Below are 64,065 nucleotides of genomic sequence, written 5' to 3' on the forward strand. Positions count from 1 at the left end.
GGGGCTCGAGAGGAGTTGGGAACAAACTCAGTACCTCCCGTGTCAGGCTGTACACCCATTTTCATCCGCCAGCCCATTTACAGCTGAGGAAACTGAGGCACAGACAGTTATTTGTCCCTCAGGCTGACTGCTGGGGAAGTCCAGTGGTTAGAACTTGTGCCCTGAGATCAGAGCTGCCACTTAGTAGGTGTGAGACTGGCAAGAAACTGCCTTCCTGGGCCTCAGTTTCCTCCCCAGGAATCTGGAGTAATAAAGGTGATAATAATTTTGATGGCAGCCAGGACAGGGAGAACCCAGGCCACCTACACCTTCCCCCATTCCCGGATGTCCACCTGCACATCTGGCTTTCTTCTGATGCTGACCACGTGGTGAAACAAACAAAACCCAACATGCCATAACAAACAAAAATTGCGACATTTAATTTTTTTTCCCCCAACCAAGACACTGACACTAGGCTGATTTCCCCTTACAATGTGATTTTCTACAACAGAAGCCGGGAGACAGAGATACAAACACAGCCTTCTGAATAAGGGGTGGTGGTGGCGGCAACATTCTGTTAGAAAGGAGGGGATTAAAAAAAAAAAAAAAAAAAAGACCAAAAGAAAAAAAAAGATACCCCCTCCCACCCCCCCCCCATTTCCCAGCTCAACCCTCTAAGAGAGAGGAGAACACAGAAGATCTCCATCCCAGCAGACCACACCATGTGGTCAGTTTGGGGTGACCACAAAAAAAGTAACCTAAAAATATTGTAGACTTTTATTTTCTTTAAATCTCCTAGTAAAAACGTTAAACTGTCTTTCAAGAAGATTCCAAACTGGCATTGCATAGACTGATTCCTTTCCAAAAATATCTTTAATATAGTCTTTCTCTATATATAGTATTTTACGTCCAGGAGCTGTGGGTGCCTGGCGGGAATTCACCGAGCTTGACAAGACCAGAGATTGAAGAAAGGGCTCCAGGCCTCTGGCTCCAGCTAGTGTTAATTTGGATGTGGCCGAATTCTCAGTCCAATTACCCTGGCCCAGAGACTGGCATGGAAGAATGTGGCAGGCTCTGTCTGCTTCTGGGGTGTCTGTCAAGCCCAGACCTCGACTTGGGTGGGGCTGGGGTTTGGGGGAGTCCCAACAGCACCAGAACTGGCTGTTTTATGCCTGAAGCCCGGAACTTTGAGCCAGACCCCAAATACACCCTGAATGCGCTTCCCCATTGGGCAGAGGTCACGCAGACACAGAAGGGAAGGAGAGGGCTCTCCCGTTTTCTGGGGGTCACTTCACCTGGAGACTGCACAGCCAGCTTCCTTGTAAAGCGCCAGGTGCCTGCGGGCGGGAAGGGACCCGCAGGGCTAACCAGAGCCCTCTCCAGCCACAGCAAGTACTCTGTCCTGTCTTAGCAAGAGCCTCCTCACATTCAGTTTCTAAGAGTTAGGGGATTAAAAACAATGACAACGAATCCTAGAAATGCTCTCCTCCCCAGGCCAGGAGGTTCCAAGACAAAGGCTCCAATTCTTGCCAGCTGGAGCATAAGGGCAAGGAGCCCTCCCAGCCTGGGGAGGACACCCCACCGGCACCTGCACCCCACCAGGGAGAGAACCAGTATCCTGCCCCCCCTCCCCCCATCTAGCTCCCTAGTCCTGCTGGGACCCAGCCAGCAGGTAGGGCAGAGAACAGAACCACCTCCCCTCACCGGGGGGAGGAGAAAATACCAAACTGTGAACTCAAAAAAAAAAAAAGGAAAGAGAAAGAAAGAAAAAGAAAGAAGAGAGGAAATGAAATGTTAAAAAGAAAAAAGGTATAGGAGTACGTAAACACCAGCCTGCTGGGTTCACACAAAATAAGTGAAATTTCAGGGTGGCAGGGAAGTCTGTCCAGGGACTGGCTGGCAGTCAGAACCCATCTTCAAGCAAGTAAGGAAGACGGGAGGGGTGGGGTGCAGACAGCAGAGGCTTTAGCGAGGGGTGGGGGCAGGGCCAGACTGCTCCCCACCTCGCCTTCGCCCAGAGAGGGGTGCTTCCAGAGGAGGGCTGAGGCTTTTCTGGCCAGGAAGCCAGCTCCGGGCCAGTCCGGTCACAGCCCACCTGCCTCTCAGCATCGGCCCCAGCCTGGGCTAGCTGACCCTGCGGGGAGGGAGAGGGGGCTTTGCTTGCCAAGCCCAGCCCAGCCAGACTCTCAACCTCTAAGGGTTTGGGAGGCACCTTCCCTGGCTTCCTACAGGAAACCAGCTGCTCAGGATCCAGCCCCGAGCAGAGGTGAGCCACCATCGATGCTCAGACCTTTCTCGACATGGGCTCAGGCCTGAGCTGGAGCTAAACAGGGGGAGAGGCGGTGCCACGTTCCAGCCGGACCGCTAGAGGCAGGCACTGGCTGCACAGCAGGCAGTGCCAGGGAATCCTTGCGAAGGGCTCAAGGGAAAGGCAGGCAAGGGCCAGGGGGGCTGTGCTGGAGACGAGCATGTGCAAAGTGCAGGCTGCCGGGGCAGCAGGAGAACATTCGTTGGGGGAGGGGGTTTCAATGTGGAGCGTGGGTGGTCTTGGTTCCCAGGAGAAGGCCGCCAGCGGGTCCCCCAGGACACAGGGAAGGGACAGCTGAAGCACTAAGCAGTCAGGGAGCCATGGTGGCGGGATTCTGGGGGTGGACCGGCCCTCCCAAGGGCAAGGGGGTGGTGGAGCAAGGCCCTGCCAGGGCACGGCTGAGCCAATGCTCCTGGGGTGAGCAGGGACAAGGGGCAAGAGGCCCTTCAGCCACAGGCATCCCCGCGCGGAGATGCCGCTGCATGTCCCCACTGAGGGGCCCAATTGGTCTCCAGCGGGGCAGTCCCGGCCATCTTGGTCTTGTCCACCTGCTTCGTGGGCCTGCATGGCCTGCCCCCCTAGTGGTTCAGAGGAGAATATTCACAGTGGTGCCCGGGGCCTGGCAGGCCAGGAGGGTCCCGGCATGGATGGGAGGACAGTGGAATGATGCTTTGGGGCAGGAGCGGGGCTGGAGTGCACGGAGGAGGCACAGATGAGATGTGGCGCGGAAGGCGATCCGAAGCGGAAGGTCCCTCGTGGAATGCTGTGGGCCTGGATGCCCGCGAAGGCAGGGCCCTTCCCCAGGCTGGACGCCCGCTCCTCAATGGCTTTCGATTACGACAGGCTCATAGACCCCAGAGGAGACCCTGCAGGGGAGGGGAGGGGAGGGGAGAAACAGGTCAGCTTATCCTCCTAGACGCTCTTCCGGGGCAGGCCCTTGTAAGCACCCCACGAGTTGGCACTGTAACTAACTGGCCCTGTTTCACAGAGGGGTAAACCGAAGCTCAGGGAAGTTGAGTCACCTGCCTAGGGCAACACAGATGGTAAGTATCGGAGTCTGTGGGATCTCAGAGCTGCTACGGGCCGCGCCTGAGCCCTTCCTGAGCACCAGTGGCTCAGGGGTGTGCTGCACCCATCCTCGTAGCAGCCCTGGCAGGGAAAGACTTCACTCCACCCCACTTGACAGATGAAGGCACTGAGGAGCAGAGGGATCATGAGGCTTACCAAGAAGACAGCAGAAGGTCAGGGAGCCTGGTTGGCTCTTTTTTTCCCCCACAGAAGCCAGGCCCACCCAGCCACAGGGTCGTGGACATTCAGGGCTTGGGGTGCAGCTCTGCTAAGACCTTGCTCCTGATTAAATTGGTTTCTCCCATCCCCCGTATCCTCACTGTCATAGGGGGTTAGGGGGTGGTGTTTACAAACCTCCAAGGAGGCATCCTGTTTTCCTCTCGCCCACCTTACCCGGGACAGCCCAGGAAGCCACCAGGAAAGGCAGCTGCAATTTCAAGCCTCAGCCAGCAGGTGTCAGCATAGCAGCACCAGAGGGAAGGTGCCGGGCGCCTGGGCAGCTCAGCCACGTCCCCCCACACCCCGGAACCTAGATGTTAGATGTGCACTTTCCCATCCGGCCCACAGGAACAGGGCGGAAAGGCCTCAGGACGACCCTGCACATGGGAAGCTCCTCTGCTCATTCATTCAGTGAGCCAGTAAACATGCTACAAATAAATAAATGATCACAAGAAGGCCCTCTATAAACTGCAGACCTGAAGCCCAAGTTTGGTCCTACCACCCCCTCATATGTAAACATTAGGCAGGCACAGGTCTGTGCTGCTCACTGTTGCATCCCCACGACCTAGCTCAGTGTTTGGTGCATAGCTGGTGCTCAATAAATATTTGTCCAATAAATAAAATGAGTCAGCAACATCATTTTTAGGGGTTCTCAGATCCAGAAGGAAGGGAAAAGCAGAGGGCAAAATAGAGACGGATAAAGCCCCTGCTGTGTGCCAAGCCCTGTGCTAGGCACTTTCCAAGGCTATCCTTGCAACCCTCAGTCAGAACCAACCCCTGCATGTCCCAGGTTTCTAGGTGGAGACGGTATGGTCCACACCATTTGACGGATAAGGAAACTGAGGTTCAGAGAAGTGACTGGTCCAAGGTCACAACGTGGTGATAAGAACTGGCATTCAAAGCCAGGTCAGTGTCTGCAGAGACCTTGCTCTCACCCCTGTTCCCCATGGCCACCCTAGTGACCCATCCCCAAACTGTCACCCTTACCTGTTGGCCAGCTGGATGCCACTCAGTGTGGTAGAGCCATCACGGCTCACAAACAGCCGGAGGTTGCTGTCTGTGGGGACACAGGGGAGGATGGAGGCTGAGTGGGGCAGGGGCAGCCAGGGGACCCCCGGAACAGCTGGCATCGTCCCCCGGTCCTCCCCGTGCGGGCAGCTCACCCTCAGTGTTGCTGCCGTCCGTAAAGTCTTGGCTTTGCATGATCTTCTCCACGATGTCATCTGCGTCGATCCGAGTGTCATCCACCCAGGTCGGGTGACTCTCCACGGAGTCCTTCTTCCGCCTGGGGTGGAGCAAAGCAGGGCAGAGTCACAGCAGTCCGGCCAGTGACAGGCACAAGGAGGACACCGGAGCACCTGCAGCACTGAGGCTGCTCTGAGTGCACGTGAGGATGTATTCCCAATTGTGTTCCTTCAGCCCTCACCTCGGCCCGCAGGGCAGGTGCCATGACCTGGTTTTATGGATGCCGACCCGGAGGCTCTGAGAGGTTACCTAACCTCGTAGCCTCCGAGAGGCTGCACGGCGTGTAGACCAGGGACCTAGGTACACCAAGGCACACACAACGGCACGTGCATGCCAGGCCCAGGCCATGCCTTGCATGTACGTCCACTGGCTGAATCATCACCATCCAACCCTCTGGGGTGGGGGACCCTGCTGTCCCCGTGTCACAGGCAAAGAAGCAGAGGTTCAGGGTGCCCCTGAGACGGGTCTGTTCTCCAGGAGCGCTGTGCTCACCGAAATGAACGGTCAGACAGATGCGGGGGCCGAGGCGGCCGCGGCGGCTTCTCGGGGGGCCGGTGCTCCCGCTCCCCGCCCTCGGGGCCCTCCACAGTCATGCTGAGGCCGCCCGAGGCGCTGCTGCTCGTCGACGTGTTGCGGCGGTGCGTCAAGTCCGAGAGGCTGGAGGAGCGCGAGTGTTCTGTGCTGTAGCCTGGTGGGCATTTGGGGAGGCTCGTTACAGGGGCCGGCCAGGGAGGTGGAGGGCCAGGGGCACGGAGCCAGGCGGGCACTCACCAGAGATCCTGGACTGCTGGCTGGCGTAGCTGGAGTTGCGGGAGTGACCGGAGTGGAACACCTCCTCGGGGCTGGACAGGTTCTGCTCGGCCTCCTCTGGCACCCCTGGAAGGCGGGGAGACAGGCTTACCAGCGGTGCCGGCCCCTGCCCTTCACACGCGTCCTCTCACTGGGTCAGGGTGGGGGGTGGGGGGCGCACTGAGTGTTTCCCATTTAACAGACTGAAAAGCTGAGTTCTACCGCCGCCACAGTTCACCGCTGGAGCCCAGGTCTGTCCATTCCACAAACATCCGTGGGGACCTCCTCTGCACAGGGTTCTCTACCGGGGGCCGTAGACGGGAGATGGTGTCACAAGGCCAGTGGGAAGAGAATGTTGAATAATGACCCACAATTAACCACAACTGAGGTGCTTGTTACAGAACAGGGAGCAGTGTGTATGGGGGTCTGACCCAGTCTGGGATCAGGCAAGGCTCCTCTGAGGAGAGGGCCTTAATGGGAGGCCTTCAGGAGGCATGGGAGGGAACGAGCCACATAAAGCATCGGGGAAAGAACCTTCCACACAGAGGAACAGCAGAAGCAAAGGCCCCGAGGCTTTAATGAGCCTAGGTCAGTAGAGCCAGAGTGGAAGGAATAAGGGGAATGGGGAGTGGCTGACAGTCCTGTCACAAGTCACCCATAAGCCCAACTTTGGAAACAAACTTGCCGGCACTCGCCAGCAGGAGGCACAAGGGGCCCAGGCGGGATCCACTCAGGGCTCCACGAGTGCCTGCCCACCAGTTCTGGTCACAGGAAGGAAGGACTCATCTCGTCCATCTCCTCCTCAGAGAACAGCACACCAGGCCACAGGCTGGACCCCAGTCCTGCCTGTGTCCCCACCCAAAGCCACGGGGCTTCTCAAAACAGGTGCTCTGCAGATGGGGTGGGGGTCGCAGGAGGAGATGGGTAGAAAACCAGTGAAGAGGCGCGTGGGGGCTCAAATCCCCGCCCTGCCTGGGAGAGGCACCTCTTCTACTTGGTACAACAGGCACCGTCTACACTGGGGTGGCCCGGTCCAGAAGCTGGAGAGAGCGATGGCGCAGGGAAGCCCTTAATCTTGTGAGCAGTTTCCAGCCCGAGGCGGGCTTTCAGTTCTAGGGCTTACCTGACTGAGTCTACAGGAAAAATGGGAGCGGAAGAAAGCTGGCCCTTGAGGTCAGGGCCCTCTCTGCTCCCAGCCGCCCTGGGGGTAGAATCACTCAGCAAACATCCGCTGAGCTGCTGGAGGCCCAGCACCCTCTCTCATAGCTCTCATGGTGCAAATGAGGGCGGCAGGTGCTGCCCTGCTCACTAATCGGCTTAGTCTGCCTCCCAGCTCCGGGCTCACCCCCAGGGACCGGGTCCTTGTACAAGGCTGGTACTCAGGGGCCCCGCTTCACCATGCACAGCACTAGACACGGGGTGGCAGGGGAGGCTGGAGCCTCCTCTCCCGTAGCCCTTCCTTATCCTAATGGCCAGGCTGTCTCCTCTGGGGATTCAGGCATCTGCACTTTTTATGACGTTAGTAATAATGGTAATTTAATAGAAAGCCAGTGCTGGGAAATATATAGAGTACCTACTGTGTGCCAGGCAAGGCTAATCTCCAAAGCAACCCAGGATGTAGTTACTATGGCTGATCCCATTAGTCAGGGGAGGATGCTGAGACTGGAGAGGCAAAATGGCCAGTCCTGGTCAGGCAGCAAGCGGGAGAGAAGCGCTCACGGCACATCCCTCTGCCAGGAACATTGCCCCGCACCCCACACCTCGGATTCGGCTCAAATGCCACCTCTTCGGGGAGGCTTCCATGATTGTTCCCAGGCAGATGCTTCCAGTGCCCGTCACAGCTCTTGTCACACCTGAAGGTGACATGGACTTATTTACCGCCGGACTGACTTCTGTCTCTCCTGAAAGACGGGGCCTCGAGGTCAGGACACTGCTGCGATCCTGAGGCCCAGCACAGCGCCCAGCATGCAGGAGGGGCTGAGACTTCGGCCCACTGGAAGCATGGACCGGTGTAAACGCCATCCCAACACCTCTGTCTTCTCAGCAAGCGTCCCCCTTGGGACCTGGGGAGACTGAGCTGAGCCTTGGGCCACAGGGAGGAGCAGGGCAGGTGGAGAGTGGCACCTGAGCTGAGGATGGTGGGCCTCGCCTTGGGGGGCCGGGATCCTGTCAGGGAGTTGGTGCCACTGCCGCCGCTGCCGGTCCCACCGCCCTTGCGCGTCAGCTGCAGGGAGGAGTCCTGGCCCGGGACGGAGATGGACTTGGCGGTGGACGGCGGCCTGGGGAGGAAAGATGGCTGTGACTGGGGTGCCCCATGTTCGGGGTCAGACAAAGACAGGGGAGCCCAAGAGCCCCGAGGTGGGAAGAGTCCCTGTGTGGCCCCCCACAGCCTGTGCCCACGCTCACGTCTTAAAGCAGGGGTCTCCGGAGAGCAGGAGCATTCCGATGGTGACCTGCACAGAGGGAGAGATCAGCCACACCACGGCCACCCCCCGGCCCAGGGCCTCCCTGCGGTCCACCTGCTCTGGCTTCAGATGGGCTGGCCTCTGATCCCGTCTCTGCCCCTCGCTGGCCCCGGCGAAGCCACCGAACCGCACCGAGCCCCCGTTTCCGTGGGTGGAGGACAGAAGCGCTCCTGACACCCGTCTCCTGAGACAGTGGAGAGGACTCGGGGAGATGAGGCTTGGCATGCTTTGGCGCCAGGCACACAGTGAGGGCAAGCAGAAAAAGTTAGCTACTGTGACCTTAACACTGTGACGAGGAGGGGGCTACAGTCCCTCTCCAGCCTCAGGGCCTGCTCATGGCCTCAGTGTGGGCAAGGGTATGCGAGCTCCACACGGCAGGCAGGCAGGCAGGCATGAGGGAGGCTCACGAAGCCCACCTGGTAGGGAGGGGGTTCACCAGGCACAACATGGTGGGTGGGAGTGGGAGATGGGGTGCCCACAGAGCCCAACACGGAGGGCGGGGGCCTGGTGAAGGCGTGTTGAGTAAAGGAAAGCAAGAAGCCATCAGAAGTTCGACATCGTGCACCTGGGCAGAGATCAATGGACCAAACAAGGCAAGGCTGGGTCCCCAAGTCTGGGCTGAGATAGAGCGACAGGAAGAGGGAGATGGGGTAAGAAATGGGTGCTCGTAAGCCAGTGCCAACACTGACAAAAATGGAAGTCGTTGGGCTGAGACTTTTTTGTTGTTTTAAGTAAGCTCTACACCCAATGTGGGGCTCGAATTCATGACCCAGAGATCAAGTGTCACATGCTCTAAGACTGAGCCAGACAGGCACCCCCTGAGACTGTTTTTCTTTTTTTTTTTTTTTTTAATGAATTATTTCATCTGGCTGTGATAGTGCCCACAAAGTAGGTGATGGCCCCAGGCTGTAGGAGAGGGAAGCAGGACCCAGACACAGACTCAAGGGAAGTAAGGGCCCAAAGCCCTGCAGACAGGATGTGAGGCAGCCGGCTTTGCAGCCACCTGCACCCCGCCCTTAGGCCCCCTGGTTTGCCTAAAGGTGCACAGGGCCAGTGGGGTGAGACTGAAAGGTCCCGGCTCCCATCACAACTAGCCTGGACCTTTTTGGGTACTTCTGGTTGTCTCTGCAAAGGGCCTAGGGGCTGCAGCACCCCAGGCCACCACCTCTGCCTGGCTCTGCTTTAAGCACAACACGTTCCCGCTGGGTCAGCTCGCAGAGGTGTGGTTAGGACAAGACTGTTTTCTCAATCGGGTGGAAGGGTGTGGGGACGAGGAAGAGAGGTGTGCTGGCCGTGGCAGATGCCCAGATAGCTCTGTCCTGAGAGGCCAGAGAGCCAGCTGCCTGGAGGGAGGGAGCTGCCCCGGCCGCCGGAAACCTGCCTGTGGCTGGGCTCTCGGAGGAAATCCCTCGGTCTGCCCGGCTCAAGGGATGGCAGGTTCTTCCACACTGACCCTCCACTGCGAGCTCAGGCAGTCTGGTGTCACATGGGGCAATGGTTGGGAGCTGGACCGTGGAGTCAAACAGCTGGGGGCCAAGCATCAGTTCTGCCTGTGACCCCAGGCAAATGATCTGACCTCTGTGCCCTGACCCCCTCCTACGCAAAACTGGGACCAAACCACACACCACACCCGATGGGGCTGTTGTCAGGTGTCATGAGATGCGAGGTGGCAAACACCTGGGGATGAGCATCTCACCAAAAGTGCTCATCAAACCCTTAACGAGACTGCTGGGGTCCCCCCCCACCGACCCCCCAATTAAAGATGGGGAAACTGAGTCCAGTGGCAGAGCCAGGCTTCTGAGGGTGGTTTCCTGACCCTGGGACCACATCTTCCTAGTGTCTAGGCTAGGAATCCGTATTTTTCACAACCCCTCAGAGGATGGGGGCAGGTCTGCCGGGCTCCTTTAGTAAAAGGGGCAGAAGAGGTGGTGGGGGACCCTGGTACCTTGAGGATGGAGTTGTCCTGACGGGTGTTCTTCGTGTCATATCCCTCCAGCAGGCAGCAGCGCACTGTGGAGCCTGAGCCTGCGAATTCGGCCAGGTTCAAGTCGGCGAAGCCCAGCTGGGAGGGACAGAGGAGAGTGTGGGAAGCTGCAGGGGGTGTGGGCGCACAGCGGGCAGCACAAGGGTTAACTTGTCAAGGTTGGGGGGGGGGGCAGGCAGATCCCCCGGGCCCGCCCCACAGCCCAGACTGAGTGTTGCATAATGGCACCCAAGGACAGAGGCTGGTCTGGGGCTCACATCCCTGAGCCGCACAAAGCGCCCTTTGTGCCACATCCCAGCGTGCACTAGGGCAGCGCCTGAGATGAAAGGACATTGTTGTCTGTGACACAGAGGCATTGTTCCCTGGGAAACAAGGCTGTGCTGTGGGAGCCGCCAGGCCAGCACGCAGGGGGGAGGAAAGGCCCGTGGGAACTTGGTATGGCGTGGGGGGGGGGGGGAGGTGGGAGGGCAGGAGTCCCTCATGGAGGTTGGAGTGGGGGGCTGGTGGGAACACCTGGCTGTTCTGGGACGCAGAGAGAGGCACCAGAGACACAGAGGGAGGTGGGAGAATGTTTGAGAACAAAGTGTAGGAGTTAAGAAAGCCTTCGATAGAAGCCAGGTCTCCAGACCTGTAGGCAGGAAACTGAGTTAAGGCAGGGGGTGCTGGGATGAGGGACTCGGGGGGCAACCAAAGCAACAAGTGGCATTTACTGACCACCTGCTGCATGCAAGTCTCCACGGCAGAGTTTAGGGGCACACATGCTAGAATTAGAGGTTTAGGGGGTTCACATCCTAGCCCTGCCATCAAGTCACAGGGACCCCCATTTGGCAGAGAAGGAAACTAAGGTTCTAGATAAGTGACTTCCCCAGGGCCCCACACCGCCTAACCCGCAGAGCCAGGCCCAAGACCAGGCCCTCCCAGCACCAAGTCCAGCTGCCCCTCTGGGCCCCGGCTTCCTTCCCTTGAGAACGGGAGCAGGGCCTGGCGAGGGCGTTTGACTACAGGACAGAGGGGAAGGGCCTGCAGGTCTGACACGCGCCAGGCACCTGCTAAGCGTCTGCCAGTAGTTCCTTCTGGGCAGCTGTCCCTGCCCATGTGAATTAGTGGCAGGAGAAATTTCCACTCTGGTGGCACCTTCCACAGCTCAGTTCTAGCCACCCTGCCCAGGGCAGAGTGCACAGCCCAGAATGCTGAGCTTCCTGAGCTCTGGTCAGTGGGAAGGGACACGCCTTCCACGCAGGGCGAGGTGAGGCAAAGGCATTTCCCCTCCGGACTGAGCCCATCCCCTGCTACCAGGCCGCCTCCCAGGGGCCACAGAGGGTGGGCTGTGAGTCCCCACCACGAAGGGGGTCGAGGGCAGAGCAGGCTTATTCAAAGCCAGAGGTGATCCTTCCAGAGCCACCTTTTCTCACTTTTCCCAGGGGGTGCCATGCAAATGGCAACGACACAGACGTGCGACAGGGGGGGCTGGCGGAGTACCCAGCACCCAGCCGTACAAGGGGATGCTGCCTCTGTTAGATGGCAAAAGGAATTTGTGAGGATGTGAAAACATGCCCACGGTGTACCAGCAAGCGGAAACCACGCTGTCGAATCTGTTTAGAACAAGTCCCTTTTGTGTATTTAAAGATCCCACTGTCTGCGTGCACATAGGTACACGTACGGGGAGCTCATTCTCTACTCCTCTGACCCACACGCGCATATGTTTTATTCGCTGCTCTGTGTATTTCCTAACGTCATTTTCCTTAAACGGTCTGGAGAGACCTTAACGAACCCAAGGATGGGATCTGGGGAGGAAGCCTACAGGGGAAAGGGGTGGAAACTTCCCTTTTCACTCCGAACTTCTGTGCCATTTGTGTTGTGACAAGCACATGGGACCTTTATATTAAGTGCAAAGACAATCTATAAAGACATTTCCAAAAAACAATACATCTCATGCAGAGCTGAGTGTCTCCTGTTTGGGGCAGAGAAGGGACTGGAAGTTCTTCTGGGAGCTTCTCTCATGCCTGTTCCACCCCACTATCCCTTCACAGCCCCACTCACCTTGGAATAAGCCTTCCCGCCTTTCAGCTCCTGCACAGAGAGACAGAGACACAAGCAGCAGTGTAACTGGGGAATCCAAGTGATCTCGGGCATCTCCCCAGGTGCCTCCCACCCCACACCAAATCTGACTGCTGGGGGGGAAGACAAGCCAAGGGACAGAGCGACTCATTCCATGCTCTCTCAAGGGGACAGGTCAGGGGATGGGCCTAAAGCCACTGGACCAGCGGCCTCACACCCGCCGCCTTGGCCTTGGGCCTGCAGCCCCCCGCCCCAGCCCGGAGCCCAGCCTCACCTTGCGCACCGACACACGGAAGATGCAGGGGTCCAGCAGGCCGGTGGCCGGGTTGGCGCTCATCTTACACACGAAGGTGAACCTCTTCCGCCACCGCACGCAGTTTTCCCGCACCTCCTCCCTGCAGGGCAGACAGACAGGTGAGCACAAGCAGGCAGGTCAGCACAGGTATCAGGGACAGGGCTGGCCTTTAGGGAGTAGAGGGAGGAGGGGAGCTCTGGCTTTTTACTTTGTATCAGAGAGTGACTGTGTTTTCCTAACAAGAACATGCTTGTGTAAGTGTTGCAAAAACAAAAATAGTAAGTGATAAAAAGTGAAAAAACACAAGGTAGGGGTGAGGTCAGGCTGGAGGCAGCTACTCCTTGTCCCTGCTCCCAGCACTGCCCCCTCCCCTTGTCCTGTGGCTCCTTCCTCTGCCATTACCTCCCACTGGCCCCTGACCATTCTGTTCGGCCGACCCTCACAACAGTCTTCCCCAGCAGACGAAAAGCGAGGTAAGCTGCCCAGTGTCGCCCAAACAGGAAACAGTTGGCCTTCGGAGACCATTTCTTTGCCACTAACAACAACGATAGTAATAATAGCCATGTCTAGCGCTCGGATCACACTTCACACGTGCTGGGCAGCTCTCACGGCACTTTAGTGGGGCTGCTCCCAGGGTCAGAGACCCACGATCATGCCCGCCCTTCCAGCAGCTGTCTGGGACGGCTACTACCCTTAGCCCAATCCCACATTCACAGACGCCGGAGCTCAGGGGGCTAGCATGCTGGCCCGAGGCCCACAGCAGGCACAGCAGAACAGGGACTTGACCTTGAGCAGTAGGCCCCAGGGGCTGCATGCGTCACTCTCACCATACCGGCCTGAGACACCACCTTGGGGTCCTCGGCTTCCCTGACACTAACTGGGGGTCTGGCCTTCCGGCCCGCACTCCTGCTGCACCTGGGAAGTATCACCACACCGAAAACCGCAACACACCCTTAATAGGGAAATGCTTCGTGCCCTGGGAGCCAGAGCAATGCCAGGAGCTCCCCCAGCCTCTCCCAGCTGCCCGGCAGCACCTGGGGTGGCACTGGTGAGTCTGCATCCCTGCACAGCTCCCCGGCCCCCCGCAGCCCGCCTGGCAGAGCCCGTGCTCAGGAAGGGGTGGCCACGGAAGGGAAGGGACGGCATGAGAGACATTATCTCCTGCTTCATCATCCCATCTAACAGGAACAGCCACGTGGACAGATGAGGAAGTGACCGCCCTACACCCCGGGGACCCGAGGATCACAGGTTAATTGTCAGACTGGGGCCTGAGGTTGGAGGGTCAGCGCAAGCAGAGCATCATCGGAACGGGGGCGTGTTTGCTTCTCGCACGACCTCAGACAGTAGGCTCTATGCCACCCCCTTCTACCGCTGAGGGCACTGGGACCCCAAGAGACTGCCCCAGATCACATCCCCAGTGACTGACAGTGCAGGATTTGAACCCAGGACTGTCTGACTGCAGTCAAAGCATTTGGCCATCACCTTGGTTCACAGGCCCCAGAGCCGGGGAAGGCCTGGCAGGTGGAACCCACCAGGGTTCTGGGGCCAGCAGTGCCCTGCGATGTACCTGAGACCCCACCAGTGTCTCTGACTGACAAGTATGAGTCAGGCACTGAGCCTGTGGTGGACTTTATTCACAGACCGACAGTGACAGTTACCCCGGTGATGACTCAGTGTCACCAGGAGGGGGTGGAGGGAAGGGTGAGTCAGGGTAGATGACTGACTTGCAGGGGGGTGACATTCAAGCTCAGGCAGGAATGAAGAGAGGGGAGTAGCCAGTGGGGGAGACAGTTCCAGGCAGAGGAAACAGCATGAGTGAGGAACAAATACACTTTGGTTTCCTTGGCTATGAAAACCCCTGCGCCAAGCCTCTCTGAGGAGCCCCCTCCGGACTCTACAAGGCTTCTCCTACATCCTGTCGGGGCCGTGACGAGGGACGACAGGACTTGGGTCAGGCAGACCTGGGCTCACGGCCCTCAGATCACTGAGTGACTCAGCGAGAGCTCGACCTCTCCACCCTCATGGGCAAAACAGGCACGCCACCCGCTGACTTGTGGGCACCAGGAGGCATCAGTAGGTCCCTCAAAGGCCCCAGCCTGGGGAGGTCCGTGAGACGTGTCTCGCGTGATGAAGACACTGGGGGTCCAGAGGGACTGTCCCCAACGTGCTCTGACCTTGTTAGGAAGGGGAGCCCCAGCGACTCCCTGCAGCCCCAGTACTGGCACAAACAGAAAAGGTTGGGGCTAGAGACGAGGGGGAGGGAGAAGAGTGCCCAACCCCCAGCAGACGTGGCAGGGACCTTCAAGAAGCGGGTGCCACAGGGGGAGCAGGGGCTCTGGGCTGGGGAGCAGCCCCTGCCGCAACCATGCTGGTTCCACCCACTCATTCAAATATGTGCCAGTCCCTGTCCTACACACTGGGACCACCGCAGTGACCGGCTTACATTGTGGTGGGACAAAAACGAGGTCAAGCAAACTAGAAAAAGAAATGGTAGTGGGCGGAAAGAACTAGAATTACCTTTATTGGCAGATAATTTGAGCTTGTATGTAGAAAATCACAAAGAATCCACTAAAAACTATCAGAATACAAGAGTTTAGCAAGGTTTCAGGATACAAGATCAGTAAACAAAAATCCATTATTTCTATATACTGGTGAACATCCACAATGAAATGAAGGAAATAATTCCATTTACAGAAAAGCCCAAAAGAACACAATAAATAGAATCAAATTTAACGAAAGAAGTACAAAATATATTCTCTGAAAACTACCAAACATTATTGAAAGAAATTCAAGAAGATCTAAATAAATGGAAACACATCCTACAGTCATGTTTCAAAAGATCTAATCTTGGTGTGACAATACTAGCAAATTGATCTAAAAATTTAACACAATCTCAGCTGGCTTCTTTGTAGAAATTTGACACATTGGCCCTAAACCTTCGAAATTTAAGGAACCAGGATAGTCAAAGCATCTAGAAAAAGTGGAACAGAGCATAATCAAAGGATTCAATGTCTTTGGCTGCAAAACTTCTACAAAGCCACCATAATCAAGAAAAGATGGTTCTGGCCTAAGGATGGACACATAGATCATCGGAATGGAATTAAGAGCTCAGAAATAAACCTTCACGTTTATGGTCAATTGGGTTTCAGCAAGGGTGCCTGCCAGTAGGGGAAGAGGATAGTCTTTAACAAAAGTTGCCGGGACAATGAGATATTCCTGTGCGAGTGAATGATGTAGGACTCGTGTCTCACACCACATACAGTAACTAACTCAATATGAATCAAAGACCTAAATTTAAGAGCTCAAACCCTTAACCGCCTGGGTGGTTCCAGATGGTTAAGCATCTGACTGACGGGCTCAGGTCATGATTTCATCGTTTGTGAGTTTGAGCCCTGCATCGTGCTCGGGACTGACAGTGTGGAGCCTGCCTGGGATTCTCTCTCCTTCTCTCTTCCCCTCCCCAGCTTGTGTACCCGCTCTCTCTCTCTCAAAATAAATAAATAAAAACTTTTTTTTTAATGCCCAAATTATGAAATTCTTCAAAAAAATATAGGATAAATCTTTGTGATCTGGAATTAGGCAAGGGTTTCTCAGATAGGACACCAAAAGAACAGGCAACAAAAGATAGAAATACTGGATTTCAGGGGCGCCTGGGTGGCTCAGTCGGTTGAGCATCCGACTTCAGCTCAGGTCATGATCTCGTGGTTCGTGAGTTCAAGCCCCGTGTCAGGCTCTGTGCTGACAGCTCAGAACCTGCAGCCTGCTTCAGATTCTGTGTCTCCCTATCTCTCTGTCCCTCCCTTGCTGACACACACTCTCTCTCTCAAAAAAAAAATAAATAAATAAAAATTAAAAAAAGAAACAGCTTTCTCAATATTGAAGACACATTTAAAAAAATGTATAGACACATAAAAAAAAGAAATACTGGATTTCATCAAAATTAGCCTTTTTTGTGACTCAAAGGGCACCATGAAGAAAGTGAGACAGTGGCTCAGTCAGTTAAGCATCTGACTTCAGCTCAGGTCATGATCTTGTGGTTCATGGGTTCAAGCCCTGTGTCAGGCTCTGTGCTGACAGCTCAGAGCCTGGAGCCTTGCTTTGGATTCTGTGTCTCCCTCTCTCTCTGCCCCGCCCCCCACTTGTGTGCGCGTGCTCTCTGTCAAAAATAAACAAACATTAGGGGTGTTTGGGTGGCTATCAGTTAAGCGTCCAACTTTGGCTCAGGTCATGATCTCACAGTTCATGAGTTTGAGCCCTGCATTGGGCTCCGTGCTGACAGCTCAGAGCCTGAAGCCTGCTTTGGATTCTGTCTCTCTGCCCCTCTCTGCCCCTCCCCTGCTCTCTCTCCCTCTCTCAAAAATAAACATTAAAAATAATTAAAAATAAATCAATAGTGAGAAGGCAACCCACAGATGCAGGAAACTATCTGCAGACCAGATACATCACAAGGGAATTGTCGCCAACCAATATGTAAAGGGCACTTACAACTTAACAGTGAAAAACAACCCAATTTAAAAATGGGCAGATGATCTGAACACACATTTCTCCAAAGAAGATACGCAAATGGCCAACAAGCACATGAGCAGCTGCTCAACGTCATTCGCCATCAGGGACACACAAATCAAAACTATAACGAGTTACCACTTCATACGCACTGGGAAGGCTATAATCAAGACCGATAATAACAAGTGATGGCGAGGGGGTGGAGACACTGGAACCCTCCTACACAGCTGGTGGGAATGTAAACCGGTGCACCCCCTTTGGAAAACAATCTGGCAGGTCCTCAAAACATTCAACTCAGAGTTACCTTATGACTCAGCAATGCTGCTCCTAGGTGTATATCCAACAGAAATGAAACACATGTCCACAAAAAACAGATTGTGCATGAATGTATACAGCGATATTCGTAACAGTTCAAAAGCGAAAGCTGCCCAAATATCCATCAACCGGTGAATGAATCCATAAAACGTGGTCTATCCATTCAGTGGAATTATTGCTCAGCAATCAGAAGAAATTAAGCACTTAACACCTGTTACCCCGTGGCTCAACCTTGTGATATGCTAAATGAAAGAAGCCAGTCACAAAAAACTGCATGTTGTGTGATCCCACTTACATGAGACGTCCAGAATGGGCAAATCGCTAAGAGATAGAAAGACTGGTTGGTGATTGCCAGGGGCTAGGGGATTCGAGAGAAAATAGCGAGGGACTGCCAATGGGTATGACGTTTCCGTTTGGGGGTGATGAAAATGTTCTAAAATTGACTGTGCTGATGGCTGCACAACACTGTCAAGAGACTAAAAGCCACTGAAATGTGTGCTTTAAACAGGTGAAAAACCAAAAAACACGGTAGGTCGGATAAAGAGAGAAAAATGGAGAAAACAGAGGGGGTGTGGTTGGTGAGGGAGCAGGGGTTAGGTGTCATGAGGGGCCTCAAGGGCCCGGGTGAGGTCTTTGAATCTTATTCTGACGGTGCCTCTGTCTTGCCACGATGGCTTTAGGCACAGGCAGAGAGCAACCCTGGAGTAGGTGGGTGGAAGGGTGGAAAGCAGCCAGAGGCCCAAGCCTGAAATGGGAAGCCGGGGGCCGGCCATGGCTTCCACGTGGACCCTCAGATCTCCACTCGCCCCCCCCTCCACTCAACTCAGCCCAGGCGACGGAAGCAGCTGCTGGAGACCTGAGGAGAACGCTCACAGTGTCGGGCATGTTGAAACACCCCAAGGAATTAGGATTAGTGTCTGGGAACAAAAGCCGATATCGGATTGTAGGCTCTCTCCCTGCTCCTTTGTGAGTCTGCCCCGGGAACGAGCGGCCAGGAAGCCTGAGGCCCTCTCCGGGTTCCTGTGGGCCTGCCAGGCCGAACCAGAGAAAGCCACGTGGTGCCCTCCCAGGCTCAGGTAACAGGCGCCTTCCTCTCCCTCCGCAGGAAGATGGGCCAGGACAGGGCTCACCGGAATCAGTGCTGGGCCACCCCCTTGTTTCCACAGGGCTCTAAATACACACTATTAAATGCCACCACTCCCACGGGAGAGGCTCACACCTCCGCCCTGGCCCACCCCAGGAGGGCACAGGGAGGGTAAAATAAACACCCAGCAGCGGCCATTTCCCGAGGGCCTGCCATGTGCTACCTGGAGCCCTTCGACACTGAAAGTTGCGTGCTGTCGTGGCCACTCCTCGCTGAGTGAGGCTCAGAAAGGTTGAGTCACCCACCCATAGTCGCAGAGCTGTGAGGAGCACGTCTGTGTCCAGAGCCCATGTCACAGAGCCAGAGATGGCCCAGCCAGGGCTCGGCCCTACGGCCACCTCTGGAGAGAGGGACTCGGGCACCCCTAGTCGGGTGGAAGGGAGTCACAGGTTCAGGAGAGGGATGATGGAGGGAGATGAACACAGGCTCAGGGGCAGGGGAGGGCTGTTCATAAAAAAGGCAGGAATGAGGATGTCAAGCAAGTCAGTTGCCATGAGCCCCAGGGGGGAGCTGGCCGGGCTTGTGGAAGTCTCAGGGACTTGATTCGCTCATAAACCTTTTATTAAGCACTTGGTAGCTGCCAGGTAGAGCTGAAGGCCCTGGGGATACGAACATCGAACGAAACAGAAATTCCTGCCCTCCAGGGACTTACAGTCTGGCAGTGGGTAGTAGGAGACCGACAAAATGGGGCAGACACCTATCAGATGGTGGCATAAGTGCTATGGAGGAAAAAGGGGACCAGGTGGGGAAGCAGGCAGTGCCCAGGCGGAGAGAGCGTGAGAGAAAGGTGACCAGGGAAGGTGACATCTGAGCAAAGTGCTGAAGGAGGTGAGAGTGACCCAGGCACTGGGGACAAGCCGTCCAGGCAGGAGGAAGAGCTTAAGTGCAGAGACCCTGAGGTGAGAGCGTGCCTGACATGTTTAAGAGACTTTTTAAAAATGCTTATTTATTTATTTTGAGAGAGAGAGAGGGAGAGAGCACGAGCAGGGGAGGGGCAGAGAGAGAGAGAGGGAGAGAGAGAATCCCAAGCAGGCTCTGTACTGCCAGCGCAGAGCCCGATGTGGGGCTCGAACTCACAAACCGTGAGCTCGTGACCTGAGCCGAAATCAAGAGTTGGAGCCACCCAGGTGCCCCTTGACGTGTTTAACAAAGCCAAGGAGGCCAGTGTGGCTGGAGCAGAGTAAGCAAGGGGGCCGGTGGGGGCGAAACTGGAGAGGGGGTCATGGCCCCAAGCTTCCAAGCCGTGGAGAGGTGCCATCGATCATGGACGTCCACGTGTGCACAGGTGGGTAGGGAAGGACAAAGAGACGACATGAGGGGAAGGGCAACTGTGTCCTTTTCTTTCCGAACTGGAACTATCAAGGTGGCTTTTTTTTTTTTTAAAGCACAACTAGGGGGAAATGAACTCGTCTGGGAGTTCTCAGCATTGCAGTGATGTCTGAGGCCACAAAGCCACCGTGGCAAACGAGCCCCGGCAACAGCAGAGGCCCCACGCGAGACCCCTGATGGGTGGCTAGGACCCTGACAGGTGAGTGCCACGTGACACTGCTATGACCTCGATGGACTGTGGGCCCCGGGGACAGGGACCGGGCCTGGCTAGGCACCCTTGGCCTCCGCGTACATGGGCAGTGACAGGAGGCACAGTGAGCGCCTGTCTCGGAAAGATAGGGAGTGTGAAAGAATTAAAACCAACGAACATCTAGGGAGAAAAGTCATAAATAAGATGTTCGTTAAGAAAACAGGACTGGGGCGCCAACTCTTGATTTCCGCTCAGGTCGTGATCTCAAGGTTGCAAGCGCCGCATCGGACTCTATGCTGACAGTGCAGGGTCTGCTTGGGATGGTCTCTCTCCACCCCTCCCCCCCCCAAAAAATAAATAAATAAACTTAAAAGAAAATAAAAACCATACAGGGCTGTGCGTCCCCTCTGCTTGTCCTGCTGACGTGGCTCAGGATAGGTGGGAAAATGGAACTAAAAAGACGATGAAGCCTAGAGAGGAGACTATCCAGAAGCCTGGACTCCGGGCTCCCGGGCAAGGGGCTCATTCTCATTCATCTGTGTGCTGGCATGAGGGGACAGGTCGAAGGAAGGAGAGAGCTCATAGCAGGTCTGGCTGGGGTGGGATGAGGGACCAAGACCGTTTTCTTCATTTCTGTCCAAGAATCATTTCTACAATCGAAATGTAAACCGAGAAATGCAAAAAGGGCGTGAGATCGGAAGGGGTGGTCAAAAGCAAAATCATCTCCCTGATTCAAGGTCTGGGCCCACACTCGCCCTCCTTCAGGACCAGGCGCCCCTCACCCCCCAAGCCTAGGGTTTCAGGCATGAGTACCCAGAGCCATGCTGCCAGGGATAGGTAATTACAGAGACTGGGTTTTCAGGGGAGTTTTGTTTTTAGCTTTAAGATATACAATTAGACGTCCAAATCCCAGGAGGCAGAGTGAGCCCTCCACCCACCGCAGCCCACTGTGGCCATCCCAGTGGCAGAATTCTGTTATTTCTGGGTTGTCCTGAAATAGGACAGAGCACCACACCAGGCTGCTGTCATCAGGCCAGCAGAACTCCCTTGGAGCCCCCCTGACCCCAAATCCCAGGGCCTCTATTACGTATCCACAAAGACTTACTGTGGGTGCTGGCTTGGCATGAGGCCCCGGGTGGGTGTGGGGACACTACGGGAGCAGTCCTCCTGAGGGAGTCCCCAGTTGAGTGGGGGAGACAGACACTACACAAGTGACCGATAACTGCCACCAGCCTCCGAGAGTGCAGACAGGGGCCTGACCCGGTCTGGGGCAGTGACACCAGAGCTGGGACCTCAAGGTGAGGTTGGCCAGGTAAAGATTAGATGAGATGTCCTAGGTCATGGAAACGGCCCAGGAAGACCCAGAGGGAAAGGGGTGGCTTCCAGGAAGAGATAGGACAAGGCCAGGGAGGGGCGGGATCAGGTTGGTGAGTGACCCCAGGAGGTCTGTCTCGGGGAGCCCGGGCTTCTTCATCTGCAGAAGGGTGACACTGCCCACCGCCTGAGGCTGTCACAGGGTGACTCCGCAGTGCCGTGTCCAGCTCCTTCCTCCTGATCAGCTGGACGGGGAACACAGAGAATTCTGTCAACACGGTGCGGGTGGCTGCGTCTTCCTAGTATCTGCTTTGCCGTGTGTCAGAGACCAAGGCAGCTGGCCCACAAGGGGCCTCACGCAGATGATGATGGCATTTCATCTGTCACCACTATCTCCCCAGAGCCCAGAACAGAGCTGAGCGGAGTGCGACTTTCACTCTAGACCACATTCCCCCGCACCCCTCCAGGCTCATCTTTAATTTAATCAATAGTAAAATCAGATCCTGTACATTGAGCTTGTTCTACAGGAAGAGTGTTTCTTTTTTTTTTTTTAATTTTTTAAAAATGTTTTTATTTATTTTTGAGACAGAGAGAGACAGAGCATGAGCAGGGGAGGGGCAGAGAGAGAGGGAGACACAGAATCTGAAGCAGGCTCCGGGTTCTGAGCTGTCGGCACAGAGCCCGACGCGGGGCTTGAACCACGAACTGTGAGATCATGAGCTGAGCCGAAGTCGGACGCTCAACCGATTGAGCCACCCAGGCGCCCCTACAGGAGAGTGTTTCATATATGTGACCAACCGAATTTTACCACAATCCCATGAGGCGTGTGCCATTATCATTGCCAATTTACAGATGAAGAAACTGAGGTCCAGAGAAGGGCAGGATAGGTCCCAACTCACAGAACAACAGGGTGGGATGCTAGTCTGAGGCGGCCCGACATCACGGCACAGATTCACTTCTTCCCCGTGTCCGTTCCCCTCAAGAGCAGGAAGTGGACCTGGGAGGCGGGAAGTGCTTCTTCCCGGGCCCCAGCCACTTGAAGGCTGTGAGGAGTGGCGGGCCAGGTTGAAGTGAGCCCCCATCCTCGGCCCCTCAGAGAAGTTCGGGACTCCCAGCAGGAGACACCTCAGAGGCCAGGCTCCACGGTTCCCCAAAGTCGGCTCACTGCCGCGTCCCCGGCACCCGGCCCAGACCAGCATCACGACCCAGGAAGCGCAGCAAGATCCCAGAGCCTTAGCAGCCCCGGCATCCCCGTCACTCAGGTGACGAGGGATCGGTGCGGTGGGAGCCACCTCCTGGCCACAGGCTGTCCATGGCCCCCAGGGTCCTTGCAGATGGGAACCGGTTAGGCCCTTCGGTGCCTCCCCCTGGAGCTGGAGCAAGGATGCGGCACGGCCAGCAGTCACCAGAGGAGCAGAGAGTCGGGAGAAGGGAACCCGGGGTATCAGTGGGGCGGCCCGTGGAACAGCCTCCGGTGTGACCCCACGCCCAGCCTCAGCACCTCGCCCTCCCAGCCGCCTGGCCTCGTCTGCACCTCCGGCTCGTGACCACCGCCGCCCGCCAGCACAGAACCCCAGTCTGGCAGGGAGTGGCTCAGTCGTGGCCACAGGCAAGGCCCCATAGGACAGGGCTTCTCGGACTTGAGTGAACACCGCAAAGTCCTTGGCTCGTCACGCAGATTCCCAGGCCCTGCCAGAGCTACAGACTGCAGGGTGTCTGGACCTCAGCACCACTGCCATCCCGAGATGGAAATTCTGGGTTGTGGGGGCGGGGGTGGGGGGGGGGGTCTCCTGTGCATCGTCGGGTATTCAGCAGCACCCTGCCGGGAGTACAGCGCCAGCTGGGACCACCAAAACTGTCTTCAGACATCGCCAGCTGTCTCCCCAGGGACAAAGTCACCCCGTGAAGAACACTGCTGCAGGCCTCGGGCCGAACTTTTGGAACACGCCCTCCTGTGATTCCGAGGCAGGAGCCGGGCCCCCACCTAAGAGAGGGCACATCCGCAAGGACTGAGTGGGACCCCAGGGACCCCCTCAGCCCCAGCTGTGCTCCTGGGTTCCTGAGAACGCTGGCCCCTGGATTCTTCCCATCTAGCCCCTACAATGACAGGTAAGCAGAGCGAGGCTGCACCCCCTAAGTCCCTCCCAGCTGGTCCAGCAGCCCCGGGGAAGGGGGTGCTGTCACGGTGCCCAGCCTGCTCCTCCTCAGCCACACCCACTCCATCATCTCCAGCCCTTGGCTGGGTTCCTGGAAGAACGAGCGGTCGGTCGCAGTGATGCAACCCAGGTTCCCGGCTGATGAAACCCAGCCCAGGCCGGGAGAGGCGAGAGTCTAATAAGGAAACAATTTAAATCCACAACATCTGCCTGCGCTTCCCCGAAGAGAAGAGAGCACAGCCGCCCGGGGAGGGGCCCACCCCAGGGAGCAGCCAAGGCGTCCATCCAGGGGCTGTGAGGCGCTCGAGCTCCCATCCCAGCAACGTGGCCAACGTGGCAGCCCAGCGGCATCGGGCTCCTGCCAGGAATTCAGGGCCGCGTGCAGGGAAGCAGCTTGCTGTGGCTCTGACACTGCCAGTGACAGGGTGAGGCGGCAGCCAGTTCCTAGAAGCCAGTCACTCTGTGCTGACACCGGAGTGCTGGGCGGGGGCAGGGGCGGGGGCGGGCGGGTGGAGGGAGGGGGCCCCGGGCCGCCCCGAGACCTCTTCTCTGCTCCCCTGCCAATAGGAGTCCTGCTGTTGGCCCAGGAGCAAAGGCTGGCATCAGCAAGTGACCCATGGAAGTACAGAATGGACAGCCCCCTGGGGGCTTCAGAAACTCCACACCGGAAAAGGGGTAGGGGGTCAGCCAAACCACTCAGGCTTAGTGGGGAAGCTTCAGGGTTAGGAGTAGGATTCTGGAGTCACATGCACCTGAGTTTGAATCCTGCCATTCATCAGCCCCACAACCCTGAGCTGGATCAAAACCCCAAAAGCGGGCAGGTGCCAGCTTCCCCATTTTGCAGACACAGGCACATAGCCTCTCTGCCCCAGCCTTCTGCACCCAGTCAGGCCATGTAGGTGGCCTCCCCACCACGCAGGCGAGGGCCTATGGACGCTCTTCTCAACTGACAACGGTGGGCCATTCCCTCTTGTTCTTAGAGCCCAAGAGGAGAGCGGGCCATTGAAGGGGTCCAAAGGAGACTGCTAGCTTTGACCAAGTGCTGATCCAATCCCACGCACCCCACCACCCAGTGTGACCCAGCCTGGCTCCTGTTTCCTAGGTATCCAGGCACACGTGCCAGGTGCTACTCAAGCATTAACTCTCTGCAGACACGACCGCCACCTACTTCACAGATGAGCAAACTCTCAAGAAGTCCTCTGCTCACACAGGAGGTGCTTATCTGGCCCACCAAGCCTGACCTCACGAGCCCACCCCCAGAGGGCACTCACGTGGAATGGGGGATGTGGCTGCAACCGTCGGAAGCAGGAAGCCAGGCTCCTAACTGAGCCTCCCCTTGCCCACCCCAGGACCATATATCTAGATATTTCCCCAGGCCTTGAACCCGGCAGGTGGCCCAAGCTGCTCTTGGCTGACTCACATCTGGGTGGCGTTTGAATCATCCAAGGAAGACAAACAGGGGGGAGGGAATCCCATCCCCAGAGTCCTGTTCCTTGAATGGCTGGACATAAGTGAGTCACGGGTGTGTCCCTGTCCTCTGAGCCCCTATCCAACCCCGCTAGGCCTTCCAGGTAAGCACCCTTCCCCCAACTACTGTAGCTGGACAAATCACTTCCTCTTCTGGGTCTGGGTCTTAGGTGAAAACAAAACAAGGCTCCTGTGTCTCAGAGCGTGGGACTCCTGGACGCAGGGCCTTTGTCTCACTCACTGCTGCTTCTGAGTCCTGGGATGACACCTGGCACATAGTAGGTACTCAGTAAGTATCCAATGACTAAATCAGTGACCTTCACAGCCCTGCTCTCAACAAGGGCTGCCATGGGCCTTCGTGCAATGCTCTTTCCGTCTCCAGGAAGAGGGCCTCCCAGCTGTGGCTGGGCCATGTCCTCTGGCTCTCCACAGAGTCCAAGGCGTCGAGAGTTATTGCTACCTCTGCATCTGTCCCCAGCTGTTCCCACTGCCCCGCACATGGCTCCCTGGTCTTCTGAAGTGACCAAGGAATACTCAGAGACCACTCAGACTCAGAGTCATGTCTCCTCACAGACTCAGACCTGTTTTACCAGCCATCTTCAGCATTTCTCCGAGATTCCAACCACAGGACAGAAAGCTCAGGGTCAGGTGGAACCATGAGGCCATCACTCACCATTCTCTACCTCCTCCTTGACACCTGATTCTCCTACAGACTCATGCTCTGACCCTGGGCCAATCACTGCCTCTGTCATTCACTTATGCCATATACATTAACTGAGCATTAGCTACACTGAGCTGGGCCTGAGGGGGACGCTGAAGATACCCCCCGAATAAGCCTGGGCATCAGTCTTGTCTGCATCCAAACCGGGCATGGCCATTCTCACTCATGTCCATGTGATTCCTCTTCAGCCAACTCAAAATCTTCAGAAGGGGCTGGAGCCTTCTCTTGGCATTCACAGAGAGTACCCAGTCAGTCAAAGGGCCATTCCCAAAAAATGGGGCAGGGCCAGAGCAGGAGGGAGAAGCCAATGCCTCCCCTCCCCCTCGGTGCTCAGTACTTCTCTGAGCATGGTTGCGACTAATGGTCTCCCCCGGCTCATGGGCCCCCAGGTCAGGGGCCATGGCTGTCTTGGCCACTGCTGGGCCCAGTGCCCAGTGCAGGGTCAGGGCAGTAGCCTGGCTCGAATCACAAATGTTTGCTGACTGGGTGAAAAACAGGAAGAGAGAAGAGAAACAGTTAAAAGGAGAAATGGAGGAACGTGGATTTTTCCTTTCTGTCCCACCCGTGGATCCCCTCCAATAACTGCCCTGGATTAACAGCAATCACTGCCAGCCTTCGCTGAGCACGTACTCTGTGCCAGGGGCTATGCTGGGTACACAACAGGTGTTAATCTACTTAATCCCACACCAAATAGCTTATCACCCCATTTCACAGACTAGGAAAGCAAGGCTTAGCGAGATCCCGTGGTCTGGCAGCCTCAAGAGCCACTCCTCCCTCTGAACTGCCAAGCCCTGCTGTCCAGAAGCCCCTGCTGGGGTTTGCGAGCAGCAGAAGGAAAATCTGCAGCCGGAGACGACCGCTGGCAGCTGCCAAGATGAGTTATGGCCTCGTAAACAGGAGCGATGCTTATCAGGTCAGGACGGTTCAGACCGCCCTTCCAGCAAGACTGAGGACCTCCTCCAGGCTTCCGGCACCCAAGAAGGAGCTTCAGTTTTGTCTAGAGGCGCCCAGCACTCCCGAAGGCGTGGGAGGTCTCACGGCTGTTGCTGACACACATGTGTGCACACACATCCTCAGTGTTCAGCTCCCAGAGTCTCAGCACAGCCCTGTAACCGGCCCCCAAGGAAGAGGACAGGCCTCAGAAGTCCCTCCCAGGCATGACAGCCACCCGGCAAAGATAACCTCATCCTGACCTGTATCAGGTGGGTTTTGAATCAGATTGTTTTTGAACTTTATATAAACAACATCACACAACGTGCTCCTGTCTGCTTCCTTCCCTCAATGTCGTTTGTGACGCCCGTCCTAGTTGTGAGGAGCAGCGGTGGAGGCTCGAGCCTTGTTTTTGAACCATTCCATGATGACCGAGGTGGGAAGCTGCCCTCTCAGCTGAAAGCCACCTCCCCTTCTGCAAACTGGAGCCCCAGGCGGTCAACACCATGGCTGCCCCTGGTCCTAAGCGATCTGACTCCTCCACCGGCTCCCCCGCCTGGGAAAGGTCCAACCCCCTCCTCCCATGGCCTCCTGCCACTCCAAGCCCCCAGGCCACTGGCTCCTCCCTGCTCAGCACTCTTGCCCTCGCCCTCCCTCCACCCCAGGGTGCTCTTCTCCCCACCACCTGCCCACTCCTCACTGGGACCAAACCCAGCATCGCTTCCTGTGTGTGGTGGGGGAGGGCTGTGATTGTAGGACTTTGCCCCCAGGAGCCACCACGGGCCCTACTCACAGAAGGTGTTCAGAAAATTATCCCTGAGGGACTGAGGGCCACAGGTGTGCTGCCCCCACGTGTCTGCTTGCAGAGAGGAAGCAATGGGAGGAGAAGATGCCGGGCCTGCGAACAGGACCCAGACTTCTGCCTTCCTTCCCAGAGCCCTCCCGAGCCCTGGGCTGTATGCACCTTCTCCCCTCTCAGAAAGTTTCGTCTGTGTTTGGCTGCCAGGTACGTGGCCCTGTGCTGAACAGGTAGCCCCCCGCCCCCATATGAGCACCCCCACACCATGGAGGAAGAAACCAAGGCTGAGAGGACAAGGCCTCTGGCCACAGTCACAGAGCCAGCGAGCAGCTGCCAAGGTCCAACAGCAGAGCCCGGGGCGGGCCCCAACCCCCTTGTCCTCCGCATCCCACCAGGAGCATCCCCACCTCCCACAACCCATCAGTGCCCCCAGCTGCCTCTCCATCACACCCTCTGAGCCCATGGTGGTGCCCAGCTGCCCGCTATGCGGGTGAGGGCTGCTCCTGACACGGACTGATACCTCTGGCCCCGGGGTGGGGAGGGGCTGGACCCAAGCAGCTGGCAGTGGCCGGCACACGATCCGGCACACGATCCAGCACCATCAGTGCCCACGCTGGTTTGGTGCCAAGAGAGAAAAGTCCCAGCCCCGTGCCAGCCAACGACCAACAGCAGCAAGTCCCAGGACTAAGATGCAATGGAGGCCGCTCCTGCCCAGTCCGGGGAAGAAGCGAAGAGACAGGGACACAGCCTATAGTGTCCCAAGATAAGGGCCCATAGTGGGTGTACAGGGCAAAAGAATCCAGGGGGGGCTTCCCAGAGGAGGTGGCTCTTGGGCTGAGCAGGAGTTTAGCTGAGTGAAGCAGTGGGGGAAGGGAGCCTGAGGTCAAAGTAACTGCAGAAACAAATAGCTAGAAGAGTGAGGTCCGGTGGGAGCCAAGGGAGCGCCAGGGGCCTCGCACCCACTGAGGGGCCCCTGGCTTCCTCACCCGCTCCCGCCTCCACAGAGTCTGACACCGGGGACCTCCACCTCGAGTGGGGGGGCTATCTTCAGCCTATCAGAGTGGGTTCCAAAGGTGGCTGTGGAGAGGGTCCCTTCCCGCAGGCAGGAGCCCACCCCACCCCAGCCCAGGCCCTCCTGGGGAGAGTGCCCCAGCTCTCTCTGGCTCAGAGCCAAGCACCCCAAGGTTCTAACCAATGGGGGCAAAAAAGCACGGAGACCCACTGGGGCGCCTGGGTGGCTCAGTCGGTTAAGTGTCCAGTCTTGATCTCGGCTCAGGTCATGATCTCGCAGTGCTTCTGGGTTCGAGCTGCACATTAGGCTTGGTGCCGACAGCAAGAAGCCTGCTTGGGATTCTCTCTCTGCCCCTCCTCTGCCCTCTCTCTCTCTCTCTCTTAAAAAATAAATAAACTAAAAAAAAAAGAAAAGGCACGGTCACGGAGACCCACCGAGACCCTGTGCTCCAGCATGCTAGCACGCCCCTTAGACACTAAATGTGCTCCTCGCCCACTCCCCCACTTCTGGAAGGCAGAGAGCCCCCTGGGGAAAGTGCGCTCTCTCCACAGCACTCCGGTCAGTCCTGGCCCACAAACAAGTGCCAGCTGCCACAGGACCAGTGGGCAAAGGGGGTGGGAACTGAGGTGTGCACCCAGCCCACCGCTGTGACCCAGTCCAGGGACGGGAGGATGGACTGCAGTGTGCACTGTGCTTCTAGCATGTGCCAGAAGCCAAGCTGGACGCTTGACAGGCATTATCTCACTGCGTCCTCCCAAGAACACTGCGAGGCAGGCACAACCAGCCCCACTTGGTAGGGTCTAAAGGACTAAGTCCCTTGCCCAAGGTCACACAGGCAGCAAGAGGCAGGACAGGAACGTCCTTCCCAGTCCTACAGCAGGGGCAAGGCACCAGCCTGACCGAACACGCAAAGTCCTCCATCAGAGCTGCTTCCTCCCGACCGCTGAACCAAGTTGGCTGAGGGGGCTGCTGGCTGGCCACTCTCAGTTGACATCTGGGTAGGGACGGGGGGATGGCGACTCCAAGCCTGCACGTGGGCGCCTTTCCAAGCCCAAGGTGCCAAAAATGGCTCAGAGCGGAGACCACAGGTTTGCAACCACAGCCCTAAGCAGACACCATTGCCAGGCACAGACTGGGCAGTTTAAGGCCTCACCAAGGCCACCAACGGCATGGTGTGACCTCACGGAGAGCCAGAAGGCCCAGGAGATGACAGACGTCGGGTCACAGGGCACATCTGAAGCCCTGGGAGCTGGTCTGGTGCCTCTACAGCTAGAAGCACTGGCCAGGCAAGATGGATAATGAAGAGAGACGCCCCCGCTGCCCCCACCTCATGTTAAGTTACAGGTCACTTTCTAAGCAAATCCGATGTCTGTCGCCTGCTCAAACCTTGCCGTGGCTGTCTGTCAGGATGAAGATAAACGCATACTGGCTGCCACGGTGTTGTACTGCCCATCCCCGGCAACAGGCAAGTGACCGCACGGTCGCCCCATGGCAGTCACCAGACTCCATACGCTGAGTCCTCAGGCTCCTGAGGCACGTGAGCAGACAAGCCAGTGGCCGTCACAAGGCTCAGGAAAGGCTTCCCAAATGCAAGTCAGGACTTCCAGGTACCGAACAAGCCGAGTTCAAGGGCACTCAGGGCCCTCAGACACACGATGTCATCGCTGCTAAGAACCCCTGGCCAGAGTGGCTACCAGGACAGAGCCTGAAGTGAGGAACAGGCCTCAGGGAATAGCCTTGGCTCCAGAGACTCAGATCGCCTCAGGTCAGGGCTCTGCCACTGCCAGGCTGGGAGACAGGCGGCAGGGCTGCCAGGGTGGCACCTGCCAAAGGTGTGGCCAGCTGGCAGCAAAGGCCAGGTCCAAGGAGCAGACACCAAGGCCAGGCACAGGCTGGACAGGTTCAGGCTTCACCAGGGGCACCAGCAGCACGGTCTGACCCTGCAGGACCCAGCGGCTGGCCTGGTGCCACAGCCCGGCTGCCTGGGGTGGCCTTTATGGCTCGCCAGCAGGACCTCTCTCCGCAAGTGTCTGCCTCCTCATGCCCCCCAGCCCGCACAAGGAAGGCCTCCTGCAGAGGCCCCGGGGACCAGGCAGGACCTAGTAAAGTGAGGGAGACAGACTATGGCAGAAGTCCAAGGGTGTACAGTGGGGTCAGGAGCCTAGAGCAGGCAGCCCGTGGAGAAGGCAGTCGCAAAGCCCCTTGGGCCAAATGCTGCCACGCGGCACTGTTGCCAGATACCCAACTTAAAAGAAACCGAAAGTCTGGATTTTTACTCTGTCAAAAACTATCAGAGCACAGTACGGGGCAGCCAAACCCCAGCGATATTTGGCCACTGTGCACCCTCTGAACTTCCATCTTCTAGCAGCCACTAAGCAATAGTGGTGCCAGTCACTTCAGGACCAGGAAACCCACCTGCCCACTCTGCCTGCCAACCTTCTCTCCAGTCTGCCCACTCTTCTCTCTCTCTCCCTGCCGCCACGCAGCCGGGCCAGCAAAACCCGCTCAGCCAATTCCAACTGGCCCTTACAGGGTGCTGGTCAGGCCCCCTTGTGTCTTCTCCACTCAGCAGCCAAGAGCCATCATCCTAGTGGGCAAACCAGGCCGCACTGCTCCCCTGCCCCTCGGCTGGACCCTCAAGGCCAGGAGCAGTCAGGCCCGGCAACTCCTCCTCCTCATTTGCACCAGCCCCCCAACCCTTCGGCTAAGGAGGTGCTCTCCTCCTGAGAGGACTTGCTATAAGGTAAATCAGCGCCTCCCTCTCCCTCCCTCCCCTGGCACCGCCAGCACGTGCATGGGCCGGGCCACAGGACCCGTGCCAACCGGGCACAGAGCCCTCTCGGGATGTTTGGGATTCTTCTTGCCTGAAGGATAGATTGGCTCAAGGCTGGAAGCCTGCACCCTGCCCTGGAGAGACCACGGCCCAGCCTGCTGCCTCCCAACTCACCAGACTTGGCTGGGACCTCGGCATCCCTCCCAGGACCCCGGGAAAGCCTTCCAGATGCCATTTGGATGCATCTGCCTGGAAGGCCTCCAGGCAGGGACCTGGGCAAATGCCTACTCTGCCCCAGTGCCAGCCCATGCCTGGCCCCAAATCCACAGCAGCGATTTTAGCTTCACCCCCACCTGTGGCCCTAGGGCCCCTTTTCCTCAGATGTCACAGGACCTAGCTTGGTGCCTAGAAAGTATCCAAATCCGGACTTTCCCAATCTGGACCCAGCCCAATAAAAAGAACCTTCTTCAAAAGTCTGAGGATATCACATGGGCTGTAGCTGCTTCCAGCCCTCTGCTACCAAGGCAAGGCAGGACTTCGGAGCTGGGCCTGCCCGATTTAAATCACAGCCCTGCCACTCCCTAGCTGAGTGACACGGGCCCATCACTTCAGGTGTCCTGACCCCAGTTTCCTCATCAGCTCATGGAGCGGTTCCAGGGCTCAACCGATCACACATCCAAGGTGCTCGGCAGGTCCCTGGCACACGGTAAGTACACATCAAAGGCAGTTTAAACCCTAATGATAAAAAGGTTATCTTCCCAACTGCATTACCAGATGGGTGACTGGCACGTGACTTCACCTCTCCGGCCTTGGTGCCCCTCCGGGTGACCAAGAGGATTAGCGGACATACCGCTTGCAGAACACTGAGCACGGCACCGGGCACGTAGCGCCGGCCCTCGGAATATGGTAGCTGTGAGCGTCACTGTTCGTAAGGAGGCCTCAGAAAGCTGAGGCTGGGGAACAGCGCGACATACCACCTGTTCTACCTGCTCAAATTGGGTCAGGCTGGAGCTGTGTACCCGGCTGTTGCCATGGTACCCAACATAAGGAAACACTCCAGCTAGGAAGGCGGGTGCTGCAGGGGTGGGGCCTCAGGCCTGCCTCACTCACACAACCCCCATGCCGCCACCAGCAGTCTCTGGGCCATCCCAGGGGTCCCTGGGGTTGGGAAGCGTATGCTGTTGGATCTGGGCCCAGGATCTGAGCAGGTCTCATCACCTCTGACCCGATTCGAACTCCAAAACAATGGGGCCTTGGCCATCTGGAAGGGTGGGCTGTGAGGCGGGGCTCCCAGACTGCAGAACAGGATGGGTGGGATGGGAGTGGAGGTGAAAGGAGCCCAGGAACCCCTATCTCCTGGGCAGAAGCCAAAGCAGCTCTAAAGCAGCCTCAGGTCCCAACATCACTGTCTGCTCTCTTCAGCCACACCTGCCCAGCAGCAGACAGGTACCCAGAGCTCACTAAGCGTCCAGCCTTGGGGGCTCAACGTCAGCTCCTCCCTCCACAACCCTCTCAGGTTTCATCCAGGATGAGGGCTGGGAAAAGCTGTTTGGGCTCGGCTGGGTTCAGGGAATCCATGGCTCCTTGCCAGGAGGGAAGAAGGGGAGGCAGAGGGTGAAATCCACACGCTGTGGGCCAAAACCTAGAACTTTCTAGAGCTTCCTAGATGAGGAGGCAGCTTTATGGCAATGGAAAGGCTGACGGGCCAGGTGGGGTGACGGTGGCCCCAGTGCCTGGGAGGAGACCTCAGTCTGGGGCTGAATACCGGTTCCTCAACGGGATCCAATACCCTGCTCACATATAGACCCTCTGCTGACTCCAGCTGGTCCCTCCAAGACACAGGACGGCTGGGGCCTGGGGCCTGGACCCCTCCCTCTGCCACAGTAACTACAACTGCTGCAACAACAGGCACAGACATTACCCATGATCCTCACAACTCTAGGGACAGGTGTGACTTCTCCCACTTCACAGACAAGGCAACAAAGGCTCAAAGGTAGAAGAGGGTAGTGGTTAAAAGCACACCCCAACTCTGAATCTGGGCTCTGCTGTATTTGCTCAGGCAAATCACTCCTTCCCTGAGCCTCAGTTTTCACCTCTGTAAAATGGGGATAAAAATCCTACAGCGCCCCCTCCCTCCCCACCTGGACCCGGCTCCATGGCATAGTCAAGGAATTAAGGAAGAAGTGCTAATAAAACAGGCAGCACAGCACCAACAAATGCTGGTTCTTGGAATCCAAGAGGTTAGGTAACTCGCCCAAGGTCACCCGGCCGTGAGTGGCCGACCCCAGGCCCTAGCTCTGAACACAACCCCATCCCCGAAACCTTGTGCTGCTATGTGGGTGGCCACGGGATCACAGGCTTCCCAGGCAGCGGAGGACCGCCACCAGCCCCCACAGCAAAGGGCAGCCCTTCTCTGAATTCCTCAGATAAGCAATTCCTGGCAGACTGGGGAGCCTCCGGGCCTAAGTGGGCCCAAGTGCAGAGAAAAGGCACCCCACCCTGTCCACACCGGAGATTCCTAAATCTGGGTTAGGCTGTATGCCCACCCACCCCCTACCCCACGCCCCGCACCCGTCCTCCCAGATCACCAGATTCATCCAACAGGTCTCCAAATAGGCCAAGTTGACAACTACCTCCTGTGAGGTCCCTGGAAAGCCCTTACTTCCTCTTTCTGGGCCTCAGTTTCTCCATTGCAGAACCACGAAGCAGCTCCAGCCAACTGGGCCCACAAGGAGGTCTGAGGAGCAAAGGGACAGACCAGGGAAGGGAACCAGCATGTCCTAGGCACATGTCCCAGGCCCTGGTACTGCATTCTATCTACTGAAACTTCTCCACAACTCTTACAGAGACCTGCACTGGGCCCAGAAAGTGACAGATCCAGGACTCAAACCCCCATCTGTCAGACTCAGAGACACTCTCCCCACCACAGGCCCAAACTATGTAATCCCAGGTGGGCCCATTCAGTGGGGGCAGCTTGGGAACTCAGTCACCCTCAGCAATGAGCTGGACAGCTGGACCTGCAGGATGGGGAAGAACACAAAACCAAACTGGATTGGGCCTCTTTCTGAGAGAGTGGCAGCCTCCTTAACAAGGGCATTTGCAATGCAAAACAACCCAGCCCCAGCCAAAAGAGGACAGTCACTCAGAGAGGGCTGGGCAGGCCAAAACCTAGCCACCTCCCTCCATCCAGACCAGGAGTGCCTGGGAACCTGTGGCTGGCCCAGTCTCTAAATCATATGACAGCCCAAGCGGCCAGCTGGGTGCAAGGTGGCCTGGAATACTCCTGATTGCCTCAGCCCTTCCAGGCACAAACCCTGGTGGGCTCTTTGTGCAAGTCTGAGGAATGGGCCGGCATGCAGGGCCCCAAGACGGGCTGAAAGAATGAACCCCCACCTAACCAGCTGGTCACCTGCAGACGGGTGCCCGGCACCCTGCCAGCTTCTCAGGCCCAGACCTCCCAGATCACTCAGCCCTGCCTTGTGCAAACCTGCCCCAGACACACATAATCCCCAGAACTCCCTGGGCCCACAAGGGCGCTTCCACGTGCCAAGTGACTAGATCTGGCTCATCATCCCCCTCCCCTGCAGGCGCGACTGCCCCAGCTCCTACCTTGACGACAAGCTGACAAAATCCCCGCCATCCAGCAGCCGGACTTTGCAGAAGAGGACTCCGTTCACGAAGGGGACCGCAGTCAGCTCCTCCAGGGTGAAAGTGGTTTGAAATTTGAATTTCTTCTTCTTCATCAAGAAAGCCATGAGCGAGTTCCCTGAGTCTGAAGCCCCGAAGGCCAAAAAAGGGGGGAAGCCAGAAATCCCCAGGATTCCTTTCCCTACACCACACCCCCTCCTCAAAACATCAGAGCCGGATCCCGCCCAGATGGTGGCGAAGGCGGCCGAGCGGGCGGAGATCTGAGTCCGGAGGGCCCAGGTCTGAGCGACCAGTCCAGTTCGCGGGCCGGCTGGCTTCACCGTCTGGGAGCCGGGGCTCGGAGGGGCTCGGAGTGGCCGGGGGCTTCACCGGCATGTAAACAGCGGGGCATGGCCCAGGAGGCAGGGGTAGGGGTGGCGGGCGGCGAGAGACCGGCCGCGCTGGAGGGCAGCATCCCGCACCGCGGTCCCCGGGGAGCTCTCAGCCGCGCTACCGGGCGCGGCTGGCGGACCGGGGAGGCCGAGGGCGGCGGGCGGCCCCGCCCCCGCCCCGCTGGCGGCCGGGGGAGGCGCCCTCGCCGCGCACACGCCCCCGCACCTGGGAGCGGGGCGGCCCTAGCAGGTGAGTCCGGGACTGCTGAGGGCACCCCCAGGGGGCGACCGGGAGCTCTGGGGGCCTCTCCGGGAGGCGCGACGGGGACACTCCCGGCCGGGAACGGCCGGCCGCGGCCCCCTCCGGGCGGGCACCAGGCCCGGGCAGCCGGGGCGCCGCCTCCTCTTCGGTCCTGGGTCCCGCGCCGCGGGCCCCGGCGGAGCTGAGGCGCCTTTCCGGCCGGCCGGTGGCACCCGCCTCGCTCGCCAACTCTGCCCAGCACCCCGCGAGCAGCAGCGCCGCCGCCTGCGCTCCGGACGCGGCAGCCCGGGCCCGACGCTGTGCGGCGCCACTCGGAGAATGCTGAGGCCCAGCGCGGCCGCCCGCGGAGCCGCCGCCGAGCGCGGGAGGGGCGGGGCACCGGCGGCCCAGGCTGCCCGCGATTGGGCGACCCCGCGGGGCGGGCGCGGAGCGCGATTGGGGGACGGCAGCGTGGGGCGGGACTTGCGGGAGGCAGAGGCGGCCCAAGACGCTTGGATTGGTGCGCCGCGCGGCTGGACCCGCCTCCTCGGACTAGGCTGGGAGAAGGGAAGGGGAGAGGGCCCCCGAGAAGGCGGTGGGAGGTCGCGGGGCGGGAAGCCCAGGCTGGTCCGGTGAGGAGGAGGGCGCGAGCGGAAGAAAAGAAGAAACAATGAAAAGAAACTATACGAACACTATGGCTGTAATGGCCCTCCAGCGTCCCCCCTCCCCCCCCCCCAGACTTGAACTCGTTAGACACTAAATCGAGCCCAGAGGTAGTGAATCCATTTTTCAGAAAAAACACCCAGAGAGGTGGCCAGGACTAGACCAAGCAGGTTCTTCGCCTGGGAATCTAGTTCCGAACACTGAGAAGGAAGTGTCCGCAAAGGCTTAGCCGAAGGAATGACTTGGAGCAGTTCATCACGCAACCCGTGCTAGACCCAGCTTCTCCCCCAACCTGCTTTCCAAGCCTTTTGTTGTCGGCTAGCTTCTTAGATAGTTATGGCTGGTCTCTCTGACTACATTAACTCCCCTGGATGCAGAGACCGCTTCTAGAGCCTCGGACCTCCCACACTCTGAACACATTGTAGTTCATTCATTCAGCCCCGAAATGTTAAGGGGCAATCTGCTCCCAGCTGTGTGAGTGGTGGCCCTCTCCTCCGAGCCTCTCTAAGCCAAGGATCAGGTGAAGAAGCAGCCTGGGACACAGGCAGCAACAAATCTGGTAGATGAGAACTGTGATAGTGGATGTACAGGGGCCTGGAGGAGCTGCGTGGATGCAGGGACGAGGGCGAAACCATGAGGCTTCTCGCACAAAGTTATCCAAGCCATAGCGGGATGCGTGCCCCGAGTTAGGCAGGGCCCATGCAGAGGGAGCCTCTAGAGGCCAGGAAGACAGAGAGTGAGGTGCCCACAGAAGCCCTGACTACTTCATCTGGCTGCATTGAGATCTGGGGGAGGCAGAGGGCAAGAGATACAGCTGGAAGGCCTGTGGTGGCTGGATCTTGCAGAGTCTTGTAGGCCAGAGTAAGGAGGGGAGCCACTCACACATTTTGAACAGGAGAGTGACCCAGACTTGTTTTTTGTTGTAAGAAGCTTGCTCTCACGGTAGGTAGTGTGGAGGAGAGCATATGGGAAACGGGCGAGGAGCCTTGTGTTGATCCAGGCAAGAAATGATGAAGGCAGAACCTCAGAGCTGAGAGAAAACGAGAGGATGGGTTTGAGAGGCATTTGGAGACAGAAACTGAATGGACTTGGGGCTGAGTTGGGTCCAGACATGTAACTGAGGGCTCAAATTTCTGATTTCTTTCTGCTTCCCAGCCATAAAATGGGTAGCAACCCATGCTTCTCTCCGGTTTGTCCCATCATTTAGAAAACAATTCAGCCCGATAGGTGAAAAATTATGATTGCGGCTCTCACTGCTCTCACATAGCCCCATTTATAGCCAGGGTAGTTGAGGCCTGGGAAGTTGAGATCATTTGACTACAGTCTTGACCCTGGAGCACAGGCGCTAGAGGGCCAAGCTGTGCCGCCCACACTGTGGGGTGTGTCCCCCTTGCCGATCCTAGCTGGGTCTGCTCCACAGGGGAAGATTCTGTGCCTACCTGACCCCAGGAGGGGATTTCAGAGGAGAGGACCAGCCAAGGAGTTCTCAAGGCCTGGCTGGCTCCTCAGCTGTGACCATGAGTAACCTCAGACTGCTCTAACAGGAAGCAGGGTGGGCCTGGCTGCCAGACTTAGCTCGGATGGGGTATTTCTCTCTCTGTAGCCTCAGGGCTCGGAGCCCAGGAAGTTTCCCTTTCCTCATTTCCCAGATGGCGCCTGAGGAAGGGAGAGAGCCTGGTGCCAGTTCAGGGTGCTCCATTTAGGGTGAGAGAAACTCGTTTTAGAATCCTGGCTCTGCTGCACAGTGGCAGTATAGCCTTAGTTTGGGACACTGAGGTTTGGGGACTCCAAACAGCGAGCGGGTTCAGTATGATATGGCTAGAACTACTTGCTCGGAAGCCATCAGGGCAGGGTTCAAAACCTGGCTTACATAACACTGACCACCTGCGTCGCACAAACTTTGGTTGGAGTTTTGCATGGATAGAAAGGAATCTTGAGGGATACAGCCTAAACTTTTTTTTTTTTCTTTTTAAATCTCTGAGCCATCGTTTTTCACCTGTAAAAGGGGAATAAGAATACCAACCTAGGGTGCCTGACTGGCTGAGTCGGTAGACTCAAAAATTTTTAAAAATTAAAAAAAAAAAAAAAAGAATATCAACCTTTTCAGAAAGTTGTGAGGACTTCAAATGGGCTACACCTGCAAATGGCTTAGGCCCGAAGAGACATGGAGGTCCGAGCGAGGGGTCAGAAGGGGGCCCAGGCCAGCACTTCTACAGTTCTCCAGCACCCCCCAAATTCCCAAGCATAACCTGTCCTACCTACTCGAGGGCCTGAGCAGACATATAAGGAAAGCAGTAACTAACAAGATAATTCAGACAAGTGGTCTGGGGAGGGAAATCCAGGGAAATGTGAGAGAGGATGATTGGATCGGGGTTCCTGGCCTGCGTGAGGTATTATCTCAGCCCAGACCTTTATAATAAGGAGGGCCCAAGTGCAGGAAACTCCAGGGGCAGAGACAGGGACTGGTGTGTTTGGGGGGCTGTGTGTGACTGCAGGGGAATAGAGGGAGGCATGGGGTCAGAACCTGCTGACACGGGCTCTGTGAGCCTGGAAGGAGTTCAGATTTTATTCTAAGCCCAAAGGGACGTCACTGGAGGATGCTAGCAGGTTAATGACAAGATCCAAAATGCCTCTTTCAAAGTTCTTTCTGGCTACGTGGAGAATGGGCTGATTGCCTGCCGGCAGGCAAGAACAGGAACAGGCAGATAGGGGAGGAAGCTATTATGGCCACACAGGAGACTGGTAGCTCAGACCAGGGTGGAGCCAGCGTGCTGTGAGGAGAAAGGGGACACATTGCAGAGGAAGCGCTCAGCATTTCCTGAGCAACAGTAATAGTTACTCAAATAGAACTTCTTGAATATTCCCAGGGTTTTGAACTTGACTGAATGCCACAGGGTTCTTTTTTTTTTTTTAATGTTTATTAATTTTTGTGGGGAGAAGGGGCAGAGAGAGAGGGAGAGAATTCTCAGCAGGCTCGGTGCAGTCAGCACAGAGCCCCACGCAGGGCTCGAACTCACGAACCATGAAATCATGACCTGAGCCCAAATCAAGCGTTGGACGCCTAACCAACAGAGCCACCCAGGCGCCCCTCCACCGGGTTCTTGAAGTCAGGATGTGAGTGAGCATAAGCACTGGAATAGGTATGAGGAAGGAATAGGGGGAACAGAGGAATTTTGTGGGACCACAGCCTCTGGAACAGAATCACGGCTGCAGAAAGTGGGAGGCCTTAGAGAATCCTTACCCTTGTCTGGCCTTGGACAGTCTCCTGTGATACTGTTTACTTCTCTCTCCCCCCCCCATTCCAGCGTGAGCTTCACAGGGTCAGACACCTCATCCATGGTGTCTGTATGTCAATTTCAGGGCCTGCCACACGGTAGATATTCCATAAATGACTGTCAAAGCAATGGATGCCCAGATGCATTCACGATGTACGTGTGCATGTGTGTGCATATGCATGGATGATGGGTAAATGGATAGAAGGGTGGATGGATGATTAACCAAATCACCTCCTACTCTAAAACTCCTCAGTGTTGCCGATAACTACCAAAATTCAATGTGCACAATACCTTGGAAAGTATGTTCCCAGGGGTGCCTGGGTGGCTCAGTTGGAAAAGCGTGCAGCTCTTGATCTCAGGGTCGTGAGTTCAAGCCCCACGTTGGGGGTAGAGATTACTGAAATACATTTAAAAAAAAAAACTTTTTAAAATTCTATAAAGAAAGCAAGTTACCCAATAGCAGTACTCACTCATGCATGCAGAGCTACATATGCAAGACTGTTCCTGCACCCTTGTATGTTACACAAAAATATCGAAGCAACCCTGATGTCTGGCAATAGGAAGAAGGAAGCCTTGAGGGCAAGAACTGTGTTTTGTTCTCTGCTGCATCCTCGGCACCCAGAATGGTGCCTGGTACACGACAGAGCTCAATCGATATTTGTCATACGAAGGGGAGTGTCATCGATGAGATGTTACGCAGCTGCGACAAGGATGTGGGAGATGTGTGTGTGTGGCCGAGATGGAAAATGTCTACCCTGCCGTGGCAAAGCAAGTCACAGAATAGTATGTGAAGGGCGAGCTTATTTTTGTCAAGAAGCACGGGTATATTTATGTGTGCATAGAGAAGAATCTGGAAGGATACACCCTAAACTGCTACCAGAAGCTTCCACCTGGGGAGAGAGTTTACAGGGAAATTTTTACCCTATTTTAATGAATTGGGGAGGGGGTATTGTTTGTGTTTTATAATATGATGAATTTATTTTGTAATTTAATAACAGATAAGGATATTCAAGGAAAAATATATAAGGATATTATTTCCATGCTTCCCCATCACCCTCTGGATAAAATCAAAGGTTCTTAGCCTGGCATTCAAGACCCTCTTGAGGGTGAGCCTCTCACTACCTGCCTCCCCCAGGCCCCTGTAGCCCCACCCAAAGGTTCTGGCCTTGTCCTCTGCCCACCTGGTGACACCTACCGAGCACGAAGCTTCAGCTCAAGCATCTTCTCCCACCCCATGCCCCCACGTCAGACACCACACTCACTCCCTGATCTGTGCCCCCCAAGTTACCAACCATCTGTGTGCAGAGAAAATAAGAGCTCGCCATCTGTTTGCTGTCACAATAAGTGATGCATATTTGGCAACTCATTGGAAGGTAGGGGGAGAGGGAGGGAGGAAAGAAGAGAGGAAACAAGGAAAGAAAGGGAAAGAAAGGGGGAAAGAGGAAACTGAGGCAGGGTGGAGAATGTCACTTGCCCAAATCACCCTCAGGGCAGCTACCCAGCTGGTCTGCTCTCTGTCACCTGACACCCAGCACAGAGCGCCACGCCAAGCCGCCTTCCCAACCTTGCTTGCCAAGGGCGGCCGGTGCTGATTCACCGGTGACTGGGCTCCAATTATTTGCAGAACTGGAATGGCAGCTGAGCCACCACAGCAGCTGACCAAGCGTGTATTGATTGGTGCTGGGCCCCTTGCTAATATCTGAGCCAGTCACACAAGAAGATAAAGGGCGCCAAAGAACTCGCCCACGGGGATCCGTCCTGCTTAAACCTCCCACAGCCAAGTCCACAAGTATCCCCGTCGACCCGCTGACTCTGCCCTTTCCAGCCTAAGCCTGACCATCACTCATGGAGAGTAGTCATGGTTCAGAACACAAGATCTGGAGTCAGATGGCCTTGGGTTCCAGCCTAGGGATTACTGATTCAAAGAGTATTTACATACTTAGTGTTGAAAAAATGTGGCCACACTGCCTTCCAAAAAGGTTGGACCCATTTATACTCCCACCAAGAGTATAAGATAGCACCCATTCCCACATTTTCTCCATCTTTACCAGTTTGACCAAGACAATAAAAATCAAAAAGCTATAGTACTGTACATTTCTTTCACTAGAATCTTTTTCAATTTTCTTTTTTTTTTTTTTTCTGTAAATTGCCTGGCTTCTCCTCGTCTATTTTTTCCAATTGAAGTAGTCATCTTTTTTGTTGTTGTTATTTATTTGTAGTAGCTTATTACATATTATGGATATCAACCTCTGTTATATTTCAACATTAAAGGATTACTTCTAGTTAAGCAATTGTCTTAGGACTTTGTGGTATCTTTTTGCCTCACAGAAGCCCCTTACAAAGCTCCAGCTAAGAGATAGAAGTCCATGGAGACAGCTGGGTTGGGAGTCAGGAGCCGAGATTTTGAGTTCCACCCCTATCACTGACTCACTGTGTAACTTTGAACCGGTCCCTGATCTATCTTTGTCTGTTAAATAAGAGCATTGAATTAAATGGTCTCCGAGGACCTGTCCACCTTCACAGTCTAGACTAGCAATATTGATAGAACTTTCTGCAGTGATGGAAATGTTCTATATCTGAACTATCCAATATGGTGACCACTAGCCACATGTGGCTATAGAGCATAAAACGTGGCTAGTGTGGTGCCTGGGTGGCTCAGTTGATTGGGCTCCCGACTGCGGCTCAGGTCACGATCTCTCCATTCATGAGTTCGAGCCCCACCTTGGGCTCTGTGCTGACAGCTTGGAGCCTGGAGCCTGCTTTGGATTCTGTGTCTCCCTCTCTCTCTGCCCCTCCCCTGCTCCTGCTCTGTCTGTCTCTCTTTATCTCTCTCAAAAAATAAACATTAAAAAATAAAATGTGGTTAGTGGGACTGAGGAACTGAATTTTATTTTATTATTTTTATGTTACTTTATCTTTTTTTAGGAATGGAATTTTAAGCTCCATTTAATTTACATTTAAAATTTAAATAGCTACAGGGGGCTAATGACGACCATATTGGACAGTGCGGGTCTAGATGGCCTGGATCCCCCTAACTTCTGAGCGAACTGCAGTAACTTATAACTAAGGCAGGGATAGGGAGTCCCTGTGTGACTTGGGGCAGGTCGCTCCACCTCTCTGAACCTCAGCTTCCCCATCTTGTCCAGTGGGGTCCACAGCAGTCCCTGCCTCCTGGGGTTGTTGGGGAGATTCGATCATCGAGTGTGTAAAGGCCGAGGCCCAACGCCTGACCCGACACTGTGCAGAATCAGGCCGGATTCCGAGGCTAAAACATGACAGTGTGTCTACCCCATTCCCACTGTGTCCAGAGACCTGCGGGTGGCTTTCCCCAGAGCCACCCACCTTCCCCTGTGGCTTTGAGGGAAGCCTTACTTTCCTAAACCCTGGCTTTGGCTCCAGCATGCCTTAAGCCCAGGACTCCAAATCACTAACCCAACAAAGTGCAAAGTCCAAATCCTGGGCTCTGAGTGCTGGCCCTGCCCTTCCTTCTAGTACTATCTTAGCACAAGCCGCAGATCAGCCCAGCAACCTCCCCAGCCTTGCCGTCTGTCTGCGTCCGAGGTCTCCAGCCTGCCAAGGTCTGCCAAGCACTTCATTCCTCCATTTTCATTCACAGGTGTTTATCACACCATCTGCCCTGGGACTGGGGCTGCGGTGAGGGACACGCAGGTGTGGCCCTAACGATGAGAGCTGTGGTACACCCGGGGGTCAAGGGGAGTTCGGGAAGGGGTGAGAACGCCGAGTGGGCCTGACCTGGTGTGTGTGGCCAGGGAAGGCTTTCCTGAGAAAGCAGCACGAAGGCAAACCCTGACGAATGGGTGGAAGTCAGCCAGGAGACAGGAGTTGGTAGAAAGTCTCAACTGTGAAAATGCAGGAACCTCGAATCCGTGAGAGGTGAGGGCAAGGCTAGAAAAGTAGGCAGGCCCCTTCCCACAAGGGAGGGTCTTGCAGGCTGTGATAATGATGTGCTTTATCCTACAGGTAATGGGGAGCCATGGAAGGTGTTAGAGAGAGGATGGTGTGATTATCCCAGGCCAGTTCCCTGCATGACCTTTGCCTCCCTGTAAGATTCAGGAATGTATTCCCTGTAACTTTCCTTTCTCTGCCTGTCACCTGGGTCTCAAGATATTCCATGAGCACACAGTTCCCAGGGCCTTCCTTCTGCCTAAAGTGACCTGGGTTCAAATGCCAGCCCCGCCACTCCCTGGCCCTATTGCTTCAAGCGAGTTATTGCCCTCTTTCACCTTCAGTGTCCTCAACCCATAAAAATGGAGATAATGACACCTTTGCACAGTTACATAAAGTAGGAGGGAAAAGTGTATGGCACAGAGCCCCTTAGGAAATGGAGTCCAGTTGAATTCCTTCTGGACAAAGTCAAACTAAAGCCTTGGAGGGGGCCTGAGGGGGCATCCGAAAGAGCAGACAAAGTCCTACTTCTGGGAAGTGTCCCTGTGACCCTGCTGGGCCTGAGCAGGTGGAGGGGTTGGCTGAGGCCTTGTTTGGGCAGCCTGTGTGCAAGGCGAGCTCAAATGAGACACCCACCCCACCCCACTGCCGAGCTAGACTTCTGGACCTTCTCAGACCCCCACCCAGTGGGCCAGGAGTTGGCAGGTGAACACAGAGCTTACATAACTGGTCAGGAGTCCGACACCTCTGGCCCAGTGATCGGGGCCATGTTTACCCAGAAGAGGTGTTTCTAGGTTACCACCCTGTCCTCTTAGGCACACGCACAGCCCCTTAGCCCTTGCTGAGCTCTGCTTATTTTCTGAATTCTTAGTCACAGTCCCCGATGTACTGTCAGCAACAGCTCTTACTTTTAAATGTGAAAATCATCAGTGGTGCCATTTAATGGCGAGGCACTGGGGGAGCAGTGGGGGACAAGGGCTACAACAGGCACCGGCAAGCACACCAGGGTATGAGCCCTAGACTCCTCCCCCTTCGCTCAATGACCTGGAGCCAATCCCTTGGAGGCTCTTAGCCTCAGTTTTAACAGCTGTAAAATGGTTTCAGTGGTCATACTTACCTCATGAAATTCTTTGGAGGATTCAACGAGGGCGTAAGGCATACAAAGGACTTTGCAAATTACCTGGCAGCCGGGAAGGGCTCATCGAGTGTCAGCCTACGAACTCGCACAGTATTTTGTAACCTGTCCTTTCTACTCAACTCATTAGGAACCTCTCCCCATCAACAGGAGGGAATTAACACTTGAGGTTTCTGGGCACATCCCGAACTCCTGACTGCCTAGGATCACAGGGCTGTAAACTGGGAATCCCAAATGTTAATCTCCTGTTTGGCCTTGGGGTCCCACCCTCTCAGACCTTTGTCCCCACCTCCCACTTGTGGAACAATGGGGGAAGAGGGTGGAGACAGGTGTTCGCTAAAAGCCCTGCTCTCTGATTCTGCATTTCAGAACTATAGACCCCAGAGCCTGCACCTCACCTCTCCTTCCTTCCTTCAGCAAACATCGCCCAGGGTTCAAATTCCAACGCTGCCACTTCTTGGCTGTGTGATCTTGGAAAGTTATGAAATCTCTCTGAGCCTCAGCTTCCTGATCTCTAAAATGAGAACATATTACCCATTTCCCAGGGGTGTTATGAGTAGAGAATGATATTTGTAAAGTGCTTATAATAGTTCTTGTTTGACTAGAACAAAAACTGTCCCAGGCACTGAGGTAAGCACTGGGACATAGGTGTGGACAACAGACAAGAGTTTTTACCTCAGTGAGGATTTTTTTTTTTTGGGGGGGGGGGAGGTGGCTAGAAATCCACACCGATGATGAGCCCCAAGGCAGGTTTGACCATTCTCCTACAAGGGGGCTTTCAAAAGGGCCTTGATGGGGGTGTCTGGCTGACTCAGTTGGTAGAGCATGCGACTTTTCATCTCAGGGTCATGAGTTCAAGCCCCATGGAGGGCATAAACCTTTCTTTAAAAATAGATCGGGGCGCTTGGGTGGCTCAGTTGGTTAAATATCCGACTTCGCCTCAGGTCATGATCTCACAGGTCATGGGCTGAGCCCCGCATCGGGCTCTGTGCTGACAGCTCAGAGCCTGGAGCCCGCTTCAGATTCTGTGTCTCCCTCTCTCTCTCTCTGCCCCTCCCCTGCTTGCTCTCTGCCTCTCAAAAGTAAATGTTAAAAAAAAAAAAAAAAGATGGATAGATAGATAGAGTGGGTGCCTGGGTGGCTCAGTTGGTTAAGTGTCTGGCTCTTGGTTTCAGCTCAGGTCATGATCTCCAGTTTTCGTGAATCCGAGCCCTGCATCGGTCTCCATGCTGACAGCCCTGAGCCTGCTTGGGATTCTCTCTCTCCCTTTCTCTCTGCCCCTCCCCCACTTACGCTGTCTCTGTCTCTCTCAAAATAAATGAATAAACTTAAAAAAAATAAAAATAGATATATAGATAGAAAGGCCTTGATGCTGGCACTTCTCTCTCTAAACAGCAGCTTCCCTTTTTTTAACGCTTTATTTTTTTATTTTTGAGAGAGAGAATGCAAGTAGGGGAGGGGCAGAGAGAGAGAGAGAGAGACAGAGAATCTAAAGCAGGCTCTGTGCCGAGAGCAGACAGTTAGATGCGGGGCTTGAACTCAAGAACCCTGAGATCATGACCTGAGCCAAAGTCAGTTGCTTAACCAACGGAGCCACCCAGGTGCTCCTCTAAACAACAGCTTCTGTGTGTTTATTGACCTCACTCTGGGGGCCCCTGCCCTGGGCGAAGCACTGTGTTCCTAAGATCTCCTTAAATGCCAACAGCCTGCAGCAGGTGGTTCCATCATTGCTATAGACAGAATGTGTCCCCCCCCCCAAATTCATATATTGATATCCTAACCTCCAAGGTGATGATATTAGGGAGTAGGGTCTTTCAGAGGTGGTTAGGTCATGAGGGCATAGCCTTCATGAATGGGAACGGTGCCCTAATGAAGGGGACCCCAGGAGTTCCCTCCCACCTTGCACCACGTGAGGACGAACGGCTGTCTGCGAACCGGAGAGCAGGCTCTTGCCAAACAGCAAATCTATCGGCGCCTTGACCTTGGACTTGCAGCCTCCAGAACTGTGAGAAATAAATTTCTGTTTATAAACCATCCTGTCTGGGGTAATAGCAGCCCAAGCAGACTAGCATAATCATATTCCCATTTCACAGAAGAGTTTATGTCTATCCTCTCCCCACCCCCACCAGTCCCAGGGTAGCACATGGGGGAGGGGGACAGTGAGTAAGTGCTGAATATCAGAAGGAGGGAACAAATGAACAAGAGGAAAGACTGACAGCACCCTTCCATGGGATCAGGTGTCAAGGGTTCTTTGGTCCTGGAGGGCAGGTAGCGCAATCCTACATGCTGTGGCCGCCACCCTGGGCTCAGTGGAGACATCCCCAGACTTTGAGTTGCCCATGTCCTGACCTCCTCTCCCATCACCAAGCTGACATTTCACTGAATGCTTACTGTGTGCGCCAGGCACTGATCTGAGGTTTTCTTCATGTGAACTCTTTTAATCCTCCCAAGATCCCATAAGGTATGTCCCATTTCACAGGTGGGAAAGCTGAGGCACAGAGTGATGACATCACACCCAGGGTCACCCGGGTGGTAAATGATGGAGCTGACTTCAAATCCAGGCAGTCTGGGTCCCATGCCTGAGCTCCTACTCACCAAGCTACGGAGACCTTCTTTCCTGTTCATCACTGCTTTTCTGACTTCAAACATAGCACGTGTCCTGCGATGGGAAGAAACTAGAAATCAACGGCAGAAGGAAAACTGGAAAATTCACAAGAATGTGGAAATGAACAAGCACGCTCTTAAGCAACCAGTGAGTCAAGGAAGAAATCGCAGGGGAAATTAGCAAATATCTTGAGAACAAGAACACAACATACACAAAATCTCTGGGATGCAGCACACGCAGGGCTAAGAGGGAAGTTTATAGCAATAAATGCTTACGTGAAGAAAGAAAGATCTGAAAGCAAAAGTAACACATGCTCATCATTTAAAAACTCAAGCATTGCACAATTTATGCCATAGAAAGCAAAAGTTTAACAAACGAAAGTCTCCAGTATGCCCGTCCCCAGAGATAACCTGTGTTTAACAGTGTAGTATAGATGCTTCAGATCATTTTTTTCAAAGCTTGTAGTAATACTTTCTTTAAAAAACAAAAACAGGGGCACCTGGGTGGCTCGGTCGGTTAAGCGTCTGGCTTTTTGGCTCAAGTCGTGATCTCACGGTTTGTGAGTTCAAGCCCCGCGTCGGGCTCTGTGCTGACAGCCTGGAGCCGGCTATGGATTGTGTCTCCCTCTCTCTCTGCCCCTCCCCTGCTCATACTCTCTCTCTCTCTCAAAAGTAAATAAACATTAAAAAATAAAATAAAATAAAAAACAAAAACGGAATAACACAATACACACTGTTTTGTCACTTGTATGGTTTTTTGTTTCGTTTTGCTTTGTTTTTACCTAACAGTGACTCTTAGAGGCTGCTCCTTGCTGGAACATTCTCTTGAGGGGCTGCAGTTGTCTGGCATGAGGACATCCGCACTAGACTTAGCCAATTCCATTGGGATATGTCTGGGGGTGTTTGCAGTTTTTAACTATTTGAAGCCACTTTGCAGTGAGCATCCTTGTCAATGCCCCCTGTGTGCTGGTGGGAGGGTCTTGGGGAACAATTTCCAGAACTAGAACTACTGGGTCAAAGGTCAAGGATATTTTTAATGTTCCCTCCTGGAAGGCAAAACCAGCTTCGCCCAGAGAGTAGGAAAGAGTCGTTTCCCCCACCCACACAGTCCTTGCCGTCTGTCATCTCTGCCTTGCTGGCCAGCAGGAGCCCCAGTTGTTGTCTTGCCTTGCTAAGCCTAACCCCGTTGTGATGACAGCCCCGTCGCTGCCATTAGGGTCCAGAAATTGACCATTCTTGTCAAGAATATCCATCAGATGGCCGAGATTGGAGCACTTCTCAAAAACCCCGGAGCTTGCTTTTTAACACACTTAGGAAGGCCAGCAGTGTCCAAAACAGGCCCTTGGAGAAAGGCCAGGGCTGCTGTGCACAAACTGCCAGAGCCCCACTTTCGAGGTGAGTGGTGCCTGGGCTGGCCTCTGATAAGCATCTCCACACATGGGCAGCTGGGCTGGCTGAATTCCCTCCAGAACCCAGCTAGTGGTTTTTTTCCCTGAATCATCATGACTCCCACAACCCGAGCACTAAAGAGATCAGCGTCCTTCCGGGCCACTCGGTAGCAAACATTTACCCTGAAAATATTCATGGGTTTGTCCCTCCTGCCACCTCACAGAGCTGCAGACATTCAACTGTGATTGCCAGCGGGGAGGTGGGGCAGAGTCACACAGAGAGTGGCCAGTCACCTGGAGGCCAGTGCAGGGTCCCTATCCTGCCCTGTAACCTTTGCCTGAGACACCCTTCCACAAAGTGCTTACCTAACGTGGGCACACTGCACATGCCGTTCCTTCCCACCTGGACCCCTTCCTGCTACACAATCTGCCCTCGCCGCTTTGCCTGCCCACTCCTTGTCACTCCGTAGACCTCAACATTGGTGTCACTTCTGCAGGGAAGCCCTCTCTGACCCCTCCAGGCAAGGACAGTCCCTTTCTAGATACTCTTAGAGTTCCAAGTTTCATAGCACTTAAAACAACAGTGACCACTCACTCATTATGTGGGTCATTGCTATTTATGTCTCTCGCCGAGGCAGCGAGGCTCACGGAGTAGGGTTTGTGGCTTGTTCTGTATCCCAGTGCCTGGAACAGTGTCAGGTACATGCCAGTGCGTAGGGAGCAGTGACTACTGGCATGACGTCAGAGCCAAGCTGCCCAGGTTGGAATCTTGCCTCTGCGAACTAGGGCAAGTGACTGAACCTCTTTGTGCCTTACTTTTCCAATCTGTAAAATGGGGATAATAGTATCTACCTCTTGGAGTGGTTAGGAGGGTTACATGAGTGGATATAAGTGAGGTGCTTGGAATGGGTGCCTGGTCTGTAGAACGTGCTAGATCAGTGCTAATGTTAGCATTAAACACTAGTGGTTAGACAGGGTTCTCCAGGGTTCTCTTTGTAGCAAGCACTACCCAGCAACCTCCTGCATGAACATGGCTTAGCATGGCACAAGCATGCCTTTTATTGTGCCTTTCGTTGTGGTAGTTGTGTCAGTGTTGCAGCCATATGACTGTAGCTCTGGTGACAGTGATAAAAAGCCCCCTCGGAATCACCGTTAGCCTGCTTCCTCTGCTCGCTCTGTGTGTCTCTCTCCGTCCCTGCTACTCCTGACAAAGCCTGACCTTCCTCCGCATAACCTAGTTTAGATTCCTCAAAGGACTTTTGCCACGACCTTGTTGGGGCAGAGCTTTGCTGCCCTGGGGCCGGGGTCTGAGCAGCTGTCACCAGGGACAGCGCTACGGTAGAGACCTGCGTGGGGAACCATTCCACGGGAGGGGGCTTGAACCAGGCTGGTTGTCTAGTGCTTGGGCCCCTGAGGACAGCTGCACCGTAGGGAGGCACCGTACTGTCCGGGGACTGCACCACGAAGTCAGGCTTTCTCTGCTTGCAGAACATCGCACACAGCCTTCAGGCAGCGGCCCACACCTGCCTGCCCCTCCTCCGAGAAGCCCTTGAAAACCCCTTGGAAAGCGGCTTAGTATACGGGCCCCCACCCCCACCCCATTGGCTAATCGGGTGCCACGTGACCCGAGACGGGCCAATCAGATTCCAGCTTGGCAAATTGGTTCAGAACCAGACTTCGTTGGCTTGAGAACTACCTGTCCAGGCACAGCCACGTGCCCAGAGAAGCAGGGAATGAAACAGGTGGCCCTTGGCACGAAGAACTCAGGAGTGTCCTGCTGGTTTTTCAAGCCTCCGTTCCGGTCCCTGGCCGGCGGAGCTGCGCCGCTTCCCCTCTCTCCATGCACTAAATTCCTTATCCCCTTGCAGCCAAGCCAGGGTGGGCGCTCGTTCCCTCACCCGCCCCAGCTTGCACGTCTCCGCAACGCTGGCCCTGCCCCTGCGGAGGAAACCCTTCGGCCCCTTCCGCGGGTGATTTACTGGTCTAGCCCAGGATGACCCCCAGGCCTTCCGGGAAGCATCTGCAGGGCCGCTCTCGTCACTGCCCTGGGGGCCGCCGGCCGGCCATGCGTGGGGACCAGCTCACAGGAAGCGCTGGAGTCTGGGTCAACTCATGCCTCCGCTCCGGCTGGAGAGGACCGGGCAGGGGGAGGAGCGAGGCTCTGCTTAGGGCACTTGTTCGGCTTTCCTTTGGGAAAATGGAAATTGTTTTATTTATATAAATATAAAAAATTTTTTCTAATGTTTATTTTTGAGAGAGAGAGAGAGAGAGGGAGAGACAGAGTGTGAGTGGGGGAGGGGCAGAGAGAGAGAGAGACACAAATCCGAAGCAGGCTCCAGGCTCTGAGCTGACAGCTCAGAACTACACCGGGCTCGAACTCAGGGACTGCAAGATCGTGATCTGAGCTGAAGTCAGTGGCTTAACCCACTGAGCCACCCAGGTGCCCCTATTTATTATAAATTAAAATGTGTGGTTTTACGCAAACGCAGAAGTTTATTTTTTTTTTATTTTCAACGTTTTTTATTTATATTTGGGACAGACAGAGAGACAGAGCATGAACGGGGGAGGGGCAGAGAGAGAGGGAGACACAGAATCGGAAACAGGCTCCAGGCTCTGAGCCATCAGCCCAGAGCCCGACGCGGGGCTCGAACTCACGGACCGCGAGATCGTGACCTGGCTGAAGTCGGACGCTTAACCGACTGCGCCACCCAGGCGCCCCAAACACAGAAGAGTTTAAAGACAAAAGGCCGCTTCACTTCCGATCCATCACCCAGAAAATGTAACACAGAGGCTTTTTCCCCCCTGAAAAGGAAATCAGACTGTATGTACAGTTGGAAACGGTTTTTTTTTTAGAGGGAATATTTTCTAAAATATGGATTTATTGAGGTATGATTGACATGCAATAAACTGTACATATTTCACGTGTGTGGGTTTTGGGAGGCCTGGGTGGCCCAGTCGGTTAAGTGTCTGGACTTGGGCTCAGGTCATCATCTCGTGGTTGGTGAGTTCCAGCCCCCAGTAGGGCTCTGCCCTGACAGTTCAGAGCCTGCTTCAGATTCTCTGTTTCCCTCTGTCTCTGCCCCAGCCCTGTGTGCACTCTCTCTCTTAAAAATAGACATTTAAAAAATAAAGTGTTTGAGTTTCAATGTGTACACCCATGAGCCCATCACCACATTCACAACGTCGAGTTTATCTATCATCCCCAAAAGTTTCTTTAAACTTTTTGCAATCCCTCCTGTCACCCCCTCCCCCAAATGCACACACTCTAGGAACCACTGATCCTTTTTTGTCCTATAGATTAGTTTGTATTTCCTAGAATTTCATATAAATGGAGTCATGCACTCTGGTTTTGGCTTTTGTTTTTTGGGTCTGGCTCCTTTTATTTAACCTCATTACTTTGGGATTCGTCCATGTTGTGTTGATTGAGAGTTCCTTTTTTTTTTTTTTTTTTTAATTGGTAAATAGTATTACATTGTGCAGATATACCGGTTTATTTATCCATTTGCCAGGTGATGATGGGCCTTCGGGTTGTTTCCAGGTTGGGGCTGATAGACGTAAAGCTGCTGTAAACGTTTATATACCAGTTTTTGTGTGGACCTGAGCTCTTACTTCTCTTGGCGCGAGATCGTGACCTGAGCCGAAGTCAGATGCTTAACTGACTGAGCCACCCAGGTGCCCCTCAACACAAATTTTTTTACCTTACAGTTCTGGAGGTTAGAAGTCTGAATCAGGTCTCACTCGGCTAGAGTCAAGGTGTCCACAGCGCTATGTTCCTTCTGGAGGCCCTAGGAGAGAATCCATTTCCTTATTTTTTCCAGCTTCTAGAAGCTTCCTGCACTCCTTGCTTCATGGCCCCTTCCTCCATCTTCAAAGCCAACGACACAGTCCTTCCCACGCTGCCATCTCTGTTCTACCTTTAGTCTCTTTCCCACTGAGGAACCCTTGTGATTACATTGAGCCCCCCTAGATAATCCTGGATAATCTCCCTATTTTAAGGTCAGTTGATTAGCAATCTTAATTCCATCAGCTACCTTAATCCCCTTTGCCATGTAACCTAACATATTCACAATAATCCCCCGATGTGGCTGTGGACACCTTTATTCTGACAACCACGCTTCTCTTCCCTCCCTCACCAGGTCCTGCCCCTCCTCCCAGGCAGCTGCCCTTCAGGTAGGAACCCAGGAGGAAGTATGTGCTGCCTACATTTCCGGAGAGGAAACAAAAGCTCCTCATAACACACCTTTGTGGAATGTTTTTGAATTTGTAAAGGGCTTTCACATGCTTGGGGGTTACTATCGTTTATTCTACTCCACATCTGAGAAAACTGTGGTTAAGAAAGGTCAAGTGACTGTCCCGAGATCACAGGTCAGGACTGAATATTGCTGGGCTCACATCCAGGCTTGACTCCACCTCTTCCCCTCCTTCCCAGATCCTCCCAGAACAGCCGCCCATCCCCGGGAACCATCATAATGATTTGCCAAGGGCACGCCAAGGGAGTCCTGTGGCCAATCTGCCCTTATTTCTGGCTTCTGGCCAGAAGTCATGGGGTCATACTTGAAAGACTTCCTCAAACCTTGCAAGTCATTGCTCTGGAGGCTTCTGCTGGAATTAGAAGCAGGGACTGTTTCCTCCATGCTGCCAGTGGGGCTGTAATGGGTGCAGGTTTCCAGGGCAGCAATTTGTCAATGTGTTTCAAAAGCCCTAAAAGGGGGCGCCTGGGTGGCGCAGTCGGTTAAGCGTCCGACTTCAGCCAGGTCAGGATCTCGCGGTCTGGGAGTTCGAGCCCCGCGTCGGGCTCTGGGCTGATGGCTCAGAGCCTGGAGCCTGTTTCCGATTCTGTGTCTCCCTCTCTCTCTGCCCCTCCCCCGGTTCATGCTCTGTCTCTCTCTGTCCCAAAAATAAAACAAACGTAGAAAAAAAAATTAAAAAAAAAAAAGCCCTAAAAGGGTGCATTCCTTTTCCCCATCAATACCACGTGATGGAAATAGACAAGTAGGCAGAATGCGCATACGTGGTTGTATACCGCTTTATTAGGTAGAACAGCCAAATATCAAAGCCAACCAAGATGTTCACCAATAGGGTCTTGATGAAATAAAAAGATGGATCCAATGTTGTAGTACTACCCAGTCATTAAGAATAATGTAAACTGGGGCACCTGGGTGGCTCAGTCAGTTGGGCTTCTGACTTCGGCTCAGGTCATGATCTCCCAGTTCATGAGTTCGAGCCCTGCATCGGGCTCTCTGCTGTCACCTCGGAGCCCACTTCCAGATCCTGTCTCCCTCTCTCTCTGCCCCTCCCCTGCACTTTCTCTCTCTCTGAAATAAAATAAACAAACATTAAAAGGAAAGAATAATGTAAATCTCCATTTAGTGACATACAAGGACAGCCTCAAATAAGCACAAGAAATATGTTCCGCTCCATAGTCACCAGGGATGCACAAAATAAAGCTATCATGAGATGCCACTACATACCTATTAGAAGAGCTGAAATTAAAGAGATTGACCATGCCAAATATTGGCAAAGATGTAGAGTCATTGGAAATCCCTATATACTGCTTGTAGGACCATAAAGTGGTATAATGATTTTAAACAACAGTTTGGTAGTTTCTTAAAATGTTAAACATACTGGGGCGCCTGGGTGGCTCGGTCAGTTAAACATCTGACTGCAGCTCAGGTCATGATCTCATGGTTCGTGGGTTTGAGGGAGTCAGTGTCTCCCTCTCTCTCTCTGCCCCTCCCCTGCTCTCTCTCTCTCTCTAAAATAAACATTAAAAAAAAATTGTGTTGTTTTAAGCTACTAAGTGTGTGGTAAGTTGTTACAGCAGCCAGAAGAAATGAATCCAGGAGGACAGGTGGGCTCCATGGGGAGCAGAATGACTAGAGAAGGGATTGGAGTGCCCCCACTCCCCGAATTCGTGGGGGGAATGGCACCAGCAAATGGGTAGTGGCAGGCTTCCTTGTGGCCTCTGGGGAATATCGAATAATACTTTTTGCGTTGGTGTGGGTTAATGGCAGGAGACAGAGAGAGGTAACCCTGAACAGGGGCCCTTGAAGTCCAGGCTGTTGGTATTCTGGAGGCAGTGTGGAGCCATTGAGGGTTTCAAGCAGGGCAAGCAGGTGGTGAGAGCTTGCTTTTAGCAGTAGGGATGGGGTGAAAGAGAACTAGGCTTGAAGTCAGAGAGCTGGGTTCAAATTCCAGCATTGCCTCCCTAGGTGACCTTGGGGCAAGTTACTAATGATCTCTAGATGTGGATACCATTTCCTAAAAACACTGGGGCTAATTCTGGAGTCTTTCCCAGTCAAGGAACACAGCTGGTCTAGACTAGTCAGGGCCTCTTGGGATCAAAGGGAATTCTCTGGCCAGAGGGTAGAGAAAGTTTAAAATCATCATCATCATCATCATCATCATCATCATCACATAATAATAATAAAGCAATGTGCATTGAGCATTAACCACAAGTTAAGAGCTTTGCATAATGAATCCCATTTAATAGTCTTACCATCCTGTCAATGACTCCCCAGTGCTCTTAGGTTAAAAGTCACCACTGTGACCCACAAGACCCTGCATGTGTGGTCCTGCTGACCCCCGGGGCCTCATCAGGAATCTCTTTCCTTCGCTGTGCCCTCAGTTTCTTTCTGTCCCCGAAAGGAATGGGACAGGCCCCTTGTACCTCAGGGCCTTTGTACAAGCCACTCCACGCACCAGGAATCCAGCTTCCCTGGTCTCTACCCATTTGGCCCCTACATCCTCCCATCTCAAGATGGTGTTCTAATTGCCTCACCCGTGTACACAGGTCCCTGTGTACTTGCACTTGATTTCAGAAGACACAGCCCCATATACAAGTACATAAAAATACATACCTGTGTAGCTACCTGTGCCTCCCCCTGCATCATGGGGGCCACGAGGCCAGAATGATAAATGTTTGCAGAAGGCATGAACAAACAAACGACTAAATAAGTGTTGGCTTAAAGAATGAATGCATGAATGAGTAAAGGAATAACCACTTCCTGAAAGAATAAATAAATAAATTACCATTTGCTGAAGGAGTAAACAACGGAGCCCAAAAGGTCGGCATGGTTATCACCCGCAGCCAGACAAGATCAAGAGTTGGGGTGCCTGGGTGGCCCAGCTGGTTAAGTGTCCGACCTCTGCTCAGGTCATGATCTCCTGCTTCGTGGGTTCGAGCCCCGTGTCGGGCTCTGTGCTGACAGCCCAGAGTCTGGAGCCTGCTTCGGATTCTGTGTCTCCCTTTCTCTCTGCCCCTTCCCCGCACACTCTCTGTCTTTCTCTCTCTCAAAAAATAAACATTAAAAAAAAAAAAAAAGCAGGACAAAACAGAAGAGACTCATAAATATGGAGAACAAACTGAGGGTTACTGGAGGGGTCATGGGAGGCGGGATGGGCTAAATGGGTCAGAGGCACTAAAGAATCTACTCCTGAAATCATTGTTGCACTATATGCCTACTAATTTGGATGTAAATTTAAAAAATAATTAAAAATAAATTTAAATAATTAAATGTAAAAAAAAGAGAAGATCAAGGGTTTATCCAAAGTCAAAAGGTGAACCTGGAAGGCTCCTCTCTTTGCAGGAGGCGGGGCTGGGGCCGGGGCCCACTGGAGACAAAGAGTCACTGGGAGTAGGGGTCAAGGCTGGAGGAACTTGGGCCTATCCATGAGGCAGGTCTGCTGGGGAAGCGCCTTCAAGGGCACCGCTGAAAGAGGATGTGCTGAGCACAGCTGCCTCGACAGAAGAGGAAGGAACTGGTGGGAGGGGGGGGGGGCGGGGGTGCGGGCTGGGGCCCCAGACTCTGCTCCCTGCAGCCGTAGCGACCATTTTGGAGGGTGACTTTAGCAACATCTGTGAAAACTTTTTTTTTTTTTAATTTTTTTTTTTTTTCAACGTTTATTTATTTTTGGGACAGAGAGAGACAGAGCATGAACGGGGGAGGGGCAGAGAGAGAGGGAGACACAGAATCGGAAACGGGCTCCAGGCTCTGAGCCATCAGCCCAGAGCCCGACGCGGGGCTCGAACTCACGGACTGCGAGATCGTGACCTGGCTGAAGTCGGACGCTTAACCGACTGCGCCACCCAGGCGCCCCTAAAAAAAATTTTTTTTAAGTTTATTTATCCTGAGACAGAGAGAGAGAGAAAGAGACAGAGTGAGAGGGGGAGGGGCAGACCGAGGGAGAGAGAGAATCCCAAGCGGTCTCTGTGCCGTTGGCGTGGAGCCTGAGGTGGAGCTTGAACCCACGAACCGTGAGATCACGATCTGAGCCGAAACCAAGAGCTGGACACTTAACCAACTGAGCCACCCAGGTATCCCAGCAATATCTGTGAAAACTTTAAATTGTTTTTAATGTTTTATTTTATTTTTGAGAGAGAAAGACAGAATGTGAGCAGGGGAGGGGCAGAGAGAGGGAGACAGAATCTGAAGCAGGCTCCAGGCTCTGAGCTGTCAGCACAGAGCCGCACGCGGGGCTGGAACTCACGAACCGTGAGATCACGACCTGAGCCAAAGCTGGACGCTCAACCGACTGAGCCACCCTGAAACTTTTAAAATGCATACCCTTTGACCCAGCAATTCCACTTCTGGGAATTTATCTTAAAAGCACGCTAATGTCAGTTACCAACGATATTCACACAAGGAGGTAGCACTATTTGTCAGGGCAAAGAACGTCCATCCATAGGAGAAGGGAAAGAAAATGATGCTTCATTGACCCCATGGAAAATTACGCAGGCATTAGAAAGAACGAGCTCATCCACATGAACTGACATAGGAGGACGTTCATGATAGATGTATGTATTGTTAAGATTCTTTTATTTATTTATTTATTTATTTAGTTTTTTTTAATGTTTATTTATTTTTGAGAGAGAGAGAGAGGCAGAGCATGAGCAGGGGAGGGGCAGAGAGAGGGAGACACAGAACAAGAAGCAGGCTCCAGGCTTTGAGCCTTCAGCACACAGCCCGACGCAGGGCTCGAACTCACGGACTGCGAGATCATGACCTGAGCCGAAGCCGGACGCTCAACTGACTGAGCCACCCAGGCGCCCCATGTATTGTTAAGATTCTTTTAAAGTTGCAGAACCATCTATTATCAATTGCTGAGTAACAAACCATCCAGAAACTGGCCATTCTTCAGTTCCACAAGGGGTCAGCAAGACTCACTCATATGGTTGTGCTCAACTGGCCTGTGGCTGGGCTGGAGCTTCCAAGATGGCCTCCCACCTACCAGGGCCTGCCCCGGGTGCCCTTGATCCTTCTGCAATCTACTCTGAGCTTCTGTACAGCGGCTGGATCCCGGGGGTATTTCAAGAGGCCAAGCTTCCAAGTGCAAGGGCTTACCAAGCCTCAGCTTTCATCATGCTTGCTCATGTCCCCTTGTCTAAGGCAAGTCATATGGTCAGGTCCAAAGTCGGTGTGAGAGGGGCCCACATCTGGGCATGGATGCTGGGAGACAAGATGCGGTGGGGGCCACCCCAGTAACAACCTAGCACAATACATGTAGTTAGGTAATATTTTGTTAAGAGACTGTGCATATCTGGAACGCCTGGGAGGCTCAGTCGGTTAAGCGTCGACTTCAGCTCCGGTCATGATCTCACGGGGTTGGTGAGTTCGAGCCCTGCGTCAGGCTCTGTGCTGACAGCTCAGAGCCTGGAGCCTGCTCCGGATTCTGTGCCTCATTCTCTCCCTGCCCATCCCCCGCTTGTGCTCTGTCTCTGTCTCTCAAAAATACATAAAATAAATGTAAAAAAAAAAAAAAAGAAACTGCACACCTTTACTAAAATATCATCTCACGTGTATGTTGGATAATACACACATGTATGTTTATATGTTTGTATATACATTGATGCGAATCTGAAAGACCGTTCAAGAAACTGCTGATGGTGCTTAACTTTCAGGAATAGAAATGGGCTGGGGTGCCTGGTGGCTCAGTCAGTCAAGCATCCAACTCTTGGTTTCAGCTAATGTCATGATCTCACAATTCATGAGTCCAAGCCTCGCATCAGGCTCTGCGCTGACAGCACGGAACCTGCTCGGGATCCTCTCTCTCTCTCTCCCCCTCTCTCTGACCCTCCTGCACTCTCCTTCTCTCAAAATAAAGAAATAAACTTAAAAAAATAAAAATTAATAGAAGTAGAAATGGGCTGACAAAGGGGGACCTTTTGGCTTTTACTTTATACTTTTCTTTAGGGCTTAAATATTTTCAAAGTGAGATGTCCTTTTTTTGCAATAAAAATGTTTGTGATGGGCCATGAAGACCTTTGCACATCATCAGGAATTTGCAGCAGGATTCTGGCTAGTGTAGCGTTCATTCACCTGATGCTGGGCACTTAGGCTGCTTCCCACTGTTCTCCCTTTCCAGGCCGTGTTCTGATGAACATCTTCGGAGCCAGCTTTCTCACAAGTCCTAAATTATCTCAGGGCAAGTTCTGAGAAAAGGAACAGACGAGTTGAAGGTTAGGAACGTTTTAAGGATGTGACACCTTCCGCCAGGTTGTCCTGCTGACCGGCAGACGGTCTCTACCACCAGGCTCCAGGGGCACACTGTGGGCCCATGTGGTGCTCACCCTCATAAGATCCCAGTGCCCATTTCACAGGTGAGAGGACTGAGACCCCAAAACAGGAAGCAACTTGACGCGGCCCAGGAGCACTGGCTCGGCCAGTGGGGGGGGGGTCCCTGCTTTCCAGCCTCCTCAGGACAGTGAGTGACCTGGGCCCTGTTCACCTGCCCGCCCACCCCTCCCTTGCCACTTCCTGCCCTCACCCTCTGACTTCTTGGCCGCTACACCGCACAGCTACAAATTAAGCACAAACCAATCTACAAGAATAACATTCGCTCTGCTGCACACACTGAACGGGATGTTGTTGTTGACAGGCGATGATGTTTTGTGGGAATGAGGTTGCCCCCAACGGTGCTGAGTTCAGCCCCTGTGTTCCCCAGGGGGCCTTGGCCTGCCTGCCACTTTTCTCTTTCCAAACCACAAGGAAATCATCACCTTTTGTCCTTCACTTGGCATAACAGCACCTTTTTTTTTTTTTTAACTTTTACTTTAATTTTTGGAACAGATAATACTTGCACATTGTTCTAAAATTTTAATTAATTAATTAATTAATTAATTTAGAGAGCGCACATGCATGCACCGTGTGCATGGGGGAGGGGTGCAGAGGGAGAGAGAGAGACAGAGAGACAGAGAATCTTAAGCAGGCTCCCTGCCAGCACAGAACCTGAGGTGGGGCTCAATCCCACGACTGTGAGATCATGACCGGAGCGAAATCAAGAGTCAGTCACTTAACTGACTCAGCCACCCAGGTGCCCCTGTTCCAATTTTTTTTTTTTTTGTAATTAGATAGATAGATATTAGCTAAATAGATGATAGGCAGAGATATAGGTACATTTCCTACCCTTCTTCCCTAGCAGTCAGCATTAGGAGTTTCTAGGAGTCAGAGCGTATATTGTGTTTTCTCTCATTAAAAAGAGGAAAGTCTCACGCCACATCCGTGGCTCTGCTCCCTGCTATTTGCACTGCACTTAACAGAGGATCTTGGAGATCCTCTGTTCATAAGGACAGGGAAAGGGCTTCCCCTTTCCTGTTCACAGTTGCGCTGTGTCCCTGCCCGTCTGCTGCCGTTGCACGTGAGCGTTGCTCCTGACCTTCGCAATTAACAGTGCTGGCATTAGTCACTGCAGGAAACAGCCTTGAAAATGGCCCCCAGTGATGCCCAACTCCTGGTATTCGTGCCTCGGTGTAATCCCCTCCCCCTGAGAGCGGGCTGGGTCCAGGGATCAGCTTTTGGTGTTGTTGTTTATGTTATGTTACGTTGTTGTGATGTTGTTATTTTATTTTTGAGAGAGCGAGGGAGGGGCAGAGGGCTGGTGGGGACAGAGGATCCAAAGCAGGCTCTGTGCTCACAGCAGCGAGCCCTATGTGGGGCTCGAACTCAGGAACCGTGAGATCACGACCTGAGCTGAAGTCGGATGCTCAACCCACTGAGCCACCCAGGTCCCTCCTTCAGGGATCAGCTTTTGATGAATGGACCCAGCGAAAGTCACGGGATGGCTGAGAGGGCTCAGAAGCAGTGACACCCTCCCAGCAACAACCACTAAAACCCAGGACCCAGATCTTGGTTTCTAAATACTATTCTCGGGGCGCCTGGGTGGCGCAGTCGGTTAAGCGTCCGGCTTCAGCCAGGTCACGATCTCGCGGTCCGTGAGTTCGAGCCCCGCGTCAGGCTCTGGGCTGATGGCTCGGAGCCTGGAGCCTGTTTCCGATTCTGTGTCTCCCTCTCTCTCTGCCCCTCCCCCGGTTCATGCTCTGTCTCTCTCTGTCCCAAAAATAAATAAACGTTGAAAAAAAAAATCTAAATACTACTCTCCAATAACAGTAATCAGGGCTCCTTTAAAAAATGACTGAATCTAAGGTTAAGACAGGGAAAATATGAGCCTGGAGCATGTGGTAGTGCCAGAAAGCAAGGAAATGCTCAAAAAAAAACAAAAGGACAGGGCAGGTTAAAGGGACACAGGAGCCACCATGAAAGAGTTGCCAATGGTCAAAGCTTGAACAATTTAAGCAACAAAATGTACAAGACAGTATTGCATTCTAACTCAAAGCATATAATAAACATGCATAAGTCCATACTGATTTAAATAAATAACTGAAGAAACATGTAAATGGGAGAGAAGGGACAAATCCTCTTTAGAGAAGAATTCCAAATAATTTAAGACACTTCTCCCAGGAGGTGGACTGTAATTCTGCACCCCTTTGAGTTTGGGCAGACTTAGTGACTTGTTTCCAAAGAATAAAGTAGGAAAAGGAAAAAAATTATAACCTTGCAGTGGAGAAACCTGTCACACACCACCTTAGTCAAGAGGTGAAAGTTAAGGGGATGGCTCAGTCGGCTAAGCATCTGACTTGATTTCAGCTCAGGTCATGATCTCACGGTGCCTGGGGTCTAGTCCCGCATCTGGCTCTCCGTTGACAGCGTGGAGCCTGCTTGGGATCCTGTCTCCCTCTCTCTCTGCCCCTCCCCTACTTGGGTTCTCTCTCTCTCTCAAAATAAACAAATAAACTTAAAACAAAAAGAGGTGAAAGTAAAAAAAAATGGTGAAGGTTAATCTCATAGGTGATGTCACGTGGGTATCATGTGCTCCTAATATAATAGAACGTGGCAGGCACCTTGTCAATTCTGTGGCATCCTACCCCTAAATTCATAACCCCAACATAATCATGAGAAAAACAGAGACAAACCCAAGTTGAGGGACATTCTACAAGGTACTTGGCCAGTGCTCCTCAAAACCCAAAGTCACGAATAGCAAGCAAAGACTGAGAAACTGTCAAAGACAGAAAAAATCAAGGGAACGTGACAGAATACTGTCTTGTATCCTCAGTTGGATCCTGGAAATGAGAAATGAGTGAAATACGAATACATGTTAGAATCTAGTCAATAACTACATACCAGGGGCGCGTTGGTGGCTTAGTCGGTTGAGCATCTGACTTTAGCTCAGGTCATGATCTTGTGGTTCGTGGGTTCGAGCCCTGCATCGGGCTCGCTGCTGTTAGCCCAGAGCCTGCCTCGTATCCTCTGCCCCCACTCTGCCCCTCCCCCACTCACGCTCTCTCCCTCTCAAAAATAAAACTTAAATAATAATAATAACGTACCAGAGTTGGTTTCTCTTGACAAATGTTTCATGGTGAATTAAGATGATAACGTTAGGGAAAACTGGGTGTGTGTGGGGGGGGGGGTCATCAGAAACTCTCTGTATTCTCTTTGCAATTTTTCTGGAAATCGTAACATTTCAAAATTTTTATTTTTATTTTTTATTTTTATTCATTTTTAATTTTTTTAATGTTTTTATTTATTTTTGAGACAGAGAGAGACAGAGCATGAGCAGGGGAGGGACAGAGAGAGAGGGAGACACGGAATCCAAAGCAGGCTCCGGGCTCTGAGCTGTCAGCACAGAGCCTGACGCAGGGTTTGAACCCACGGACTGTGAGATCATGACCTGAGCTGAAGTTGGACGCTTAACTGACTGAGCCACCCAGGTGCCCCTATTTTTTATCTTTTTATTTTAATTTTTTAATATATATTCTTTTTGAGAGAGAGAGAGAGAGAGAGAGAGAAAGCACGAGGGGGAGAGGGGCAGAGAGAGAGGGAGACGAGAATCCAAAATGGGCTCCAGGCTCCGAGCTGTGAGCACAGAGCCCGATGCTGGGCTCAAACTCATGAACCGAGGGATCATGATCTGAGCTGAAGTCAGATGCCTAATAGACTGAGGCATCCAGGCGCTGCCCCCCCCAAACATTTTTTTTTTAAGTTTATTAAGGAAAAAGTGATGGGATATCACTTCTGAGATAAGCTTACAAAAAGACGCTGTCCTCCATATTGCTCGTCCCTTTGGCTTTCTTACTTGCTGGCTCTGATGAACCCCCCTGCCATGTGGTGAGCTGCCCTATGGCAAGGGCCATGTGGTGATGGACTGAGGGAGGCCTCTGGCCAACAGCCATCCAGGAACTGAATGCTGCCGACAATCAGGTGAGTGAGCTAAGAAGCAAGTCCTTCCCCATTTGAGCCTTCGGATGGGTCCCCAGCCCCTGCCAGAAACTTGACTGCAGTTTGGTGAGAGACTCTGAGCTGGGGATTCCTAACCCACAGAAACCATGGGATGATAAATGTTTGTTGTTTTCTGGTGCTGAGTTTTGGGGGTCAATATGTTAGACAGCAACAGATAACTAATACAGTTTCCCTCTCTTCTCTATTTATTTTTTCACTGGCCTGGGGTCCTTGACATAGTCCTACTTGGCTCGGACACAAGCAGAAATGCTAACACAGACCAGGCTCCATGTGGTCAAGTATGGAGGCTGGCGATTTTACTAGAATATTGAAATAGTTCAAAACTTAACATTCCTCAAGACCACAGTTTGGAAAATATCATCGGCTTTTTCAATCCTCCAAGGTCTTACTGCTCTTCCAGTAGAATCAAAACTCCTTACTGTGGCTTGCAAGGCCCTCAGGGTGTCCCCACTCACTCTCTGAGTTCACTCTCCACGTTCCCCTTCCCCTTGTTTTCCAGACCCCTGATCACACCAGACCCCCTGTCCTTGCCCATGCCTGCCTCGGGGCATTTGCACATGCCAGTTCTCTGCCCGTTATGTCTTTCCCCACATCGTCTCATTTTGCTGCTGACTCCATATCATTCAGGCCTCAGTTCAAATGTCATCAACTGGGAGACACTGACCCTGATTGCCTACGTAGAGGAAGGATTAGAAACACTGGCTTTGGGTGTGCCTGATTAGCTCAGTCAGTAGAACATGGGACTCCCGATCTCAGGGTCATGAGTTCAAGCTCCACATTGGGTGTAGAGCTTACTGTAAAAAAAGAGGGGTGCCTGGTGGCTCAGTTGGTTGAGTGTCCAACTTCGGCTCAGGTCATGATCTCACGGTTCATGGGTTCAAGTCCTGCATCAGGCTCTGTGCTGACAGCTCAGAGCCTGGAGCCTGCTTCTGATTCTGTGTCTCCCTCTCTGCCCCTCCCCACTCCCTCACTCACACTCTGTCTCTCTCTTAGGAAAAGAAAAAAGAAAAAAAGAAACACCAGTCTCGGAGTCAGGCAGACCTGCCTACGCTCTCTTCCCAGCCTTACCCCGTAGAAGCTGTGTGACCTTGGGTAAATGATGTCACCTCTCTGAGCCTCAGTTTGCCCATCTGGGGGCTCCTCAGAGCGTAGCTTGAGGGTCCCACACACTTCCGTGGGGCAGGCCCTCAGCACAGTG

The 64,065-nt window shown here is 53.9% G+C and overlaps 1 protein-coding gene across 1 annotated transcript; it reads right to left on the reverse strand.

Moving 5' to 3' along the window:
* Positions 1-634: 634 nt before the first annotated feature.
* Positions 635-35,215, reverse strand: EEIG1 (estrogen-induced osteoclastogenesis regulator 1). Its single transcript, XM_047070085.1, has 11 exons — positions 34,673-35,215; positions 12,390-12,510; positions 12,098-12,127; positions 10,019-10,135; positions 8,015-8,061; positions 7,733-7,887; positions 5,591-5,695; positions 5,312-5,507; positions 4,738-4,859; positions 4,562-4,631; positions 635-3,153 (listed from the first exon to the last, which is right to left on the reverse strand). The coding sequence occupies exons 1-11, from the start codon at positions 34,816-34,818 to the stop codon at positions 3,108-3,110; spliced, it is 1,155 nt and encodes a 384-aa protein (XP_046926041.1). The 5' UTR covers positions 34,819-35,215; the 3' UTR covers positions 635-3,107.
* Between the last annotated feature and the right edge of the window lie 28,850 nt (positions 35,216-64,065).

This window comes from Lynx rufus, unplaced genomic scaffold, assembly GCF_022079265.1.
Source record: "Lynx rufus isolate CCGP_SWC_20201006 ecotype Redwood Valley unplaced genomic scaffold, mLynRuf1.p SCAF_10, whole genome shotgun sequence".
Classification (NCBI taxonomy): domain Eukaryota; kingdom Metazoa; phylum Chordata; class Mammalia; order Carnivora; family Felidae; genus Lynx; species Lynx rufus.

Excerpts from the sequence above, each read along its gene's own strand:
- EEIG1 (XM_047070085.1), bottom strand. The coding sequence starts at position 34,818 with ATGGCTTTCTTGATGAAGAAGAAGAAATTCAAATTTCAAACCACTTTC. Across the intron at positions 8,062-10,018 it reads AGGACAACTCCATCCTCAAG|GTCACCATCGGAATGCTCCT; the intron begins GTACCAGGGTCC and ends CCCTCTGTGCAG. Across the intron at positions 7,888-8,014 it reads GGAGACCCCTGCTTTAAGAC|GCCGCCGTCCACCGCCAAGT; the intron begins GTGAGCGTGGGC and ends TTTCCTCCCCAG.